This window comes from Apium graveolens, chromosome 2 (assembly GCF_009905375.1).
Source record: "Apium graveolens cultivar Ventura chromosome 2, ASM990537v1, whole genome shotgun sequence".
In the NCBI taxonomy this organism is placed as follows: Eukaryota; Viridiplantae; Streptophyta; class Magnoliopsida; order Apiales; family Apiaceae; genus Apium; species Apium graveolens.
Genome location: NC_133648.1, coordinates 89,763,071 through 89,835,159, shown reverse-complemented (window position 1 = coordinate 89,835,159; position 72,089 = coordinate 89,763,071). Strand labels below are relative to the sequence as shown.

The 72,089-nt window shown below is 36.4% G+C and overlaps 1 protein-coding gene across 3 annotated transcripts; it reads left to right on the top strand.

Annotated features, from left to right (window-relative positions):
* Positions 1-46,170: 46,170 nt before the first annotated feature.
* LOC141707636 (uncharacterized) lies at positions 46,171-55,068 on the top strand. Of its 3 annotated transcripts, none has more exons than XM_074510917.1 (7): positions 46,171-46,393; positions 52,776-52,857; positions 52,993-53,209; positions 53,346-53,511; positions 54,100-54,217; positions 54,338-54,542; positions 54,685-55,068. In XM_074510917.1, exons 2-7 carry the CDS (start codon positions 52,846-52,848, stop codon positions 54,831-54,833), a joined length of 867 nt encoding a protein of 288 aa, XP_074367018.1. In that variant the 5' UTR covers positions 46,171-46,393; positions 52,776-52,845; the 3' UTR covers positions 54,834-55,068. The 3 variants fall into 3 exon arrangements, with proteins under 3 accessions (XP_074367018.1, XP_074367017.1, XP_074367019.1); XM_074510916.1 differs by having other exon boundaries at positions 46,172-46,393; positions 52,776-52,893; XM_074510918.1 differs by lacking the exon at positions 46,171-46,393 and having other exon boundaries at positions 52,778-52,893; positions 53,055-53,209.
* Positions 55,069-72,089: the final 17,021 nt, after the last annotated feature.

Sequence of the window (72,089 nt, the reverse complement as noted above, 5' to 3'; positions counted from 1 at the left end):
AGATCCCCCAATTCCAGAATCCTTCTGAGAAGTCACTTTCTCAGCTTCACCTACAACAGGTTCTGAAGAAGAAACCTGTTCCTCAGTATCAGATTCATCTCTCAGTACAGTCCTCCTTCTCTTTTGAGGTGTTTGAGGAATAATTTTTGTCCTCTTTGGCTTGGAGAATGAGGGTTGAACAGTCTGTGAAGTGGAGAGATAGGATTTGAGATAAGTCCTGAGGGTAGGTTGAGTAGTATGAGTGGTAGGTGCTGAGAATGATGGTTTTTGGGTGTTTGTGGTTGGTTGGACATCAGAGTAAACAGATCTATAAGTATCAGGATCAGCATTTACTAGGATCTGTTTTACAGACTGAGGAATCTGTAATGGTCTAACCACTTTTTTTTTTTGGTATCAGCATTTACCAGATCATTAAAATATCGTTTTGCAACTCTAAAAGGTGGGGTTGAGGAACTGACTAATTGAGGTTCATCAATACAAAAAGTATATATAAGTTGACAGAATCTAGCAAAATAGACAATATTTCTATCCTCTGTCATCCTATCCCCAATAAAACCAATTATTCCAGTTGCAAAATCAAAATGAGTTTGATGGATAATAGCATACCCTATGTGCTGACTCAGAATTGGGATAACATCAAAATTCGAACATTTGTTCCCAAAAGCTTTGGTGATGCAGTCAAAGAAGAAACTCCATTCTCTTCTGATATTAGCCCTTTTTAACTGCCCAAGCTTTGCCAAACTCTTTTCATATCCCAAATCAGCCATTAACTCTTGAAGTGTTGATTCCTCTGGAATTGAAAAAGTACAATTTTCTGGGAGATGAAGAGCTTTGCGTATTGTACCAGGAGTGACTGCATAAGAAGAATCACCCACTTCAAAAACAATACTGGGAGTGCCATGTTTACCACCATCATCAAAGTGCCCAGTCCGCCAAAACATCAGAACTTGTTGACTCGAAAAGACTTCAGGCTGAGTTAATGCATTCCCAATCTCACTGTGTGCAAGAAGATCTTGCACAAAATGCAATTCAGATGGAGCTTCAGCATGATCAAGAATTGCAGCATAGTTGTTTGGAACAAACTTAGCTCCATCAATGATTAAATCCTTAGGTGCCATGTGAAAAATTGAGATTCAAAAGTGCCTGTTAGGTGTTTGATAAGATGTCTGTATGAAAAACCAACGTGAGAAGAAAGAGAGTAAAAGTAAGTAAAGAGAAAAAATACGAAGAAAATAAAGAATTAAAGAAATCCTCTCTCTGTTGTACTTATACTCTGAACAAAAATGTTACCGTTGGACACCTGTCAGACATGCAGTAATAACGGATAGTTACTGGGCTCGAGAAAACAGGAATCATTACTTACCCAGTTGCCTGTTTTCAAGGAAAAATCGTTCCATTTACCCAGATATTCCATTAATCAAGGTGAAACGGTTTTAATTCAAAATTGAAACCGTTCCCACTGAGTTAATTAATTTTCACTGCATCATTAATATTCTGAAAGTAAATCACGTAAAAATGACCAAGATAAATTAGATGAGTAAGTGCTGATAAAAAAATTAGAACTTAAATTAAAACAGAATTTATATGGTCATCAGAATATCAATCAGGATTTATCAATGCATTTCCAAATATCTTAGAGACAAAATCTTGAAGCAAAAACAAATTTCATTAATATATTAAGAGAATACATTTATGAAATGGAAATTACATCAGTACTTATACAAGATTTCCCTAAGCTACTAAACCTAACATCAACAGCTTTAGTCCTAGCTAAGAAGCCTGACAAAGCTGATGATGAAGAAAAACAGGAAGAAGACAAGATTAAATCATTTCTTCTTCTTCCTACTCTCGACAAACAGAATGGCGAGTCTGATGATTCGCTCTTGCTGGCGAAGAGCTGCCAGTCTTTCCTCCTCCATTCGCTCCAGATGGCGATGGTAATCCATATAGAAGAACAGGAGGTGGGTCAGTACCTCCTGTGGGACAGAGTCCCATATCTCCTCAGGAATGGCTGTGACATGCCATTCCTGCTGCCATTCGGCACAGCTTAGCTCCATATTGAAGTTTTGGTAGTTCAAAAACATGTTGAATCTGACCATTGTGTTTTTGAAAGAAAAAGTATGAAGGTAAGTGTGTGAGAAAGAATTTGATGGGAAGGCTGATGTGAAGTGGCTGCTTATATAGGCAAGAGAATGCCAGGAGACGTAAAAGTATTTAATGCTGACAGGTAGAATTAATTCTATCTCGTCTCCCTAGACTTTGAAAAAGAATAACATTCATTGGAAAGAGGAAACATGGTTTAAAGCGCACAAGAAACAAGTAACAGTGGACTGTTCAAGTACAAATACCATTAACCCTAACCATAGTGACTATAAATCTTCCACTTCAACATATTCAAATATTAACTGAGACTGTTATTATATTTTATTCACAGATAAGTCAAGTAAAACATTAGACTGTAATATCAGAACTTAGACTTATATCAGAACTTAACAGTCATCAGAACATAATTTCTTAACTCGAAAAAGGAATGTCTATCTTAGTAAGTCCTTATACAAGTTCTGAGTTATACTCTTCAGAACTTAATCATCAGAATATGCAACCAGAGCTTGTCCTCAGAATTTGTGCAATAATGACGCAATGATTGTTTATCTAAAATAACATAGACCTCCACAGAAATTTTCATCATTCAGATGGAGTGATTAGTGTGTGCATTAAGCTAAATAACAGACAAAGAGTAAAGTCTGATTCACTTCAGTACATCTTAGAAATAAGGCATAACTAAAATTTTGCTAAAGAGCTGTCATTGTCCTGAAACCTACTGATGAATGAGTTCATGCTTGAGTCCACCTCAACTGTTTTGTGCTAATTTTATGCATCTTTTAAAATTCTATTTTACAGTGGCTTCTCAGTGTAAGTGAGTCACGACTGCTTATCAGAATTTATGCTATTATCAGAGTATTTCTCCAGTAATCATAGAGTGTGAAAAGTCACCAAGAAAATTTGCTTTTCTAATGCATATTTACTAAATACCAGCAATGCACTTGGGTCGTCCCTTCCACATTTTTACTCTAGATCTCATAGGAGTACCTGATTTTATTCTTTGATTTTTTTGCTTTTTCTTTTGATAAGTGAGGTTTATCAGCACTTAGTACATTCAGCAGTTTTACTAGTATCAGAACTTAACAGATGAGTAGCATTATTCTAATTTGTGACTTAGTAATAAGATAAACAAAGTAAACTCAACTAAGCTCAATTATCAGAATTTGCTAGTGTCATAAGATTTCCACTGAAATAGTTACTTCTTACATGGAATCATTTGTTTATTGAAGACTACTAGGTCAGTATCTAGCACAGTTATCCTCATAGGATTGAATAGTTACTTGAACAGACATATCACTTATCAGAGTTTAGAAACATATATCAGACAACAATCAGTACTTAAACGTGTATTTCAATTAAGCACAAAATAAACAAAGAGATTACACTCTGTAAATACTGATCATAAAGTCTGATGCATCAGAACAAAACTAGACAGATTTAGAAAAAGAACCTGAAACCATTCCAAGTTCGTTTACCAATCTTGTAAAAGTGGCTTCACATAGTGGTTTTATGAAGATATCTGCTAGTTGTTGATCTGTTGGAATAAAGTGCAATTCCACTGTACCTTCATCCACATGTTCCCTTATGAAGTGGTACCTGATGCTGATGTGCTTTGTCATAGAGTGTTGAACTGGATTACCTGTCATAGCAATAGCACTTTGATTATCACAGTAAATAGGGATTTTGAAATATGTTAACCCATAGTCCAGTAACTGATTCTTCATCCAAAGAATCTGTGCACAACAGCTTCCTGCAGCAATATACTCTGCTTCTGCAGTTGATGTGGAAATTGACTTTTGTTTCTTGCTGTACCAAGAAACCAATCTGCCTCCAAGAAATTGGCAGCTTCCACTTGTGCTTTTCCTGTCAATTTTGCAACCTGCAAAATCTGCATCTGAGTAACCTATTAGTTTAAAATCTGATTCTCTAGGATACCATAATCCCAGAGCAGCTGTTTCTTTAAGATACTTAAAGATTCTTTTCACAGCTGTTAAGTGAGGTTCTCTTGGATCTGCTTGAAATCTTGCATAAAGACAGGTAGCATACATGATATCAGGTCTACTAGCAGTTAGATAGAGTAGAGAGCCAATCATACCTCTGTAGTCAGTATATCTACTGATTTACCGGTATCCTTATCCATTTTTACTGCAGTGGCCATTGGAGTGGATGCACTTGAACAATCTTGCATTCCAAATTTCTTCAGCAAGTTTCTGGTGTACTTGGTTTGACAAATAAAAGTGCCTTCTTCATTCTGCTTGACTTGAAGGCCCAGAAAATAGCTAAGTTCCCCCATCATACTCATCTGATATCTTGACTGCATTAGTTTGGCAAACTTCTTGCAAAGTTTGTCATTTGTAGACCCAAAAATGATATCATCAACATAAATCTGAACCAGAAGTAAGTCCTTTCCATGGTTGAGGTAGAACAGTGTTTTATCTATTATTCCTCTGTTGAATCCACTTTCCAGAAGAAACTGAGCTAAAGTCTCATACCATGCTCTAGGAGCTTGCTTAAGTCCATAAAGTGCTTTATCAAGCCTGTAGACATAATCTGGATGTTTGGTATCTACAAAGCCTGGAGGTTGTTCAACATATACCTCCTCCTCCAATTCTCCATTAAGAAAAGCACTTTTCACATCCATTTGAAAGACAGTAAACTTTTTGTGAGCAGCATAAGCCAAAAATATCCTTATGGCTTCTAACCTAACAACTGGTGCAAATGTTTCATCATAATCAATTCCCTCCTGTTGAGAATATCCTTTTGCAACCAGCCTTGCCTTATTCCTTGTAATTATGCCATCACTGTCAGTTTTGTTTCTGAATACCCACTTTGTACCAACAACAGATCTATTCTTTGGTCTTGGCACTAGAGTCCAGACTTTGTTTCTTTCAAATTCATTTAACTCTTCCTGCATTGCTTGCACCTAATCAGCATCTTGAAGAGCTTCTTCCACTTTCTTTGGCTCAGTCTGAGAGAGAAAAGAATTGTAGAGACATTCATTTGAAGTACCTGTTCTAGTTCTGAAACTGCATCAGGATTTCCAATTATCAAATCAGGTGTATGTGATTTTGTCTACTTCCTTGCAGATGGAAGGTTTTCTCTAGAACTGGATGCTCCCCCATGATCCATGCTATCTTCATTTTCATTTTCTGATGCTCCCCCTGAAACTATGCTCTCTGAGTTGGATTCTTCAGTATTTAGATTTTCAGCACTATCAGAACTTGGCTTATCAGAACTTGACGAATCAGAACTTGAAGAGCCAAATGCATGTTCTGATGTTTCTTCAGATGTGGTAGGATCTTGAGTATGCTCCCCCTGCATAGGTGCATCTTCCTTTGACGTAGTCACCACAGTTTCAATAACATCAGAGTTTAATCCATCAGAGTTTACAGTATCAGGACTTAGACTGCCAGGATTTTCAGTATCAGAATTTGAGTCTTCATTTTCAAATCTCAGCTGATCATGGTCAATGAAATCTTCAAGACCAGTAATCTTCTTGTCATCAAAAGAGACATTGATAGATTCCATGACCACTTTTGTTCTCAAATTATAGACTCTGAAGGCTTTTATGGAAAGTGGATATCCAACAAAGATTCCTTCATCAGCTTTTAGATCAAACTTTGATAGCTGTTCAGGATGAGTCTTGAGAACAAAACACTTGCATCCAAATACATGAAAGTATTTCAGATTTGACTTCTTTTTCTTCACCATCTCATATGGTGTTTTTCCATGCTTGTTAATGAGTGTTGCATTTTGAGTAAAACAAGCAGTCTGCACAGCTTCAGCCCAGAAATAGGTTGGAAGCTTTGCTTCTTCAAGCATTGTACGTACAGCTTCAATGAGAGTTCTATTCTTCCTTTCAACAACTCCATTTTGCTGTGGAGTTCCAGGAGCAGAAAATTCCTGCTTTATTCCATAGTTTTTGCAGAACTCTTCCATTATCAAATTCTTGAACTCAGTGCCATTATCACTCCTTAAAATTTTCACAGAATCTTTGACCATTTTATCCAGATGTTTGACATGATCAATCAAGATAGATGCAGTTTCCCTTTTTTTGTGCAAGAAATACACCCATATGTATCTGGTGAACTCATCCACTATGACCAACGCATACTTCTTCTTTGCAATAGACATGACATTTACTGGACCAAATAGATCAACATGTAGTAGATGATAAGGCTCAAGAATTGATGATTCAGTATTGCTCTTGAATGAAGATTTTCTTTGTTTGGCTTTCTGACAGGAATCACAAAGACCATCAGGAGCAAATACTGACTTTGGCAGTCCTCTCACCAAATTTTTCTTGAACAGTTCATTTATATTGTTGAAATTTAAATGAGAGAGTTTCTTATGCAAATTCCAGCTTTCTTCAATTGATACTCTACTCATCAGACAGATTGCAGAACCATCAGTACTTGTTGAAAGCTTAGCTTCATAAATGTTACCTCGCCTGTATCCTTTCAGAACAACTTTGCCTTTAGATTTACTCACAATTTCACAGTGTTCTTCAAAGAAATCAACATGATAACCTCTGTCACAGATTTGACCTATACTCAGTAGGTTGTGTTTAAGTCCTGAGACCAGAGCTACTTCTTTAATTATGACATTTCCAAGATTGATATTGCCATATCCCAATGTTTTTCCAATATTGCCATCTCCATAAGAAACACTTGGGCCAGCTTTCTCCATAAAGTCTGATAGCAGGGCCTTATTTCCAGTCATATGTCCTGAACATCCACTGTCTAGAACTAGAATATTTTTCCTGTTGCCCTGCATTCACAAAGACCACTAATTATTAGTTTTAAGGACCCAGGCTTGCTTGGTACCTTTGGCCTTATTAAGTTTGTTAACATTTGCAGCGGATTTACCATCAGAGTTTATGTTAACATTTTTCTTATCAGAACTTACACTATCAGACTTTGAATCAGAATTTACACTAGAAGGAACAATGGAAACTTTCTTCAAAGAAGGTTTTATTTGATAATAATTATAGTACAAACTATGATATTCCTTACAAGTATAAATGGAATGTCATAAACTACCACAATGAAAACAAGGATTTTGTGGTTTGTATCTAATAGACTGACTCTTAACTCCTGATTTTGAAGGTAAGGAGTTAATATTCTTATTCTTCCTGCAAAAAGAAGCCAGATGGTTAGAACTTCCACAGTTATGACATGTTTTCCTAGGAGCATCAGGAATAGGTTTATAATTATTGCTTTTATTCACACCTTCCTTTCCATTCCTATTTTTCCTAGGTGATTTTACCTTGTTTGCATTCTTAACATCTTTCAGCTTATGCTTAAGCTGCTTCTTTGTCATTAAGCCTATGTTTACTTCAGCTGTCTTTTCCTGTTTTAGTTTGTCAGAAGTTAACTCCTTTGTAACTTCTGATTTCTCATTTTCAGGCTTTACAGTTACAAACTTAACAGGTTTTAACTTTGGCTTTTGCTTATCAACATGCTTAATTTCTTCAGTTCCTTTATCATTCTTATCTTCTCCATAACCTAAGCCCTCTTTCCAGTTTCCACTACTTAGCAAATTTTGAGTTGTTTTGCCAGAGTTAGTCCAAGTCCTGATAATCTCTCTTTCCTTTTCTAACTCAGTTTTTAGAGATTCATTCATTTTTAGCACTTCATCCCTAACATAAAAAGCATCATCTCTATCCTTCTGAGTTTGATGGAACATGACTAACTCTTTTTCTAAGAAATCATTTCTTTTCTTAAATGCAAGATTTTCAGAAGTTAATCTTTCACATGTTAAAGTTTGATCTCTATAACTAACAAACATGGTTTTAAGATATCTTCTCAACTCATTAATATCATCAGTATGAAAAGCATAAGTAGTCTGAGGTACCTTTGTTTCAGCAGCTTCAGAACTGCTCTCAGCACTTTCTTTATCAGCATTTGCCATCAATGCATAGTTTTCCTCACTTTCAGAGTCTGAGGTGTCTGTCCAGCTTTTCTGCTTTGTGACAAGAGCCTTGCCTTTGTCACCCTTTACCTTCTTGCAATCAGGAGATATGTGGCCTTTCTCACCACAGTTATAGCATTTAACATTGGTATAATCTCCTCTGTCAGACTTTCCTCCTCTGCCTTCTGATCTTCTGAAATTCTTCTTATCACAACTTATGCTTTTCCTGGAAAACTTCTTTCCCTTCCTGAACTTCCTGTATGCAATCTTTGTGATTCCTTTCACCATAAGAGCACACAACTTCATCATCTCCTCATCAGCATCAGTCTCAGGCAAGCTTTCAGAATCTGAGTCATCATCACTTTCAGAACTTGATGACTCAGTTTCAGACTTTATGACAAGAGCTTTACCCTTGTCTTTCCTTGAGGAAGTTGCTTTGGGGAATTCTTCTTCAGTCTTAAGAGCAACTGTCCTTGACTTTCCTCCTTTCCTCTTGCTTCTTTGTTCCATCTCAAGCTCATGAGTCTTGAGCATTGCATAGATTTCGTCAAGAGTTGTTTCATCAAGATTGTAGTTGTCTCTTATTGTCGTTGCCTTCAAATCCCAGCATTCAGGAAGAACTAACAGGAACTTAAGGTTTGAATCTTCAAGATCATACTCTTTATCAACCAATGACAAATCATTCAAAAGTTTGACAAATCTATCATATAAATCATTCAATGACTCATTAGCCTTTGAGTCAAAGTGTTCATACTCTTGAGTGAGTATTGTCTTCCTGTTCTTCTTAATTGTGTCAGTTCCCTGACACCTTGTTTCCAGAGCATCCCATATCTCCTTAGCAGTCTTGCAGTTGATTACCCTGTTTGACATTACATTATCAATAGCACTATGCAGTAGGTGTCGTACCTTGGCATCCGTAGCAATTGATGCTATATCTTCAGTAGTATAATCACTCTTCTCCTTTGGTACGGTCTTTGCTGCTTCACCTGCAACTGCAACAGCGAGCTTGGTTGGTTTGTGAGGCCCTTACTTGATTCTATCAAGGTATTCTGGATCTGTTGCTTCCGGGAACATGGTCATCCTTACCTTCCATATGGGATATTCAGATGGTCTCAGTATGGGAACCCTGATAGTCTCATACCGACTTTGAATTTGTGGCTTTGGAGGTTTTTCAGTTTTGGTAGGCTTAGTTGGAGTTTCTGTGTCAGACATGATTGTGTTTGGATCTTTAGCTGTATATGTGTTAACAGATTGGCTCTGATACCACTTGTTAGGTCACACACACACTGTAGAGGGGGGAATACAGTGTATAATACAATCAAATCGAACTTTAATATATTAAGTAACAGAAAACAAACTTTATTGAAACAATAAACTCTGTTACAGTATGGAACTGTTACCTCTCAGTGATGAACAAATATCACGAGAGCTGCTAGAGTTACAATGAATAATCTTCTTGAATATATGATAACACTTATAGTGTAAACCCTATATCTGTGTTTATATACTACACAGTTACAAGATAATCACTAATTGATATGGAATATAATTCTGCTTCCTAAAATATATCAATCAGATATCTTTTCTTCCAAGTATTCCATTCTTCACGGAATTCCTTCTTCATGCATATCTCTTCTTATATTTATCTCGATCTTCTTTCCTTTAATCAGCTACTGTCCTTCTCTGATCATCCTTCAGCACTTAAGTTCTGATATCTAACTTCTGATGATTATCTCCTGATAATATAAGTACTGATATCCTTAAGTCCTGACTTCCAGTATAAGTACTGATCAACAGTTAAGTACTGATTTGTCCTGTTAAGTAAGATCTGAAATCTAAACATAAATTATATTAGCCATGACATTATCAAATATATCTAACATTGATAAAGTTTGAAAATAATCTCTGGAAATATTTAAAGTAAGAATAATTTGATAGTATCAATTATTTTTCGAATACTTGGCAAATATTGAAACATTATTCTCTAATAAAATAAAGAATATTAATTAATAAAATAAGCGGAGTCATAGGTCCTCGAATGAATATTCAAAATAATATTCATTAAATAAATAAGCGAAGTCATAAGTCCTCGAATTAATATTCAAAATAATATTCATTAAATAAAATAAGTGGGGTCATAAGTCCTCAAATGAATATTCAAAATAATATTCATCTATAATATAAAACTATCGAATAAACATTATTCGTTTAATAGTTTTGAAAACTATATATATATATAATATACTCGGGAACATCGCCTCCCGGTTTAGGAAAATGTTCAACTCTGGGTCCCCTATACTAAGGATATACGCAAGTACTGCTTATCTCTAGCATAGGTATTATGCAGTTTATAAACAATTGAATCGATAACAAGATATCAAGATTACGAAACAGGCATGTATATATCATATCAACATGCTCCAATATATCGCAAGACTTTTCTAATAATAATCATGCACTTAATACAAGATAATGCATATATATATACATCACAACAACAGTTATACGGCTAGAAAGCTTGCCTGAGTGTTCTGGGATACACTTAAGCTTAGAGTGGGTCCGGTAACCTATGAACACCAAAATAATCCAGAATTAGACCACGGTCGCTTAAGAAACTAGTCAAAACTCACTCATACCCTAACGGTCGCTTACGGTCGCTTACACGCTTAACGATTTGCGTTAACCGCTTGCGTATCATCGGCTCCACCAATTTTAATAAATTAACCGTTACGAATTTTAAGACGACTCTTTCACGAATACTCTACCAACTGCCTAACACACCTTACATAATTGTTTCGTAATCCAATTAGTCTTTTAAGGGCCTTAAACAAGGTCTCAAAGTAAAGCGAGGGGTAAAGGTTCGTTCGCGAAATGTTGTTACTTAAAACGGTCGTTTCTCCTAAACCGTAAATTGGAACCAAGTGATCCATATATCAAAATGAAGCTTACAACACGCTCTAGCTAAACATGGCAATGTTACAGATTGATTGTTGAGTTTTCTGTCCTGAACACTAAGAACAAGCAGTTAAATAAAAATGGGTATTACGACGGCTATGTTTACGCGATTACCAATGTTTAAACTACTTCAATTAACCACCAACCAACTCATAACCATCAATAAAACAATACTTCACCTAAACTATACCACATCAGTCCATAACCTCCAAGTTTTTCAACTCAAAGAACCACAATCAAGACCTATGAACTATAATCAAGCTTCAATTACCAAAACACTTCCAAATCAAACCAAACTACTAATAATCACAATCCATGCTTCTCATTTCACAAAACCAACCATTAAACTTACTAACAAATAAAGTAAAGGCTAGGGTTTGAATTTTATACCTTCCTTGGTAGGTGTTAAGTTGCTAGGAAGCCTTAGGGAGGCTTAATCTAACCTCCTACAAGCTTGATCTTTCCAAAGAAATCAAGAACACAAAGTTAGGTTTTGAAGTTTCTAAAAGTCTGATTGAAAGAAATGTAAAAATTAGGGTCTTACCTTTTTTATTTGGACGAGACTTGTGAACAATAGTTGTAGGCCATCTCAATACCTTTCCAACGAGCTATAGAACACAACATTTGAGTGAGTATTGAAGGAGATATGGCAGTTTGAAGTTGCCGGTATTATTTTGGCCGAGAGCTTTTGTTCTTGGAAGCAAAAGTCAACTTCTAATTTTTGTGTTTTATGATATTTGCTTGGTTGCTTCTCCTTTTTGTCTTGGCAAATATTTTAGCTTTTTACCATGGTAAATTTTACATGGCCCAAAATCAACCAACAAAACAAAACCCCTTGTCATGCTTATGTCATCCTGCTTGTGTCATCTATTTGCCACATGTCTTTGTCTTGTGGTTTGATGATGTCATAATACCTTGGATCTTGTACAAGCTTATCTCTTGGTTGCGTATTTGTTTTACGGTTCGCGTAACTTTCGTTCTCGTTCGTCGTTTGAGGGATCATATCCGGGATCTTATTACTTGGGTTTCCCTAAACCTTTCTCAATATTTTATATTCCTTTTATGATCATCTCTTATAATCCTTGAATTTAAATCTTTTTAATCATGTTACCTTATACTCAATTCTTTCGGTATCTGGTGGATTTTCGGGAAAAATCAAAGTGTTCGAATTTTGATTCTGACGATCTGTACATACACTCATTTTCTTTATGGAATACTAATACTATCTTAGAATTTCCATAACAGTACTCCTATATAGCGTGGTCTGATAATTTTCCTTAATCAGCATCATCAGCAAAAAGTTACTATTCATCAGTGTTTCAAAAATTCCAAAAATTCCATAACTGACCTAGGTACTAAAGTGGATAGAAAGGAACCTGATACACTTAAGAAACCAGAACCAATAGTCAACCCTAAGACTGGTGAGAGTGCTAAGGTTAAGACTAAGAAGAACAGGAATGGGAAGGTAGGTGTTAATAAGAAATCTGATTTTGCATCTTCCTCATCTGCATCTAGGAAGCTTTGTAATAATTACAATTATGTTGCACACCTTACACATGCATGCACTAAAGATAAAGTAGAATCTATTGCAACTTCCAGTATGCCTGCCATGCCTAACATGCCTAGTTTTCATGAACCCTATGGTGTAGTTGGATGTATGCCATGTGCATTTATTACCATGTCTGAATATTTTAAAGCTTATCATGTAACTTCTAGCACTTGTACTGACACTAAGACAAAAATGGGTAATGAGCACACACAGGCTAAGACTGTAGTACCTTATGTCTCTAAGTCTAGCACTGAGAAGGAGTCAGGTAAAGTGAAAACTAAGCCTGTTAAGGTTTCATTTGTTGATACTGTTTCTACCCCTAAACCTTCAGGACGCAAGAAAGCTTGGGCACCAAAGTCTTCTTAATCAATCTGTGTTTGCAGGGTAAGGTGAGAAAGGAAAAGATCATGTGGATTCTGGACAGTGGGTGTTCTAGGCACATGACAGGAGAAAAGTCCCTGCTCACAGGAGTGGTTGAGAAAGCTGGACCTATAGTTACCTTTGGAGATGACAGCAAAGGATTTACAAAGGGATATGGCAATTTGAAAATTGGCAATGTTATCATTGAAAACATCTCTCTTGTGGAAGGATTAAAGCATAATCTTCTGAGCATAAGTCAATTTTGTGACAGGGGATACAATATTGATTTTAGAATAGAAAGATGTTTGATCACTCACAGGAAAAATAAGAAGCTTGATTTACAGGGAGTACGAAAAGGTAATCAGTACGTAGCTGACTTGAAGTCTACCTGTGATGGAGTAATCAGATGTTTCTACAACAAAGCTTCATCAGAACTAAGTTGGCTATGGCACAAGAAGCTCTCGCACTTGAACTTCAAGACAATGAACTCTATGATCAAGAGCGAGCTAGTGAGAGGACTACCACAGATGGAATTCTGTCAAGAAGGACTCTGTGAAGCATGTGAAAAAGGGAAATCAAAGAAAGCATCACACAAAAACAAGGAAATGACAAGTATAACTGAACCTCTTCAGTTGATTCACAGTGGATTTATTTGGTCCAGTGAACGTATTATCACTATCAAGGAAAATATATGCTTTAGTGATGGTCGATGACTTCTCCAAATACACATGGGTGTTGTTTTTACAATCCAAGGATGAAGCACCTCAGCTGATATTGGATCATATAAAGAAGATTGAGGTGGAAGCGAAATTACCTGTTAGAAATATCAGATCAAATAATGGGACATAATTCAAGAATGCATTTCTAAATGAATTTTGTTCAGAGAAAGGTATTTCGAGACAGTATTCAACTCCAAGGACTCCACAATAAAACAGAGTAGTAGAAAGGAAGAATCGTACCTTGGTTGAAGCAGCAAGGACTATGCTAAGTGAATCAAGACTTCCTACTTACTTCTGGGCTGAAGCTATCAACACAGCGTGTTACACTCAAAATCGTACCCTGATTAATAAAGATCATGACAAGACTCCTTATGAGATAATGGCTGACAAGAAACCTACACTGAAATACTTTCATGTGTTTGGTGCTAAATGCTTTGTGCTGAAGGAAGGAAATGAACATCTAGGAAAGTTTGATGCTAAAGCAGAAGAAAGCATATTTCTTGGCTATTCTCTGGAATCTAAAGCTTATAGGGTTTATATGATTATTGATCAGAAGGTTATTGAAAGCCTTAATGTAACATTCGATGACACCAAGTTGGCAAGCCTACAAAGAGAAAAGGATTATGAATCTCTGGAATTTGAAAATCTATCAGATGATCCTTTGGATATAATAGAACCTGAGATTGCTAGAACTGTGTCTATAGTACATGGCAATGGTGATTCAAGATCAAGTGGTGATAATGGTGGAAGCAATGACCATGTTAATCATTCAGGAACCCCATCAAGAACCACTACAAACAGATCAGAATCATCCAGTCATGGTAACAGCAATTCAGGGGGAGCTGAAAGAGGATCTACAGTTCACACTCAACATCAGACTGAACAAGGGGAAACATCAAGATCATATTTGCCTCGTCAAAGAGTTTGGAACAGAGATTGTCCCTTTGAGTTGATCATTGGTGATCCTGACATAAGAGTAAGAACTAGACATGCCACTCAGAATGAATATCACTTTTCAGGATTTCTTTCAGAAATGGAACCTAAGAAAGTGGATGAGACCCTGGAAGATCCAGATTGGGTTATTGCTATGCAAGAAGAACTCAATCAATTTGAGAGGCAGAATGTATGGAAGTTGGTACCCCGACCAAAGGACAAGTAAGTGATAAACACTAAATGGGTATTCAGGAACAAGCTAGATGAAGACGACATTGTAATGAAAAACAAAGCCAGACTGGTAGCTAAAGGTTACTTTCAAGAAGAGGGTATAGATTATGATGAAACCTATGCACCAGTGGCTAGAATTTAGGCAATCAGGATTTTCTGGCATTCGCGGCACATTCAGAATTCAAAGTTTATCAAATGGACGTGAAAAGTGCATTCCTGAATGGAGAGCTAGAAGAAGAAGTGTATGTGGAACAACCTCCAGGTTTTGAAGATCCAAATTTGGCTGATTTTGTATACTTTCTATTCAAAGCTCTCTATGGTCTTAAGCAAGCTCCAAGGGCATGGTATGACACTCTCTCTGAGTTTTTACTTGAAAATGGTTTTACTAGAGGTGTCATAGATAAAACCCTGTTTCATAAAATGCATAAATCTGATATGATATTAGTTCAAGTATATGTTGATGATATTATATTTGGATCTACTAATGATGATCTTTGCAAGAGGTTCTCTAAGCTAATGTAGAGTAAGTACGAGATGAGTATGATGGGAGAGTTGAACTACTTTCTTGGTTTACAACTTAATCAAAGGAAAGATGGCATATTCATTTGTCAATCCAAGTATATCAAAGAACTTCTCAAGAAGTATAATCTGGAAGATTCAACTCCAGCAAAGACTCCCATGCCAACAGCCTCCAAGCTTGATTAGGACAAAACTGGTAAGAAAGTTGACATTACAAGCTACAGAGGTACGATAGGCTCAATACTTTATCTCACAGCAAGTAGACCAGATATTATGTTTGTAACATGCTTATGCGCTAGATTTCAAGCTGAACCAAAAGAATCTCATCTTATAGCTGTTAAAAGAATATTTAGGTACCTTAAGGGAACTCCACATCTTGGAATTTGGTACCCTAAAGTTATAGGTTTTGACCTAGTTGGCTATACAAATTCAGATTTTTCAGGTTGTAAGATTGACCGGAAAAGTACATCAGAAAGCTGTCAGTTTCTTGGAAGAAGATTGGTATCCTGGCATAGCAAGAAGTAGCACTCAGTATCCACATCAACTGCTGAAGCTGAGTACATAACTGCTGGAAGCTGTTGTGCTCAAATATTGTGGATGAGGAACCAACTCCGGGATTATGGTCTGTTGGTATCAAAGATCCAAATATTCTGTGACAATGCAAGTGCAATAGCAATCTCAAACAATTTAGTTCAGCACTCGAGAACAAAGCACATTGATATCAGGTATCACTTTATCAGAGAGCATATCACAAATGACACTGTGGAGTTATACTTTGTATCCACAGAGGATCAAATTGCAGACATCTTCACTAAACCACTTGATGAAAACACTTTCTCTAAATTGGTTAGTGAACTTGGGATGTTAAATCTTTTTAATTAAATTTAGAAGTCAATAGCTACAATTTATCCTGGTTAAATTCACTTGTTATTTAATTTCAATATCTTAAGGACATCTGAATTTACATGCCATTAATTATTTCTCGTAACTCAATCATTTATGTGCTTGCTTAAAATATATATCTTTTTGCACATTCATATTGATAAAGCTATTTAATTTAAATTCAGTGGACTTTAAATAATTATTATTTAAAGGGGTTCATTGAAATTAATTTTATAAGTTGCAGCATAATTATTTTTCACAAAAATATAGTGTTATCAATGTAATGATAATATTTGTAGAAGTAGTGAAAAATAATTGTGATTTATTATTTTTAACATTATTTTTAATGATCAATATTTAAAAGATGTTTAAAATAATTTACAGTAGCACAGAGGTTGTTGGGTCGCAACAGGAGTTTTAGACTTAGAATTTTTTCTAAAGTACAACTCTCCTGTGTCGCCACAGAGTCTGTGTCACCACAGAGAGAAAGCCTTAGAAATTCTCTAAGTATAACTCTCCTATGTCGTCACAGAGTCTGTGTCGCCACAGAGAGAAAGCCTTAGAAATTCTCTAAGTACAACTCTCCTGTGTCGCTACAGAGTCTGTGTCGCCACAGAGAGAAAGCCTTAGAAATTCTCGAAGTACAATTCTCCTGTGTCGCCACAGAGAGAAAGCCTTAGAAATTCTCTAAGTACAACTCTCCTGTGTCGCCACAGAGTCTGTGTCGCCACGAAGTCTATGTCGCCACAGAAGGATTCCAAGTTGTCGCCACAGGAAGTTATCGCCACACAGCAACTTTGTGAAATTTGTTTTGTGTGTTGCGAGTATATATACACACAGATCGAGTTGTTCTAGTATATACACACAACTCAAATCACAGGAGAAGGACTTAATTTCTTTTTGATCAAATCAGTAACAAAACTCTGCCGAATTTTATAGTTTTTGTAGTTTTTGAAAGCCCAGATCACAAGGATTCGATTGATACCAAAATCATCTACTTTCACCGAGTATTTTTGGAGATCGAAGTACTTAGTTTTTGACTGTTTAAGGCTTTGAGTGGAAAATTTGTTAATTGATTTAATCTTAATTTAATTTCTAGGTCTTGTTTGTTTAATACTTCTATAATTAGTGTGTTTAAATATATTGGTCAATTTATTTTATCTTATAATTCGAAGGGCACATTTATTTGTTTTAAATCCAAATTTTATTCTCATTTCATTTAAATGGCGAATAATATTCAGATTCCAAAAAGAAATTTTGTTTCTATTATTGAATGTGATCCAGTTAAAATGGTACATTTCGAGACATGGATCCGTTTTCTAAATGAACATTCCATTGTGCGCTTCGCATTATCTACTAATGTGAAATTGAATGTTGAGCTTCTCAGGCATGTGCATACAACAGCGACAAATTCTTCTGATGATGAACAATTGGCTTTTTCCTTTGTAATTGGTGATGATATAATCAGAATCACAGAGGACGATTTAAATGAACATCTTCAGCTACCTCATGATAATTTTGATGACATTCCAGAAGACTGGGAATTACTCAGTTTTTCAGAGCAATAGGGAGCACATTGACAGGGAATGACGACCTTCCAAAGCACTTCAACAAAAGTTATCTTCCAAAGGAATGGAATCTGTTCTTCAATATATTATCTCACTGCTTGGCTCCCAAGACTGCTGGATTCCATGGACTGACTATTTTCAATCAAGTTGTTGGGGTTGCTGTCGCAAATAATATTCGCATCAACTTTGTGCAGTTATTCATGAAGCACATTTTGGAAAACCAATCTCAACGTCAAAACTTTATCTTATACGCAAGGTTTCTTCATATTGTGCTCAATGGAAAACTGTCAGAAACTCAAAAGGCATCAACTCACAGTGACATTTTAGAAGATCCTCCTATCTTGTCTCCACTGATAGTGACCAAATTGCACAAGAAAGGGAACTATTCAAATACAAACGTTGATTTCCTAACAGACCACATGATAGATGTATTTTCTAATATTAATGCTCAATATGAAGAAGAAGAAGAAGCTGATGATGAACCTCAAGCTGAACATGAACCACATGAAAACATTGCTCATGAACCTGAAGAAAATGTGAATGCAGAAGCAGATCAACCTAATCCTGAGCATGGTGATCAAGCAGAGGTTGAAGTTAAACCAGAGCAAGAAGCTGAACCTGAAAATTCTCCACAACCTCAACCTGAAGCTGCTAGTCCACCTCCTCAAGCTGCTGAGTCTACTCACTCTAATACATCTATCTACATGCCAGCTTTCTCAAGTATGGGTACTTCTGCTATGAGTAATACTTTTGAAGCATGTTCTGATTTCATTAGTATAGATCAACTACATCTTGACCCACATCACACACAGCTACTTATTGAAGAAGTAGATAGGAGAGGGAGTGAATTCGGCATACCATAAGTTCATAACCACCCTCTAGAGCCCAATCAAACACCTTCAACTCTACTAGCTCAAACCCTGGAGTATAAGGACCCCATGCATATAGTGGGAGAAACTGCACTAGATGCAGCAAATAAAGAAGGTACTTTGAGAGAACCCACAGCTTTGTCTCCTTTGAAGCAAAGAAGTGAATTTCCTGAGACAACTGTAAACCTCTAGGTATCTTCTTAAAAGGATTCTCTAGCTAAAAAGGAAACTAAACAGTTACTAGATCTATCTTCTCAACAAGGTAGATCTATTGAAATTCGCTCGTCCGCCACGGCATCCTGTAATGAGTTAAACACACTATCCAATATCCAAGCTCTTGAAGTATTAAATAAGTCAATTAGAAGAGTTCTATTTGGTGAGGAAGTATTGACGGAAACAGGGCATACAACCATTTTATGGTTGGAATATCCTGTTAAAGGTCCTTCAATGGATCAACTACCTTTACAGGTGTTAGGAGAGAGTGTTGTAAATGCTGCCAAACCTAGCACAACACTTACCTCCCCAGGACTAATAAACCTGGATGCATCTGCGGATAGTGGATCCGACATAGGCGCAAATCGGCAACCCACTGGCGATGAACTAGATTTAACTAGTAAGCCTAAGGGGAATGTATCTTCACATATATAAGGGGAAGCTGGGGATCAGATGCCAAATATGATGGCCCCAGTGCTCCTCCCAGAGATTCTAACTCTGGATGAGTCATCTCTTGATGACAGGCAACTTGTCTCAGACAAGGATCGGGAATTGTGAACTCCCATTGCACCACTGCTGACCTCCTTAAGAATGACTTGTAATAACCCCAATTTTGGAATTTTTGAAACACTGATGAATAGTAACTTTTTGCTGATGATACTGATTAAGGAAAATTATCAGACCACGCTATATAGGAGTACTGTTATGGAAATTCTAAGATCGTATTAGTATTCCATAAAGTAAATGAGTGTATGTAAAGATCGTCAGAATCAAAATTCGAACGCTTTGATTTTTCCCGAAAATCCACCAGATACCGAAAGAATTGAGTATAACGTAACATGAATAAAAAGATTTAAATTCAAGGATTATAAGAGAGGATCATAAAAGGAATATAAAATATTGAGAAAGGTTTAAGGGAACCCAAGTAATAAGATCTCGGATATGATCCCTCAAATGAAGAACAAAAACGAAAGATAAGCGAACCGTATAACAGATCAGCGGTCATTAGCCAAGTAATTAAGGGATTAATCAAAAAGGTAGTGGATGATGATGTCATCACATGACACAAGCTTGCTTGCATAAGCATGACAAAGGAGTTTTGTTTGTTGGGTGATTTTGGGTCATACAAAATTAACCATGGTAAAAAGGTTAAAACAAATTTCAAGACAAAAAGAAGAATCAACCAAGCAAATAACATAAATCAAAAAGAGAAGAGTTGACCTTGCAAGAAGAAGCTCTCGGCGAAAACAAACTCAGCAACTTCAAACTGCCATATCTCCTTCAATACTCACTCAAATGTTGTGTTATATAGCTCGTTGGAAAGGTATTGAGATGGCCTACAACTCTTCTTCACATGTCTCGTCCAAATAAGCTGGGTAAGACCCTCATTTTTACAGTTCTTTTAATCGGACTTTTAGAAACTTCAAAGCCTAACTTTGTATTCTTGATTTCTTTGGAAAGATCAAGCTTGTAGGAGGCTCCCTAAGGCTTCCTAGCAACTTAAAAGCTCCCAAGGAAGGTATAAACTTCAAACCCTGGCCTTTACTTTGATCATTAGTGAGTTTGATGGTTGGTTTTCTAAATGAGAAGCATGAACTTTGATTAATAGTAGTTTGATTTGAATTTGGAGTGATTTGGTGAATAAATCTTGTTATAGTTAATAGAACTTGATTGTGGTTGGTTGAGATGAAGAATCTGGAGAATAAGGACTGTTATAGTATTATTTAGTTGAGGTTTTGATGTGTTAATAATTGTGGGTTGTTTGGTGAGGTTTTGGTGTAGTGATAAACTTGGAAAACTCGTAAACATAGCCGTCGCAATGCCCGTTTTCCTTAGATTGTTGTACATGAATCTCGGACCAGATAACTCACTGACCGATCTGTAAATTTTCCATTTTTAGCTAGATTGTGTCGTAAGCTTCGTTTTGGATGTGGTTCGCTTGAATCCGATGTACGGTTTAGGAGAAACGACCGTTTTAAGTTACGGGGTTTCACGAACGAACCTTTACCCCCTCGCTTTACTTTGAGACCTTGTTTAAGGCCCTTAAAAGACTAATTGGATTACGAAACAATTATGTAAGGTGAGTTAGGAAGTTGGTAGAGTATTCGTGAAAGAGTCGCCTTAAAATTCGTAACATTAATTTTATAAAAATGGTGGAGCCGAGGTTACTCGAGCGACTTATGTGAACTGTTAAGCGCAAAAGCGAACGTTAGGGTCCAATCGGTTCAAGTCTAGTTTCTTAAGCGACCGCGGTTTAATTCCAACTTATGTTGTTGTTCATAGGTTATTGGACCCACTCTAAGCTTAAGTTTACCCCGGAACGCTCAGGCAAGTTTTCTACCCGTAATACTGTTGTTGTGATGTATATGTGTATATGCATTATCTTGTGATAAATGCATGATTGTTATTAGCAAATCTTGCGATATATTGGAGCATGTTGATATGATATATATGCATGCCTGTTTCATAATCTTGATATTCTATTGTCAATTCAAATGCTTATAAACTACATAATACCTATGCTAGAGATAAGCAGTAGTTGCGTATACCCTTAGTATAAGGGACCCGAAGGTGAACATTTCTCTAAACCGGGAGTCGATGTTTCCGAGTATATATATATATAAATATATATATATATATATATATATATATTTATATATATGTACTTTTCTATAACTATTAATCGAATAAGGTATATTCGATGGTGTGAATAATAATCAAACTTATTTTCGATTATTCAAATATAGATCGTACTTTCGTATAAGTATATCTTTTGTTATTTATTATTCATTTCAAGTATGAGTTTTAAAACTTATACTTCAAATATTTTCATAAAGATTATCCTTATGGGAATATTATTTAAATAATAATATTCAGATATTTCCTAATATATCAGGATTGATTTATTTTATTAAATCATCATTACTCTAAACATTCTTTAAAAAGTTTTCGAGTATTCAAAATGATTTTAAAAGTTAGAGCGGATCCCAAAACTCATTTTCAGAATTAAGATCTTCCTTTTGAAGAGGATTTAAATACTCGCTCAAAACCTGAGGGATCCGACTCTGTGGTGTATTTTATATACGCAACAAGGTTGCTGTTTTGAGAAAACATTTTGATTACTTGCCCAACATTTCGGAAGTAAGTCCATCTAGTTGAGTCGGCATAAACAACATGGGCTCAGTGGGCGTCCATGAAAGTGTAAGTGGCTCAGTGGGAGTCCATCAATGCGTAAGTGGCTGAGTGGCAGTCCAGCATAAGGTCCTAATGTGGCCAGGGTGATGACAGTGGGGGATTCATCCATCTACTATTAGAAAAGGTGAGTTAATTGGTATCTTTTCTTGATCAGTAAGATATCAAGTTTATGCCAAGGTTTTCTCCTTTCCAAATTCATTGGATATTGCAACTCTATTTATAGTTTTCATAACAGAGGTTTTCAAGGAGTGTATGAAATGTATATATATATAGGTGTATATATATATTGGGACTTAATGAAGTATCTCGTAACTTCATTCTTTATAATGATATTTTAAAGATTAAATTTATTCAAGTCTTATCTTGTAGTCTCATCTATTTGATGAACTTTTGAAACTGATTATACCTTGAACGGTGGTAGTTCAAGTAGTATTCGGAAAAGATATAAGTATATTGGAGTATCTTGTAACTTCATCTTTTCAACTTATATCTGGTTAATGATTATCTTATGCATGACAAAGATTTTCAGAAAAATGTTGAGACAAGGTTAGATATATGAGATCACCTTGCAACGATATTTTTATACAGTTATAAACTGGAACTCTGTGTATATTATGCATGGAAGAGGACTTCCAAGATTTTGAAAAGTATATATACATATATACTGAATATTTTGCGACTTGGTCGCGTTAAGATTTTAAACTTGGTTCATTTCTTCTTGACCAAGACTTTCATGAGTACTATGAGAATGCTCATATATTGTAAATTATTATACATATTATTTCGGTGGGCTTGTTGCTCACCCTTTCCTTCTTCTTTCATCACACAACAACAGATAGACAAGATGAACAGGACCAAGCTCCCAATTCATGAGCGGATAGGAAACGTTCCGCAGTTTCCTGTAGGCATTGATGTCGTTGTGGCTGAGGTAGGAACTACCAATAAGCTAGGCTTTTAACTTTTGATGTACCAGACTTATATATATTTATGAATTGTAATAATGGCAAAGAATATATAAATTTATTCAGAAACCCTTTTGAGGTGTAATGGCTTATAATTGTGGAATAAAATGACTTGTGTTATTTTTGGATATTCATCTCTGAGACTATAACTTGTGGTGTGTGTGTATATTGTGGGGTCACAGTACGCAATAGTTGGTTGATTATTAAGATTAAGTATTATTAAGGGAAATAGAACTCGTGACAACCCGGATCCCCGACCCCTGATTTGGGGGTGTTACAGGATTGGTATCAGAGCTAAGCGTTATAACCTCAGAGATGATGTGACGTTAAAATAATAAGTTCACTAAGATAATAAGAACTCTTGCCAAGTTCATAGTCGGACTACGTAACATAGTACTGACAGTTAAAACCCTTTTGGGAACCCTTATAAATATCGTGATAGAAGCGTAGTTCATTATCGTATATGGTAGCGGGACTCTGAACCCTGAGGTTCAGGAGCAACAACGCGATGATGTTTTATTACTTATTGGAGATCAAATTGTGGATCCGATAGAGCGTCCTAACGCGGGACCAGATGATTTTCATATTGAGGATGTAGCAGTTGAGGATGTTGTCCTAGAAGGGATTGTTGCTGAGAAGAATCCCATGGAGGATCCTGACAAGAATGAATAAAGGACCACTGAGGAATTGATGACCAGGGTTAGGGCGACTACCAGAGGTAGGATTGGCCGGTCACTACCGGAGGTTCGTTCAAGTTGGTAAAGTTAGTAGCCCCTTTAAAGCGGCTTACTCGTAAGATTGAGAAGTTCGAATGGGCATAGAAATGCGAGAACAGCTTTTAAGAACTGAAGCAAAGATTGGTGACGGCCCCTATGTTGGCGTTGCCGGATGGAAAAGGAGATTTTGTGATCTGTAGTGACGCTTCGCATAAGGAATTAGGGTGCTTCTTATACAGCACAACAAGGTAATCACGTACGCGTCAAGACAATAAAGGGAATATAAAATTCGATATTTCCACCCATGAGCTTGGGCTCGTGGCAATAGTTTTGCCCTAAAGATTGGAGGCACTACTTGTATGGAGAGAAGTGCGAGATTTACACAAGCCATAAGTGCACTAGTGCATTTTCATGCAGAAAGAGCTCAACATGCGCCAGAGGAGGTGGTTAGAGCTAATCAAGGATTACGATTATGAGATTCTTTATCATCCAGGGAAAGCCAAAATGGTGGCTAATGCTCTAAGTATAAAAGAGAGACTCAAGATGAAAATGTCATTGGGAGAGTTGATAAGAGATTTTGAGAAAATGGAAATAGAAGAGAAGGTAACTGGAGCTGGTAAAGCTGTTTGAGATTGCAATACAGCTCGAATTATTGGAAAAGATCATATTGTGCCAAGAAAAAGTGATGAATGAAGGCAGAGAGCCAACAAATAGAGAAGAGATTAATACTAAGAAAGATGATAAGGGAATAATGAGGTATTCCTACAGAATTTGGGCTCCAAACGTTCAAGAGCTTAAGGACGAGATATTAGATGAAAGCCATAGTTCGGGGAATAAGATTTAGGGCAAACCCTGAATGTGATAGTCAGGAAGGTCGCCATCAAGAAAGAAAGAACCCATAACATAATGAAATGGAAAACAAGGATTTTAACGTATAAGATAACCCTGATTATGGGAGAAGGATGAAATATTTCATACTGAGAAAACAGAAGTCGAGCAAGATAGGGAGAACCGGGATGGTACTCCTATGGGGCAATTCATGGACCTTCCTAAACAAAAAATTATACTTTTATTCCCAAACACCACCCTGAGGAAACAATGCGGTGTGAAATTCTTTCAGGACCTTTAAGTCACTAAGCTCTCAGAGTTCCAAGGAACAAGTTGACCCAGTCAAGGCAAGAGCCTGGCTAAAGGAAATAGAGGAATCATTTGAGATTCTAAATGATTGACAAAGTGCAAAGGACTATTTTTCCACTTACCTTTCTAAGAGAGAGGCCATCTGCTGGTGAAAGGCCAAGAAAGGCACGGAGCCAGAGATTATAATAAACTGATTAAAGTTCAGTCAATTGTATTCGGGAAAGTACTTCCCAAGGTTATGGAGGTAGTGTAAAAGCTTTAGAGCCAGAACAAAGACAGAAGAGTATGATAAATTATGAATCTAAGTTGTAAAAGTTATCAAGATTTGTTCTGAGGACACGAATCTAGAATGACGGGATGTTTGAAATCAATGCCTATGTTGTGTTGGTTCATGTAATTATTGTAATAGAAACGAAAATAAAAGACTGAAAAGGGAAGAAGTATAAAGGGATATAAAGGAAATAGAGTTGAGAAGTGATAAGGGAGTTAGGTATGGGAAACCCTAAGAAACCCTTGCAATAAATATAGAGAAGTGTGTCATCATCAGCGCGATGGTGACTGATCATGAGATAAATTTAAGGTTTGAAGGCATAAGTGATACGTATAGTTAATCCCCTTGAAGTTGAGAGTATTCGATGAAACTTTGAGATAGATCGATGGATTAAGGAAACACGGATGGACTGAGGAGACATGAAAGCAAGAAATTAGGAAATTGGATGAAGGAAGTGACCTTCAAGAATGTGAAGTGTATGTAAGACATGTGACTTGATACCTAGAAAAGGAGACGCCAGGTATAAAAGATGTCCCACCATTGGGGTGGCTGTTGAGATAAATAACATAAGTAAATGAGGATTTAGTAAAAAGAAGTTCACGTTGAACATGACCAATATCTTCCAGAACATCCCTGTTATCATTACTAAATCAGGCAAGAAAAGCGGATAACCGTTGTTATCTTTTGGAGGCCATATTGATTGACCTCATTTTGAATAAGGATGCTATTGCGAAATTTGGTATAGACTATCGAGATGGGAATGATTAAATAAGATAATCTATCAAGGATATATGACTTGATTTATCCATGAAAGGATGCATGTAACTTTTTAAAGGTGGAATTAAGGATAGAACCTCGGTAACTTAAGATGAATCCTAGGGGAATGCATAAAGGTTGGCATTTCACCCTTAATGGGGACAGTATGAGTTTTGACAGTATGAATTGGAAAGGATTAAGGTAACAACAACCTTTAAGGATCAATGGAGAAATTTTTCAGAAGTATATAGACAATGATTCTGGTATTAGTAAATGGAATCTTGATATGCCCTGGGCCTAGGGTGTACCTGATGAAGGATTTAAGGATGACCTTAGAGGTTTTACAAGGAGAAAGGTAATATTCAAAGTTCTCAAGAATACAAATTTTGATAAAGGAAATATGACGTAATTATAATAATGCTAGGTGGGGCACGTGTTGAACCATAAGAAAGTATAGATCGTCCCAATAAGGGTCGAGATTGGTGAAAATAAGAAGGACCCAAGATAAGAGACGTCCTAAGTATGATCGAGAGTCAGCCGTGACAATATTCACATCTAAAGACTAAGGCAATGACTTATGGAAAAATGGCGATTTTTTTTCACACCAGGACTTAAGAAAAGCATTTTCACATAAGCAGTGATTGAAATGAGGTAGAAAATTTAGTTGGAGGTGGTTAAAATGACATTGATTGTAAGGAAATTTTACTATCAGGAAAAGCCAAAGAGATGGCCGACACTTTAAGTATAAGAGGACAATTATAGGCGCTCGTGCCAGAGGAATACAGTGATGATGGTTAAAGCCGTGAAGGTTGTATTATGGTTTGGAAAATTGACATTCCTTCTGATGACTGTGCAATACCCAACCGTAATAGTAGTTTGGTAAAGGTTTAATTCGTGTAATCGCCATGAGCGGGCTACCTATCTTAGAAGGTACTATCTTGAGATAAGCCAGGACCATGTTATGAAATGACTAAATGAACCTTTAGGATGCATGTCTCCCAATAAAGACATATGGTTAATAATGGTATTAATCTGCTATCATTGCTTTTATTGAAACTCTTCTGCAATTTTATTTGCTTCATGTCAAATGTATGTCAAGTTCGGAAATGTTCTTCATGAATCATGAATGGTGATTATGTTACCTCCTTAGAAAAATTCGATACGACAAGTATGGACTCCGTATGGTTAGCTATTAAGATTCCAAGGAAAACGAATAACTACAGTAGGTCAACAGTGGACCATAGTAATGCAACGGTGATTCTGCGAGTAATGAGCTGATTACAACCGTAAGAGTTGGATTGGAATGGATGTTGAGATTCAGTACCACTAATCGGGTCGTGGTAATGTATAGGGTCGTGAGATTCACTTACCCTCCTAAGAGAGAGACCACTCACTGGTGAAAGGCCATGGAAGGCACGGAGCAAGAGATTATAATAAACTGATTTAAGTTCAGTCAATTGTTTTCAGGAAAGTACTTCCCAAGGTTATGGAGATAGTGTAAAAGCTTTAGAGCCAGAACAAAGGCAGACGAGTATGATGAATTGTGAATCTAAGTTGTAAAAGTTGTCAAGATTCGTTCTAAGGGCACGAATCCAGAATGACGGGATGTTTGAAATCAATGCTTATGTTGTGTTGGTTCATGAAATAATGATAAGAGAAAGGAAAATAAAAAGAAATTGAAGTGGAAAGGAGTATAACGGCAATAGAGTTTGAGGAATGATAAGGGAGTTGGGTATGAGGAAACCCTAAAGACTCGTAGCAATAGAAATAGAAAAGTATGTAATCGTCAGGATGAGGATGATTCACCATGAGTTAAAATTGATGGTTGAAGGCATAAGAGATACATATAGTTTACCCCCTGTAAGTTGGGAGGATTTGAGGAAACCTTGAGATAAATTGAAGGATAAATAATGAGACGCGGATAGACTGGGGAGACAAGGAAGTAAGAAATTAGGAAAATTGGATGAAGGAAGTGACCTTCAAGAATGTGAAGTGTAAGACCGGTGGCTTTATACCCAGAAAGGGAGACGCCAGGTATGAAAGATATCCCAATATTGAGGTAACTGTTGAGATAAACAACAAAAGTAAATAAGGAATTATTAAGAAGAAGTTCACGTTGAACACGACCAATATCTTCCAGAACATCCTTGTTATCGTTACCAAATTAGGCAAGAAAAGCGGATAACCGTTGTTATCTTTTGAAGGCCATATGGGTTGACCTCAGTTTGAATACAGATGTTATTGTGAAATTAGACATGTACTATCGAGGTGGGAATGATTGAATAAGACACCCTTATCAGGGATATATGACTTGATTTATCCATGGAAGGATGCATGTACTTTTTAAAGGTGGAATTAAGGATAGAATATCGGTAACTTAAAACGAATCCTAGGGGAATGCATAAAGGCTGGCATTTCACCCTTAATAGGGATAGTATGAGTTTTGACAGTATGAATTGGAAAGGATTAAGGTAATAACAACCTTTAAGAATCAGTGGAGAAAATTTTTCAGAAGTATATAAATAATGATTCTGGTATTAATAAATGGTATCTTGATATGCCCTGTATTTAGGGAATACAGGAGGAACGATTCAAGGATAACCTTAGAGGTTTTACAAGGAGAAAGTTAATACTCAAAATTCTCAAGAATAGAAATGTTGATAAAGGAAATATGACGTAATTATAATGATGCCAAGTGGGGCACGTGTTAAACCACGAGAAAGTATGGATCGAACCAGTAAAGGTCGAAATTGTTCAGGGCAATTAGGACCTAAGATAAAAGATGTTCTAAGTATGATTGAGAGTCAGTCGTGACAGTGATTAACCTCTAAAGACTGAGGCAATAACTTATGGAAAAATGGTGATTTTTTTTACTCATCAGATTTTAAGGAAAACATCTTCACATAAGCAGTGATTGAAATGAAGTAGAAAATTTATTTGGAGGTGGTTAAAATGACATTGACTATAAAGGAATTTTACTATCAGGAAAGGCCAAAGAGGTGGCCGACACCTTAAAGGTAAGAGGAAAATTATAGGCGCTTGTGCCAAAGGAATACAGTGATGATGGTTAAAGCTGTGAAGGTTGTATTATGGTTTGGAACATTGACATTCCTTCTGATGACTGTGCAATACCCAACCGTAATAGTAGTTGGTAAAGGTTTAATTCGTGTAATCGCCATGAGCGGGCTATCTATCTCAGAAGGTACTATCTTGAGATAAGCCAGGACCATATTTCAAAAAGGACTAGACGAACCTTTGAGTTAAGTCTTCTATTTAAGGCATATGATTAAGAATGGTATTAACCTGTTATCGTTGCTTTGATTGAAACTCTTCTGCAATTTTATCTGCTTCATGTCATGAAAGTACGTCAGAATTTGGAGTGTTCTTCATGAATTATGAATGGTGATTATGTTAACTCCTTAGAAGAATTTTATACGACATGTATGGACTCCGTATGGTTAGATATTAAGATTTCATGGAACATGAATGACGATAGTAGGTCAGTAGTGGACCATAGTAATGCAGCAATGATTCTACGAGTAATGAGTTGGTTACAACCATGAGAGTTGTATTGGAATGGATGTTGAGATTGGGTACCACTAATCGGGTCGTGGTAGTGTATAGGTTATCATTGATAGACTAATTAAGTAGAGTATCTACCTATTGAATATTTATTCCCTCTTATGAAAAGAGAGTCGTATTACTATATGAGGAAGGTTGCGGTGCAAGCATAGAATTCTAGTAACGATGATGTCTAGAATGAGATCCCAGATTCGATTTTCGATATCGAGGGAGTTTCAAAGGTGATTGTATGTAAGCTCGAGGAAGAGCCTGGGTCCATAGAATGATGGACGGAATAGCAAAAATATTTAGGCATGTGAAATACGATGCTATAATACTTGATGTTGATATAAATACATATATGTTTTGTTCTCCTATGACAGACCTCTATAGTTCAGAGGTAGATTCCAAGCCAGATATTTTATGGCAATAATTTTTTTTTTACGTATATACAATTCTCTTCAGTTCGTTCTTTTCTCTTCTTTTCATTTCATATAAACTGAGAAGAACAACCCTTCCAGAAGGGGAGGTATTGCCGAATGACTATCTATCTGTGTGATAGAAGCCGAGTAGGATACCAGCTATTATTTAATTGCTTGTCAAATACTAAAGGCTGGCCACCTTCTGTACTAACTATGCGATATAACAAGTGTTCATGATCATAGTGATCTCTCAACAAATTCCTTTACTTCTATATGATTGATCAAATTTTGGAAAATAGAAACAGCTGAAAAAGGAGTAATAAAGTTGTGGTAGTATTCGGAATGGAAACACATTCGTGATACTAAGGTTGACGTGGTTATTAAAAGGTTATAGAACGCTAACGAGCAAAAGTGTAACCAGTATAATATTATGTACGGAAGATAGTAACGACTACGAACTGGAAAAGGATGGGTAGTGAGAAGCAAAAGCTATAATGCTAGAAGCTATAATGAGAATCTGTGCAATAGACTTGAAAGAAATAGGAATGATCACTTAACGCGGATTGAGTTTTCTCACGATAATAAATCGTATGTCAGGTATCAAGATGTTGTCTTATGAGATTTTTGAGGGAAGACAATGTCGATCCCCCTTATATTAGGATGAAGTTGTAGAGCGCAAGATGCTCGGACCCGCAGTAGTCCAAAGGACCAAGGATATAATAGACCTAATTAGAGGACGGCTGGTAGTAGCCCAAGATGGACATAAGAAGTATGTTGATTTGACACGAAAGGACAAGGAATAGGAAGTAGGGGACCTAGTGTTGTTATAGGTATTTTCTTGGAAAGGAAGGATGAGGTTCAGAAAGAAATGAAAGCTAAGTCCTCGAATTGTTGGACCCGTGGATATATTAAGACGTATTGGGAGGATAGCATATGAGCTAGCCCTAACCCCGAACATGTAGCAGGTCGTAACGTGTTTCACGTATCAATGTTAAGGAAGTGTAATTCAGATGCCAGATAAATAGGGGCATATGAGCGCATAGACATGCAACCCGACGTAACCTATATGGAGCAACCAGGAAGGGTTATAGAGTGAAAAGGAACAAGTGCTTAGGAGAAGGATTATCAAACTAGGCAGAGTTTGGTGGTGGGACCACAATGTGGGAAAATTTACTCGAGAGTTAGAAAGTGCAATGCTAAGAGAGTATCCCTATTCATTTTCTATCTGATTCCGGGACGGAATCCTTTTAAGGAGGGGATACTGTAATAACCCCAATTTTTTTTGGAAATTTTTGAAACCCTTATGAATAGTGTTTTTGCTGAATGAGAAAACTTTTCATGTCACACTATGTAGGGGTTCTGTTATTGGTCTTCTGGGATATTATTAGTACTCTATATGGTATATAAATGTATGTAAAGATCGTCAGAATCCAATTCCGAACACTTTGATTTTTCCCGGAAATCCACTAGATACGGAAAGAATTGAGTATAAGGTAACAGGATAAAAAGGATTTAAATTAAATGATTATAAGAGAGGATCATAAAAGGAATATAATGTATTGAGAAAGGTTAAGGAAACCCAAGTAATAAGGTCCCGGGTATGATCCCTCAAACGATAAACGAAAACGAAAGTTAAGCGAACTGTATAACAGATCAGCGGTCATTAGGCAAACAATTAGGAAGTTAATCAAAGAGATTAGAGGGTATGATGTCATCCAACCAATGGGAAGAGGACAAAGAGGGAAGGATGACACCACAAGATGACATAAGCATGACATAGGAGGGAAGGAAGTGTGGTTGAATTATAACCACACAAAATCAAGGTTAATTAGGTAATTAACCAAAAACAAAACAAATCAATAATCAACCAACCAAGCCAAACATTTCATTTTCACCAAAAAAAAAACACAAACTTTTCATTTCCTTCTTCCTAGCTCTCGGCTTTTGCCATTTTCAAAGGAAAGAAAAATCCAAAACCAAGATCCAAGCTTTGTTAAATCACGAGGTAATTATCTAAGGTTCCTTATACATAGATATAGCTATCCCATTAGTTTAAGCTTCTAATTCCTTCACAATCTCTTCCAATAAATCATGGAAGAAGATGGTGAATAGTGTTTTTCAAGAACTAAAATTTTTGTTCTTGAAGTTTTGTTTAGTTTAAGCTTGGATAAGGACTTTAAGGGTGATTCCAAGCCATTCTCTTGATTCTCCACTCTCCAAGGAAGGTATAAACTCCAAACCCTAGCTTTAGTTTTGAGTAATTAGGAATGAATATGATTGATATAGCATATGTGAAGCATGATGCTTGATTGTTTAAAGTTTGGTTGAGTTTGTAGAGATTAGTTGGTTTTGTGGTATTTTTGGGGTTGTAAATCTTGATAATTAGTTAAGGAACCTAAGTAAAGCTTTTAGTTCATGTGGGGAATAAGTATAAATTGTTAATGTGGAGTTGTTGGGGCTGTTATGATGTAGGATGGATGGAGTTTTGATTGGTGGTTGTTTTGGAATGGTTTAAATTTGGGAAATCGCGTAAACATAGCCGTCGTAATGCCCGATTTACCATAGACTGTTTTTGTTCTTAACATCAGAACCCTTGAACTCACTGCTAGGTTTTGACCATTTCCATTTTTAGATAGTTCATGTTACGAGCTTCGTTTTGATATGTGTTTCGTTTGATTCCGATGAACGGTTTAGGAGAAACGGCCGTTTTAAGTAACGACATTTCGCGAACGAACCCTTACCCCTCGCCTTACTTTGAAACCTTGGTTAAGGCCCTTAAATGACTAATTGGAATATGAAACAATTATGTAAAGTGGATTAGGCAGTTGGTAAGGTACTTGCGAAAGAATCGCCTTAAAACCCTTAATGGTTAATTTATTAAAAATGGTGGAGCCGAGGATACTCGAGTGACTTAAGTGAATCGTTAAGCGCGAAAGCGAACGTTAGGACTCTAAATGGTTAAAGTCTAGTTTCTTAAGCGACCGGGGTTTAATTCCGACTTATGTTGTTGTTCATAGGTTATCGGACCCACTCTAAGCTTAAGTCTATCCGGGAGCACTCAGGCAAGTTTTCTACCCGTTATACTGTTGTTGTGATGTATATCTGTATATGCATTATCTTGTGATAAATGCATGATTGTTATTAGCAAATTCTTGCTATATATTGGAGCATGTGACATGGTATATATGCATGTCTATTTCGTAATCTTGATATATATATGTTGGTTCAAATGCTTATTAGTTGCATAATACCTATGCTAGAGATAAGCGGTAATTTGCATATACCCTTAGAAAAGGGGACCCCAAGGTGAACATATTTCTAAACCGAGAGTCGATATTCCCGAGTATATTATATATATATATTTATATATATATATATATGGATATAGTTTTCAAAACTATTGATCGAATAAGGTTTATTCTATAACTTTATTTTATTTAATGAATATTATGTGAATATTCATTCGAGGACTTATGACTCTGTTTATTCTATTTAATGATTATTAATTGGATATTCCTTTGAGGATGTATGACTCCGTTTATTTTATTTAATGAATATTATTTATAATATTCATTCGAGGTATTATGACTCCGCTAATTATTTAATAATATTCTTTATTTTATTAAAGAATAATGTTTCGATAATCAAACTTATTTTCGATTATTCAAATAAAGATTATACTTTCGTATAAGTATATCTTTGGTTATTTAATATCCATTTCAAGTATGAGTTTTAAAACTTCTACTTCAATTATTTTTATAAAGATTATTCTTTATGAGAATATTATTTAAATAATAATATTCAGATATTTTCTAAATATATTGGGACTGATTTATTTTAATAAATCAGCAGTACTCCAAACATTCTTTAAAATGTTTTCGAGTCTTCAAAATAATTTTTAAAGTTAGAGTGGACCCCAAAACTCATTTTTATATTTAAGATCTTCCTTTTAAAGGAGATTTAAATACTCGCTCAAAACCTGGGGGATCCGGCTCTGTGGTGTATTTTACATTCGCAACATGGTTGCTGTTTTGAGGAAACAATTTGATTACTTGCCCAACGTCCGGGAAGTAAGTCCATCTAATTGAGTCGGCATAAGCGACAGGCCGGGGTACGGTCTATCAAAGTGTAAGTGGCTGGGTGGCAGTCCATCAACGCGTAAGAGGCCGGGTGGCGGTCCAGCACAAGGTCCTTATGTGGCCAGGGTGATGACCGGTGGGGGATTCATCCATCTACTAGTAGAAAAGGTTACTTATTGGTATCTTTGCCTGATCAGCAAGATATCGGGTTTATGCCAAAATTCTTTTCTTTCCAAAATTCATTGGATATTGCAACTCTGTTCATACTTTACATGACAGAGGTTTTCAGGAAATGTATGAGATATATATATATATATATATGGATATATATATATCGGGACTTAATGAAGTATCTCGTAACTTCATTTCATTCAATAATATTTCAAAGATTGAATCTATTCAAGTCTTATCTTGTATTCTCATCTATGTGATGAACTTTTGAAACTAATTATAACTTGAACGGTGGTAGTTCAAGTAGTATTCGGAAAGATATAAGTATATTGGAGTATCTTGTAACTTCATCTTTTAAACTTATATCTAGTAAATGATTATCTTGTGCATGTCAAAGATTTTCAGAAAAACGTTGAGACAAGGTTAGATATATGAGATCACCTTGCAACGATATTTTATACAGTTATAAACGGGAACTCTGTGTTTATTATGCATGGAAGAGGACTTCCAAGATTTTGAAAAGTATATGTATATATATACTGAATTATTTTGCGACTTGGTCGCATTAAGATATCAGCTTGGTTCATTTCTTCTTGACCAAGACTTTCATGAGTACTATGAGAATGCTCATATATTGTTAATTATTATACATATTATTTTGGTGGGCTTGTTGCTCACCCTTGCTTTCTTCTTTCATCACACAACATCAGATAGACAAGATGAACAGGATCAAGCTCCCAATTCGCGAGCGGATAGGAAACGTTCCGCAGTTTCCTATAGGCGTTGATGTCATTGTAGCTGAGGTAGGATCTACCAATAGGCTAGGCTTTCAACTTTTGATGTACCAGACTTATGTATATTTATGAATTGTAATAATGGCAAGGAAAATGTAAATTTATTCAGAAACCCTTTTAAGGTGTAATGGCAAATAATTGTGGAATAAAATGACTCGTGTTATTTTTGGATATTCTTCTCTGAGACTATAACTTATGGTGTGTGTGTTTATTGTGGGGTCATAGTACGGAGTAGTTGATTGTTTATTAAGATTGGGTGTTATTAAGGGAAATGGAACTCGTGACAACCCGGATCCCCGACCCCGGATTTGGGGGTGTTACAATGGACATAAGAGGTATGCTGATTTGACTCGAAAGGACAAAGAGTATGGAATAGGGGACCTAGTGTTGTTAAAGGTATCCCCTTGGAAAGGATTTTTGAGTTTTGGAAAGAAAGGAAAGCTATTCCACGATTTGTTGGACCCTTGGATATATTAAGACGTATTGGGAAATTATCAAATGAACTAGCCCTACCCTAAGCCTGTAGCAAATTCATAATGTGTTCCACGTATCAATATTAAGGAAGCATAATCCGAATGTCGGACATATAGGAGAATACGAGCGCATGGACATGCAACCAGACTTGACCTATATGGAGCAACCAGTAAGGGTTATGGATTGAAAGGAGCTAGTGCTTAGGAACAGGGTTATCAGACTAGTCAGAGTTTTATGGTAAAACCACAATGTGGAAAAAAAATTGACTTGAGAGTTAGAAAGCACAATGCTAGAAAAGCATCCCCAACTGTTTTCTATCTGATTCCGGGACGGAATCCTTTTAAGGAGGGGAGACTATAATAACCCCAATTTTTGGAATTTTTGAAACACTGATGAATAGTAACTTTTTGCTGATGATGTGGATTAAGGAAAATTATCAGATCACGCTATATAGGAGTACTGTTATGGAAATTCTTAGATCGTATAAGTATTCCATAAAATAAATGAGTGTATGTAAAGATTGTCAGAATCAAAATTCAAACACTTTGATTTTTCCCGAAAATCCACCAGACTCCGAAAAAATTGAGTAAAAGGTAACTTAATTAAAAGGATTTAAATTCAAGGATTATAAGAGAGGATCATAAAAGAATATAAAATATTGAGAAAGGTTTAAGGGAACCCAAGTAATAAGATCTCAGATACGATCCCTCAAATGACGAACGAAAATGAAAGATAAGTGAACCGTATAACAGATCAGTGGTCATTAGCCAAGTAATTAAGGGATTAATCAAAAAGGTAGTGGATGATGATGTCATCACATGACACAAGCTTGCTTGCATAAGCATGACAAATGAGTTTTGTTCGTTGGGTGATTTTGGGCCATACAAAATTAACCATGGTAAAAAGGTTAAAACAAATTTCAAGACAAAAAGAAGAATCAACCAAGAAAATAACATAAATCAAAAAGAGAAGAGTTGACCTTGCAAGAAGAAGCTCTCGGCCAAAACAAACTCAGCAACTTCAAACTGCCATATCTCCTTCAATACTCACTCAAATGTTGTGTTATATAGCTCGTTGGAAAGGTATTGAGATGGCCTACAACTCTTCTTCACATGTCTCGTCCAAATAAGCTGGGTAAGACCCTCATTTGTACAGTTCTTTCAATCAGACTTTTAGAAACTTCAAAGCCTAACTTTGTGTTCTTCATTTCTTTGGAAATATCAAGTTTGTAGGAGGCTCCCTAAGGCTTCCTAGCAACTTAAAACCTCCCAAGGAAGGTATAAACTTCAAACCCTAGTCTGTACTTTGATTATTAGTGAGTTTGATGGTTGGTTTTCTAAATGAGAAGCATGATCTTTGATTATTAGTAGTTTGATTTGAATTTGGAGTGATTTGGTGAATGAATCTTGTTATAGTTAATAGAACTTGATTGTGGTTGGTTGAGATGAAGAATCTGGAGAATAAGGACTGGTATAGTATTATTCAGTTGAGGTTTTGATGTGTTAATAATTGTGGGTTGTTTGGTGAGGATTTGGTGTAGTGAGAAATTTGGAAAACTCGTAAACATAGCCGTCGTAATGCCCGTTTTCCTTAGACTGTTGTACATGAATCTCGGACCAGATAACTCACTGAACAATCTGTAACTTTACCATGTTTAGCTAGATCGTGTCGTAAGGTTCGTTTTGGTATGTGGTTCGCTTGAATCCGATGTACGGTTTAGGAGAAACGACCGTTTTAAGTTACGGGGTTTCGCGAACGAATCTTTACCCCCTCGCTTTACTTTGAGACCTTGTTTAAGGCCCTTAAAAGACTAACTGGATTACGAAACAGTTATGTAAGGTGGGTTAGGCAGTTGGTAGAGTATTCGTGAAAGAGTCGCCTTAAAATTCGTAACGGTTAATTTTATAAAAATGGTGGAGCCGAGGTTACTCGAGCGACTTATGTGAATCATTAAGCGCAAAAGCGAACGTTAGGGTCCAATCGGTTCAAGTCTAGTTTCTTAAGCGATCGTGGTTTAATTCCGACTTACGTTGTTGTTCATAGGTTATCGGACCCACTCTAAGCTTAAGTCTACCCCGGAACGCTCAGGCAAGTTTTCTACCCGTTATACTGTTGTTGTGATGTATATATGTATATGCATTATCTTGTGATAAGTGCATGATTGTTATTAGCAAATCTTGCGATATATTGGAGCATGTTGATATGATATATATGCATGCATGCCTGTTTCGTAATCTTGATATTCTATTGTCAATTCAAATGCTTATAAACTGCATAATACCTATGCTAGAGATAAGCAGTAGTTGCGTATACCCTTAATATAAGGGACCCAAAGGTGAACATTTCTCTAAACCGGGAGTCGATGTTCCCGAGTATATATATATATATAGTTTTATATAACTATTAATCGAATAAGGTATATTCGATGGTATGAATAATAATCAAACTTATGTTCGATTATTCAAATATAGATCGTACTTTCGTATAAGTATATCTTTTGTTATTTATTATTCATTTCAAGTATGAGTTTTAAAACTTCTACTTCAAATATTTTCATAAAGATTATCCTTATGGGAATATTATTTAAATAATAATATTCAGATATTTCCTAATATATCGGGATTGATTTATTTTATTAAATCATCATTACTCTAAACATTCTTTAAAATGTTTTTGAGTCTTTAAAATGATTTTAAAAGTTAGAGCGGATCCCAAAACTCATTTTCAGTATTAAGATCTTCCTTTCGAAGAGGATTTAAATACTCGCTCAAAACTTGAGGGATCCGGCTATGTTGTGTATTTTATATTCGCAACGAGGTTGCTGTTTCGAGAAAACATTTTGATTACTTGCCCAACGTTCGGGAAGTAAGTCCATCTAGTTGAGTCTGCATAAGCAACATGGGCTCAGTGGGCGTCCATGAAAGTGGAAGTGGCTCAGTGGGAGTCCATCAATGCGTAAGTGGCTGAGTGGCAGTCCAACATAAGGTCCTAATGTGGCCAGGGTGATGATCAGTGGGGGATTCATCCATCTACTAGTAGAAAAGGTGACTTAATTGGTATCTTTGCCTGATCAGCAAGATATTAAGTTTATGCCAAGGTTTTCTCCTTTCCAAATTCATTGGATATTACAACTCTATTTATAATTTTCATAACAGAGGTTTTCAAGGAATGTATAAAATGTATATATATAGGTGTATATATATATCGGGACTTAATGAAGTATCTCGTAACTTCATTCTTTATAATGATATATCAAAGATTGAATCTATTCAAGTCTTATCTTGTAGTCTCATCTATTTGATAGACTTTTGAAACTGATTATACCTTGAACGGTGGTAGTTCAAGTAGTATCCGTAAAAGATATAAGTATATTGGAGTATCTTGTAACTTTATCTTTTCAACTTATATCTGGTTAATGATTATCTTATGCATGACAAAGATTTTCAGAAAAACGTTGAGACAAGGTTAGATATATGAGATCACCTTGCAACGATATTTTTATACAGTTATAAACTGGAACTCTGTGTATATTATGCATGGAAGAGGACTTCCAAGATTTTGAAAAGTATATATACATATATACTAAATATTTTGCGACTTGGTCGCGTTAATATATCAAACTTGGTTCATTTCTTCTTGACCAAGACTTTCATGAGTACTATGCGAATGCTCATATATTGTAAATTATTATTCATATTATTTCGGTGGGCTTGTTGCTCACCCTTCCTTTATTCTTTCATCACACAACAACAGATAGACAAGATGAACAGGACCAAGCTCCCAAATTGTGAGCGGATAGGAAATGTTCCGCAGTTTCCTGTAGGCATTGATGTCGTTGTGGCTGAGGTAGGAACTACCAATAGGCTAGGCTTTCAACTTTTGATGTACCAGACTTATGTATATTTATGAATTGTAATAATGGCAAAAAATATGTAAATTTATTCAGAAACCCTTTTGAGGTGTAATGGCTTATAATTGTGGAATAAAATGACTTGTGTTATTTTTCGATATTCATCTCTGAGACTATAACTTGTGGTGTGTGTGTATATTGTGGGGTCACAGTACACAGTAGTTGGTTGATTATTAAGATTAAGTATTATTAAGGGAAATGGAACTCGTGACAACCCGGATCCCCGACCCCGGATTTGGGGGTGTTGCATGGCTCTAGTGTCTTCTGCAGGAACACTTGGAACTCGGAGCTTTGAGTGGAGTGAACACGTGAGAACGAGTGACACACATGACCCTAAGCCGAGTGATAAAGTGCTGAGGGATCACGACGAGAATCCTGTGAAACACCTACCATCCAAACTACACCTACAGATCTCTCAAACTATGTCATTAAATCATATCTTGAAGAGAAGCTGGCTTTCAAAGACATCTATCTCAAAGAACAGCTAGCTCTTAAAGATCAACATTTTCAGACAGAACTATCTCTCAGGGATCATCAGATCGCTAGTCTTTCTGATCAACTTGAACATCAACAAGCAGCATTCGCTAGTTTACGGGAATTCATTGAGCGATCTCTCTCTCTCTCTCTCATACAGAAAAAGGAAAAGCAATTGCCAACACTGAGCTAAAGATCTCAGTTAGCAAGCAAGCGCCGCTCCCGGTCTCATCTGAAGCTGCTCTTGCCAGCACTGGGCCAATGACCTCAGTCAGTAAGCAACTGCTTGTTTCTCTTGAGATCCCTGTTTCCACCTTACATACTCAATCAACCCCAACTCTGAAGGATAACCCAACTGAGGGGGAGAAAAGGGTAGTAGAACAAGAAAAAGTAGATTCTGTTGTTAATCTACTTCAAGATGCCTTTCAGACTGCTGGTACTTATGATGAATTTGGAGATGAGATGGAGGAAAAACTAGAAGAGAGAATTGATGAAAGGGTGATCCTCAAGGAAAGATTTTCTAAGGAGAGTGCAACATCTTAGGGGGAGCAGTCAGGACATCTGAGCCAAATCATCACGACTCCGAGAAATCTGTTGTCTCAGATATATGCTCCAAAACCCTTATTCTCTGAAGATGAACTAGAAGAAGGTGAAATAGATGAAAGTGATGTTCCGATGGGGTGTGAGCCAAGATTCGAGGAAGTGGCTTTGGAAGAAAGGAAGATCATATTTGAGGATGAAGAATTTGAAGATGAAGATGCTTTCTCAGACGACTGTCTGTTCTATGGACTTCCAAAGAAAATAAATCGCTCTTATATAGAGATTCAAGAAGAAATGGAAAGATCAAAAGCAAGAATTCAAAGAGCTATTAAAAGAAGGAGGAACAGAAAAGAGAGGGAAGCATATCTTCGGGCTAACAGGAAAGGAAGTAAATGGGAAGATATAAAGAAGAAGATGGAAAAACCAGAAACATATCACTATTCAGACCCTGGTAACTCTAATCTGCTGAGAACTGTGGAACATTACATAAATGAGTATGAAAATATCCATGAGTTCTATGATCAGTTTAGCAAAATAATCACTGGAACTACTGTGAACATTCTGAAGAATGGATGGAAGATCACTATCAATCACAGAGATGGTCTACAGATGAAAGTGTCTACCAGTGTGTTGAAGAAGTTGAACATTGTTGAACTGTTTGTCCTAGCCTCAAAAATCCCATGGTTAAAATTGAATGATAATGAATATTTCATAGACAAACTTTGGAGAATGATGATGAATGTATCTCCTTAAGCCTTTTTGTATCCATTCGTGATCAAAGTAGTTGCAGATGGCAGGTTGTAAAACATCACTATGTCTGACCAACATCTGAGATCCATTCGATATCTACAACTCACTTTTCTTGAAAGTCAACTCAGGAGTAAAAGAGCAAAACTGGAGGCACCAAGAGTCAAAAGATCAGAAGCAGGCCTTAAAGCCGCGGAAGTTCTATATGCTTACAAACTCAATGACAAAATGATCAGAGATACAGAGAAGCACATGAGGAAAGTAAGAAGAGCTTATCATGAGATAGTGCTAATTAATGGAGAACCATAAATGAATCTTTTAAAAGATAGTAAATCTATCATCAACACTAACAGTGAAGGGGAACTAGTCTTTCAGATTAATCAAGCAAAGATCAAGATCAATGATTTCAGAACAAGCTCATCAGAAACAATTTATCAAGCCTTAATGGACGTCAAGCTCTCCACATGTAAGGAGGATAAAATTGTATTGATCCCAATCATAAGGATACTTGATGAGGTATTGGAAGAAGAGTCAATCAATGACACCAAGAGAGTACGAGCACATCTTAAAAGGATAACAGTCTTCGTAATGTCCATAAAATCATCTCTATTATTTGATCTTGTTCCTAAATGCACCAAAGTCAAATACCTTGAGATAATGCTTCATGAACTGAATAATCCACCTCCAGTCAATGCACTTGAGATAGAAACTCGTGATTGTGTGCAAGCTAGATTCAATGAGCTGAAAGAGTCTCCTCCAAAACCTTCAGTTCCTAAGAAGAAAGTCTCTAAGAGAAAATCTGATCAGCCTCAGAAAGGAGAAGGAAGTAGGAAGCAGAAGAGGACAAGAACAAAGAAGACATAGAATATATGTTCAGGCTAGAGGAACACTTATTTGTAATTTATATCTTAAGAAATCTGGAATTGAATATGTAATCCAGAATGTATTTAATATCTTTATCTGTTTAGAGATTGTACTTTTTCTTATTATCAGTTGAGTTATCCTTAGGGATTTGCTTGTCGAATTCTAACAATCAAATAGGGGGAGATTGTAAAGCATAATGTAATGTAACATATAATCGAGGATTTATAACTCAACATGAAAATATAAACAGATAAACAATATTAAACTGTGAAGCACAGGAACCCTACAGATGAAGACATGATAAACACAAAGAACCAAATGATGCAGTTGACACTTTAAGTCCTCTAACAGATCATGGGAAGAAGTTCATTGTCATGTTCAAGCAGCCATGAAGAATAAGACATCAAGGGACTTTAAACATCAGTCATATGTATTGATTTCAAGTGTTACAAATCAAGGGTTCAGTGAAAGAAGTAATGGATAAACACCAATCTATATCAACTCAACACAAGACAAATTGAATTGGGATCCTCTCAATACTAGTTGTTTGTGAACCAGACCAGTGCACCAAACATCAGTATTCAAGAAAGTATTTTGATTCAATTACAGAAGGAAATGATTGATACATTGAAGAATTGTTTGAAAAAGAGCAAAAATACTCTAAGTCATGACAGCTCTCTCTATTTGGTCGCCATAGGAGTCCTAGTCGCCACAGTAATAGACTAAGTCTATCTGGTCTCCATGGGAGTCCTAGTCGCCACAGAAAGACTCTATATGGTCTCCATAGGAGCTCAGTCGCCATAGAACTCTGTCACCACAGAGCTGTCACCACAGAGACACGAGAACTCTGTCGCCACAGAGCTGTCACCACAGAGCTGTCGCCACAAAGCTGTCGCCACAGAAAAGGCACAAGGGATACTGGTCGCCATAGAGCTTAGTCGCCATAGATGTGTTGTTCATTGATTTCAAATGCAGCAAAGTTAATGAAATGTGTGGACAAAAATAGGCCACATGTTCATTGAATTTGAAAGACTACAAGAAGCAAATTGAATGTATTCATTCAGTTAGTTATCTTCTCCAGCAACACAGTTCTGTTTACGAGAGCTCCATTAAAGCTTCACATTTATTATCCTTGTAAACATATTATTATGCTGCTGAATTTATTGTAGCTAATCAATACATTGATTAGATTGTAGCAACCTCAAGGTTTATATTAATAAAACAATATATTCCTCGAATTGTTTTGTGTTTATTTTGATTCTGTACTTTTAACGAAGAACTTGAAACGAATTGAAATAGATTGTAGGTATCGTATTCAACCCCCCCCTTCTACGATATTTTGGGACTAACATACACCAATTATATTGAGACCCTATATGTCTATAGAATTTGAAAACATAACGGTTAATGTGCAGGTTATCTATCATGATTATATAGGGCAAGTAAGATAGTTAAAATTACCTACGAATCATGCATATCAAATATATGAACCTATGCTAGCATGGCAAGTTCTAAACCCCTATATTTACTTTCGCTTCAATAGAGATTAACACGCTATCTTATAAGTTCGCAACGCTCATAAGACGAATAAGCACAACCTATATTAGGATATCATACAATCACCACACATTAAGGTATCGAAATAAATTAACTAAAGAAATCCATAAGTAAATCTGTTAGAACCCCGCGATAACGATTAGCCCATAACCGAACTCATCATCACCGTGGGTTCCGATGAAAGCATGGTATAAATAACTAAGTCTTTATAAATTGAATATAAAATCAAAGTACGTTAAACAAGAGTAATAGATTCAACAAACAAGAAAACTAGCATCCAAGATTATAACTTAAAACAAAGAATCACAAGAATAAACTAGATTCTCTTCGCCTTGGTTGTATTCAACTTCTATCTCTTTTGTGGATGTCTGGTAGTAGGGTATTCGTGCAATGAAAGTTGGCGTTTACTAGTTTCGTGTTATCTGGTTAGTTGTCATCACCATTGCATGCTAAGGTTAAGAACAATGACTTTGAATGAAGTAGTAATGAAGTTAGAATCTCATGTTTGTCTCATATAAGTAATTCAACCTCAATTCTCTTAGTTAATGCTATTTAGTATAATCTCTTAATTTAATCAAAACCCAATTTGTTATTTATCTTAGCATTGAACGATAGCTATATCATTGTTGCATAAGTGCATAAATTGAACTTGACCTAAACCAGTCTCTGTGGATAGAAAGAAATCTATATTACTTGCGAACGCGTATACTTGCGTGTAATTTAGCGCGTGTTTTAATCCTAACAATGACGCGAGAGCATCCATTAAAAGTTAAAACTTACAAACCCTAACATTAAATACTAACGAAGTCCTACATTTTATTCCACAGCAATATCATTCAAAAAATATTTTATCTACTTTAATATGTAAATTTCACCTTTTTAAAATAATATTAAAGTAATTTTTAATTTTTGATATAAAATTAGTCAATTTGACCGATAAAAATAGAAATGTAACAATTAAAAAGGAACAAACGGAGTATGACCGATTTAATAAACGAGCATATATGTAACTATCATGATCCGACCCAAATATATTATTGTTATTATATCTTTTATATAATATATATTAATTTTATATTAAATGTACCTTATATTTAATATTTTTTGTAAATAATATTATTTTAGAAATTAAATTTGAATCTGTAGACGTGTATGTCATAGTTACAACAGTGCATAAGGATTACATGATACTGTGCATTACCAAGTTTTTATGTTAATAAAATTTAAATAATAGTTATAATTGTAAAATTTTACTTATTTTAGTTTATTTAAATTTTCAAAATAAGAGATAAATATAATACAATATATTAGTAAAAATTATATTATCAGTTTTTCGGATCTGGAACCATTTTGCACGGGTATGGTTAAGTTACGGGTAAGGTCAAAGCTTACCCTAACCCAAACACGCAAAGTATTAATAAAATAAAGAGATTGATATTTCTGAAGTTATCTCACAAAAATTATGTAATACTAAAAATGGGATTTTCTTTCATTAATATCCAAGTTTTTCAATTTTTTTAATCATTTTTTAAAAATATTTGCAAAAATATGTGCAACTATTTTTGCAACCATGTTTGTAACTTGAAATTATAAAAAAATTGCAAAAATACGTTATGTAAATTGTCACCATATTTGCAATATAAAATGTAACCCGAAATACAACCTAAAACAGTTACACAATTCACACTAAATTGCAATCTATTATGCAAAATCGTATTTTTGTAAATATTTTCATAATAAAATAATGTTTTTGCAATTTTTTCGGAAATTAGTAAAATTATAAGTAATCTTACAAAAAGTAATATTTTGATAAATTCTCTAAAAAAATTTCAAATATTAATATAAAGGATATTATAGTAGCTACGTGAAATTATATATATTTACAAAAAGATGGTGCTAAATGCAGTAAAAATTTGCTTCATGCATTAATCATGAATTACTATAATATCCCTCACTTGTTTTCTTCACGTTCATTTTATATAAATATAAGTAACTCCTATTTTTTTTTCACCTCAATCTGAGGTAAGAATAAAACTTTTTAATTTTTTCTAGCATATTTCTATTAGTATATATATAATTTATTCAGTGAATAACAGATGTACGGGGTAGCTTGAGCTAAAAAAATTCATATACTTAAATATAAGTTAATTGAATTTTTTTTCTCATAATCTTTTTTTCTAACCCTATTGTATTTAAATCTCTTTTTTTCTAATTGCAAGTTGTTTACCCGACCTTTTAATTATATCTTTAAGTAATTAAAAGATATGCATTAATCTCTCTAAATCTCTTTTCCACGTGTGCGGCTATACATCATTTATATTATGCATAATATAATTAGTCTTGTAAATTAAAAAATTTAGTGAAGGCAGTAACACATCTAGGTTAAAATAAAAGGAATAACATACTGGTATATAATGTTGGTATATAATGTTTGTTTTGATAAATTTTTAAAAATAAATTTTATATGAATTATATTTTATTCTTTTTTTTTGAAATTTTTTTATTTCACTAATTTGAAGGTGGTTGTTTGAAATTCTGGTATATTAAATAAATTATTAAATTTCCTACAGCATTTTATTTAGAAGAATTAATATTAAAAAATTAAAAATAATAACAAGATATATTAAATAAGTTATTACATAAAAAATTATGTATACCCATATTTACACTAACTTTAATTAAGTCAAACTGCATTAGTATTTAATATTAACATGGGTTAATATGTCACGGATCAAATTTTAACTGCTCGCAATCATGTTAAAAAACACGGGCGCTGTTTTATATCCCGGGAAAGAAAAGAGGGGAAAAGACCATGGTGATTCTGCGTTCCGGCAGGGAAGTTAGTAGTAGTTCTTCACCAATTTCAATTGCAACATAATATGGATATAAGCGCACATCGGAAGATAGGCCTTCCACTGATTTGGCTCATCTTAGGGATTTGTTTTCCAGGTAATCTATATAATTAATTTCATGTCCTTGCCCTAATTGATTTTAAACGGAGCTTTTTTGCCTGCCTGTGTTGATATCTGTTTTGTTTCTGGGCCTCTAATTTTAAGTAACAATAATTTAGTCTATCATTATCAAAATATGCTGTCACACTCACAGGAAATAAATTAACAGTAAGGAAAATAGAAGAAAAGGAAATGAAATAACAATCAAATTTTCAGATAATCCCCCTCTCCTCATTGGGGTTAGGTAAGAAATAGACAACAGTCTTGGGACCACAATAGTACGAGGACACATGTTCTATTTTTACTAGTGCAACTACAGCTAATGGTACTACAGTCCTCTAACAGAATTAAAGCAAAAACGACATCATTTAATAATTCAATTTTCCCGCCATCATGACAATGCCCATTTCTTGAAGAAATTCTTGTCCTCAAGAATTATATTTCTGGAAATTTCTTCTTCAATAAATTCCAGTCCTCCCAGGTTGCTTCATGTTCAGTGCCTTGTTCCCATTGCACCTTAACCATCACGGCTGGATTATTACCCTTTTTGATCAACTTCCTTTCTAAGATCTTATAAGGGAGAGGTTCTCCAGCTTCACTATCATTAGCATTAGGAGGAGTGACTTGCACAACTTTGTCAGATCCTATCCTTTTCTTGAGCTGTGATACATGAAACGTATCATGAATTCTGGACTCAGGAGGCAGTTGTAGTTTGTAAGCAACCTTTCCAATTCTTTTGAGAACCTTGTAAGGTCCGTAATATCTAGCCGCCAGCTTCTGATTTGTTCTCACAGCCACACTTGATTGCCTATATGGTTGAAGTTTAAGGAAGACTTCATCTCCAATATTGAACTCTCTATTAGTCCTTTTTCTATCAGCAAACACCTTCATCCTCTCTTGAGCCTTGCACAAATTGTTCTTTAGTAATCTCATAGTTTGGATTCTGTCCTTAGCAAACTGAATTACCATAGGATCCTCACTTTTTGCTGCTTGATAGTTGATTGCAGGTGGTACTTGACTATACAAAGCCCGGAAGGGAGTCATACCTGCAGATGAATGAAATGTGGTGTTGTACCACCACTCAGCCATCGGAATCCAATTAGCCCATTCCTTGGGTTTGTCCCCAGTCATGCATCTAAGATACATTTCAATACATTGATTTACCCTTTCCGTTTGTCCATCAGTTTGTGGATGGTAAGGACTGCTCAGCTTTAGTTTTGACCCCAGCATCTTAAACAGCTCTTGCCAGAATGAGCTGATGAACAAGGAATCTCTATCAGTGATTATAGCAAGTGGCACTCCATGTAATTTGACAATATGATTTAGAAATTCTTGAGCGACCAATTGGGCGGAATAAGGATGTGTGAGAGTGATCAGGTGACAATACTTAGTAAGTCTATCCACAACAACTAAGATAGAGTCCTTGCCCTTGGATTTTGGTAAACCATCCACAAAATCCATGGAGATTTCTTGCCAAGCATTTTCAGGGATCTGTATTGGTTGTAATAGGCCTGGGCTGGGCACATGCTCTACCTTGTTCCTCTGGCATATTATGCACTCCTTCACAGTTTTAGTAACATCATTCTTGAGGGTTGGCCAGTAAAAGAATAGTTCAGTTCTTTTAATGGTGGCAGAAATACCAGAATGCCCACCTACCTTACTACCATGAATATTGGCACATATTTTTTCTCTTAGCTGATTGCCAGAGCCTACATAGTACTTTCCCTGATATCTCAACTCACCATCTGACAATTGGTACCCTTCATCAAGTTCCCCGGTAATGCTCCACCTTGACAGTATGTCCTGTACCTGTTCATCATTCTTTAAACTTTCTAGCAATTCTTCCTTCCACTGGGGTTTGACAGCAATGACAGCAGCACACTCACCCTTCTCATGTACCCTGGACAGTGCATCAGCTACCACATTCTCTTTTCCCTTCTTATAAGTAATCACATAGTCATATCCCAGCAATTTGGATAGCCACCTTTGCTGTAAACTAGTGGTGATTTTTTGTTCTGCAATATGTTTAATAGCCTGGTGATCGGTCCTGATAATAAACTGTCTTCCCAGCAAGTAGGTCCTCCATTTCTGAACTGCCATCATTACTGCTAGCATTTCCTTCTCATAAGTAGATAGTCCTAAATGCTTAGTAGCCAGAGCTTTACTTAAGAACGCTATAGGTCTTGCATCTTGCATTAATACTGCCCCAATTCCCTTCATACACGCATCAGTTTCCACCACGAAGGTCTTGGCAAAATCAGGGATTGCAAGTACTGGTGTTTCTGTCATTAGTTATTTCAGCCGGATAAAAGACTGTTCAGCTTCATCATTCCATTTATATGGTCCCTTCTTGAGCAGTTGTGTTAAGGGCTTGCTGATCACTTCATAGCCCTTCACAAATCTTCTATAGTAACCTGTTAGGCCTAAAAAACCTTTCAATGCTCTAGTTATTGAGGGTCTAGGCCATTCCAGCATCGACTTGATCTTCTGATAGTCAGCAGCAACACCATCATTGGATATCAGGTGGCCTAAGTATTCCACTTGTTTGCAAGCAAATTCACATTTACTGAGTTTGACATATAACTGATTTGTTCTTAATATCTCAAAAACCTCCTTGAGGTGCTTGATGTGATCAGCTTCATTATGACTGTAAATCAAAATGTCATCAAAAAAAACCAAAACAAACTTTCTGAGTTGTTCATGAAATACCTCATTCATAAGCCCTTAAAAAGAAGCGGGGGCATTTGTGAGCCCAAAGGGCATCACCAAGAATTCAAAGTGTCCTTGGTGGGTTTTAAAAGCTGTTTTATATATATCCTCCTCTCTGACTCTGATTTGATGGTAGCCACTTATCAAATCCAACTTAGAAAAGATAGTGCTTCCCTTCAGTTCTGCCAACAGCTCCTCTATGATTGGAAGGGGGTACTGATTTTTTATGGTTATAGAGTTAAGTGCTCTATAATCTATCACCAATCTCCAAGTACTATCCTTCTTCTTAACCAGCAGAACTGGTGAGGCATAGGGCGAGGATCTATTTCTTATTATACCACTCTCCAGCATCTCCTTGGTAATCTTCTCAATCTCCTCTTTCTGGAAATATGGGCACCTGTATGGTTGTGAATTCACTGGTGTAGCACCAGTTTTGATAGCAATATGATGGTCCTGGCTTCTCTTTGGTGGTAGTTCAGTTGGTACCTTGAAGATATCCTGGTATTCTGAAATTAAACTGTGAACTCCTTGGTTCTTCCTTGGTTGTACCTTTTCTCCCGATTTCTTTTCCGTAATTTGCATCAGAAAGTATACAGCATCTTCACTTTGTTTAAGTCCTTTCATGACTTCAGGAACAGTGACAATATTTGATATTTTATCAACTAATTGTAGCTCCACCTTCTCCTGATTCCAGTTAATGGTAATAGCTCCTTTAGAGAAATCAAAAGTGATCGGACTTACAACCTTCATCCATTGTACTCCAAGGATTACATCATATCCCCCAATAGAATGATGTTCATGGGAGCTGCAAATTCTTTACCAGCCATAGTCCATTTTACTTATTCCACCATTGTGTTGCAAAATAGCTGCTCTCCATTTGCAACTGTGACTCTAACTTCATTACACTCTTGAATTGGCAGCTTCATTTGTTTCACCAGACCTTGAGAGACAAAGTTGTGTGTTGACCCGCTATCAACTAACACACTGATAGTTCTCTTCTTCAATTTTCCTACAGTCTTGATAGTATGATTTCCTTTTCCTCCAGAGATAGCATGCAAGGATATAGTAGCTTCAATCTCCTTGTCATTCAATACTTCATCTTCCCAGATTAATGCTAGTTCTTCATCTTCACAGGCCCCTTCAGTTTGTGTAGCATCATCCAGAATTACATACAGTTTCTTTTTTGAACAGATGTGGCCTGGAACAAATTTCTCATCACAGTGGAAGCATAACCCCTTCCTTCTTTTCTCATTAATTTCAGAGACACTGAGTTTCTTAGTTTCAACAGTGGTTCCCTTCTCCTGAACCTTTCCAGACCAATTAGAAGTGTATGGTTTGGATACAGGGTTTCCTGGTTTGACCTGACTTGGTCCTCCAATATTTTTATAAGTGTTCCTATATCTTTTGTCTAAGATATCCAACAAGTACTCTTGGCCTCTTGCCATATTCCTGGCTTCTTGCAATGTCCTAGGCCTGTTATTATACAGTGCTTGTGACAGTTCCTCCTTAAGTCCACTTATAAAGGTATCAATGTAGTATGACTCTCTCCGTGGTGCTTCATGAGTCATGACATGCCCCTTCAATTCGTCAAACTGGGTAATATACTCCTCTACCTTTCCTTTTTGAGTCAATTTATTAAATTGTCCCACCAAGTTGTCATACCTTACCCTAGAAAACCTATTGCAGACCATGCTAACAAACTCAGGCCACAACATATTAGGTTTCTCTTCTTCCAATGACCTATACCAAACATCTGTTTCCCCTTCTAGATACAATGCAGCACAAATGACCCTAGCTCTAATATCAAGTGTTGGGTTCAATTGAAAGTACTTTTCGCATTTACCCACCCAAGATCTTGGGTCTTTACCATCAAACCTAGGAAATTCTACCTTTGGTGGTTTATAAAAAGAATTATTCCAGTTATTCCTCATTGCTCCTCCTTCAGGTTGGCTCCAGGTTTGGGATGATTGAAGAGGAATAGTTTTTGGTATTTGGTAGATAGGGTTTGGTAAGTGCAACCCTGGTGCGTGTCTAGATGCAGAGTAAGGTGGTATGGGTTGGAAAGTGCTGAATGGAGGTAGAGAGAAATTGGTACTTCCGCTGGTCATACCCAAGGGGTTAATAATGTGTGGAACAAATTGTGGTTGAGTGAATATGGGTTTGGTTTGATAAGTTTGGGTTAAAGGTGTACTGATTTGTGATATTGGTGTTTGTTTTTCAAGATTCAACAAATCATTTTGGTTAATAGAGGGAGGGGTATTCATTACTCAACTAGTGATATCAAGAACCATAGCGTCTTTAATAGTACCAAATCTAGTAGGAGTGTGAGCTAAGGTTTTGTTCATACCTTGTTCCTTGGATTTAACAATAGTTTGAGATGAGCTTCCCTCCTCAGCTTCCAACCCTCCTCCAATAACTTTAGGTGGTGGATTTGTCTTCAATATCTCCATCAGATCTTGAAAGTCCTTCCTTAACCCTTGATTTTCTTCCACTAATTTACTCACAGAAGCCTCTATGGATGCAACCCTTGTCTTGCTATCTTCAAATGAAAGTTTCAGTTCAGAAATTGCTTGTTCATGCCTCGAGCTGGCACTCTTGTCCGCCATTAACCCACAAGCCAAGAGCTCGAAGGCTCTGATACCAAATGTCACACTCACAGGAAATAAATTAACAGTAAGGAAAAGAGAAGAAAAGGAAATGAAATAACAAGCAAATTTTCAGATAATCCCCCTCTCCTCATTGGGGTTAGGTAATAAATAGACAACAATCTTGGGACCACAATAGTACGAGGACACATGTTCTATTTTTACTAGTGCAACTACAGCTAATTGTACTACAGTCCTCTAACATAATTAAAGCAAAAACGACATCGTTTAATAATTCAATTTTCCCGCCATCATGACAGATGCCTATAAAAGTCGAGGGAAGAAACCTTCAGTACAATTAAGACCGATATACATATACTCTCATACAAAAAGATGAAGAATAAGACTAAAACACAAAGAGGCTTACATCATGAAATTCTGAACAACATTACGCATATTTATGTTTGGTATCTTCCAATTTTTTACTGTGAATACGCTTACAGATACTGGATATCCTTATTTTGTTTACCAAGGATACGCATTACGTACAAATTTACAAGGTTTAGGTACCTAGTAGATACCTTACACAAAAATGCTCATCATTACTACCCCTACTAATGAATGCGTATTTAAATGGCTAAAAATAACCATAACTTTTCAAAATTGTTATTTTCGCTTTTCCAGTTGAAAAAACATTAAAAACAGACTTGCCTTTTAATTTAAATGGCTGCCGATTCTTCGTCCCATTGCCAATTTTCCATACATTATTTTATGATTATTGGTTATGTTTTTCCTTGTACTAACTCATCAAAATACATACTCTATGTCCGTTTTTTTTAAATTGCCATATATGTTGTTTATATTTGTATCCCCCTAGCTGAATGTTAGTTTTTTGCTATGATTTTCGAGATGTATCTTCTTAAATTTACTAATGCTTTCAAACACACACACACATATCTCTCCCCCCCTCCCTCCCTCCCTCCCTCCCTCTCTGAAGTGTATCATGAAATGTATCAACTCAATTTAATGCCTCCTCATCTGCTTAAACTACTTTTTACTCCCTTTTTTATTTTATTATAATTGCAGCTGTCCACAAGCCCTCCGCAATGTTGGATTCAAATGGAAGCGCCAAGTAATTCCAACTGATGAAAATCCAATGCTGGAATTTGTAATGCTAGCCTTGAACTTGTATAACCAAAATTCAGTCAGTATCCTCTCTCCCCCCCCCCCCCCCCAATCAATCACACTTTTTTTGTTAATCTTTGTTTTTACTCTTCTGTTTGCCTTGGCCTAAAATTCACAGCCTCGAAAAATTGAACTGCTGAAGATTGGTTGTGTTACACCAATGAACCTGTCCCCATGCAGGCTTTTCCATATCAACTTTATGGGTAAGAATATTGATGATGGTGATGATGCTTCAAAGGAGATGTTTTTTACCGAGATTTCAAAATCTTCCACTGCCGGGGTTTCTGTCAGGCTATGTGTATCATTGGGACCAATAAACTCTCTTTCCGGTTCAGGTTTGTTTTTGACTTGTAGATGCGCTCATGCGACTTTATCCCCATCTTACTACCATTATTACCTGCATTTCATTTTTGTTTGTTTATATATCCGTTTGTTTGTCAATTTCTGATCAAGATCACTGCCTACTTGCAGGAGATAAATTGAATGGTTGCTGTTATTGTCGCCTCTATAACAATGTTTGGCATCCTAAAAGTGGAGGTTTTGTACGTGGCGGAGATGCATCGTACAGAACAGTACAGGACATATGTAACATCGACCAGAACAATACAATTCCTGATTACGAGAAGCACTTAACCATGTAAGTGGTTGTTTGGCTCGTGTATTTTACTCCAAATGTCCTCTCCAGTCTCAACATATACTTCATCGAACTATGTATCAAATATTGATATCTAGAACACACAATATATACACATTTATAGTAAAGTTATTTTGTTGAACCACATGCCTGTGGTTCTTGAATGGTTAAGCGCCAGCGCCCCCCCCCCCCCCCCAAACTCTCTTCAAAAGTGTAAAAGGTGAAAAAAAGGCCCTAAATCTCACAAATCTATTAAAGAAATATTAAAATATTTGTGCTCGAGAGATGTGCCATCTCGATAATTCTTTAATTTAATTTCACTAAGATCTTTACATATTAGAACGGGAGTTGGGGTTTTGAAATCCTTTTGTAGTTGAGTTTTTGAAATTTGTACTGTAATTTTGATTGGTTTATCTGCTTGTTATTTACACTGGGGTTACCTGCTGTTAGTTAATTGGTTCTATTTATTTGCCAATTTATATGTACTTTATTGTTTTTTCCAAGTGTCTGCTGCTGCATATTTTTATAATCCTTTTCTTGATTTGCTCAAACTTTCTAGTGAGTTCGGTTTTAATATATATAAACTTGCAGGACTAAACAAGTTTCCCGGTCCTGTGAACCCAAAAAGAACAGCGAGAACATAGCGGAACTAGTTGATGAAACAAGCCTGTATGCAACTGAAGCCTTGAAGTTCTACAACCAAGGACGAGTCAGTTTTCTTTGGAATGTTATTTTTTGCTTTTCTTCAAGTCAAATCATGAATTACCATTTTTGTTGGATTCTCTTGATGTTTGTTTGTGTTTTGTCTGCCTTGACCTAAATTTCATAGCATATGATGTATGAACTGGTGAAGCCGGGTTTTGTTACTTGTGTGATCCTGCCGACATGCTTACTTTTCCATGTCAACTTCAAGGCTAAGGAGACTGATGTTGCCACTCCGGTGGAGAAGATTTTTTTCGCCGAATTGATAGGTACCAGCGGGGCTTTTTCCTGTAAGCGTTGCGTGATCCTGCAGCCAATAGACTTTATTACAGGTTAGTTGTTTTATAAGTAGAAGTGATCATGTGATTTGATTTGTCTCCTATTAGTTTTTTGTTGCATATTTATTTGTTTTATGTCCACTGGATCAAGACTGCGGGCTACTTGTTTCATTGACTCTATGACTTGGTCTTGCAGGAGATAAAACAGGAGATATAACAAATGGCTGCTATTATTGCCACGAGCTTAACAATGTTCACCATCCTACACATGGACAATTCGTTCGTGGTGGTGATTCATTGTACAAGCCAGACAAAGAATTGGAGTTAAAGGGTTCCTTTGCTTAGAAGAGACACAAGTTGCTTGTTCACAGCTTGTTGAGTTTCAGCCCGCATATTCCTTATGATAATCAGAACTCTTATAACAAAACTGCTTCTGTAGAACATTTGTCTGTGTTCTCAACATGGTTGGCTATTTGTGTACCGTATATATGGTTTGTATTTAATATGGTACATTGGCTATGAATTACATGTACCGCTTTTTTTGTGATTAAAGTTTGTTAGATTTTGAAGTGCTCATGAATTGATGGTGGTAGGCTTCTCTTATTTGATCATTGCAGCATCCTTTTCGGCAGCATTTTAAACATGGAAATGTAGTTTGTATTATTTTCTTTGTTATGTGTAGTTCATGTAGTAGGGATTTAGGTCTTGCCGCCTATTCCGGGGTGAAGAACGTGGGAGATACTGTTGCGGATCAGAAGGTTAATATAAAATTTGAGATGCTTTTAAATCACGAAAAGACTCATAAATTACTACAGTAATTCGTATTTAATTGATCATAGCAGATTATTTTTGACTTTATGTTAAACTATCAAGGATGTCCGGTCCACGGCAAATGTTTGCCGGATGGCTTCTGTAACAAATGGCTTCCATTTAACGTTCAAGATTAAAACAAAAATTTTTACAAGTTAATACCGCAACATGGATAATGTGTTTTCAATGTACTTGGAGCTAGAATGGATGTTAATACTATTATTTATGATCTTAACATTATTTAAAATTTAACTAAAATTACTATTTTTTTGCCCGTGCTCCACGTACGGCGTTGAACCATCGTTTTTCGGAAAAATAAATAAATTATTCATTATAGTAATATCAATATTTATTCAAGTTAAAACAATGTCAATTGATTTAAAAGTTAATGTCAATTAATGTAAAAGTTGGTTGTTATTGTTTTACTTGCTAATATAGATGTCACCAAAGTTTTTGAGACATCATTTTTAAGACAAACTTAAATACATGAATTGATAAATTTAAAAAGAAACTATAATATTATCAAAAAATATAATAATCTCTAGAATCGTTTTTATGCTTGTAAAATAAATTGAACAAATTAAATATCTATACTTGTATAGTAAAGTAACCTATGTCGTATAAGATTTTTTTTTTTTGACAAACAAAGTGAAAAACTCATTAAAACATTGAACCCCAGCTGAGACAAACCCCCCGAACTATCAACTACAACCTGATTGTGAAACAAAAATCGAGCTAACTAAATAGCTGTTTTGTTTTCAGATTGTTTAACACATAAAATATTTAAATTCTTTAAACTAAAAAGTATTACAATGACATTTGGAGTAATCCAGCCTACACCAATTCCGAAACTATTGGTAACATAATTGACCTTCACATAAGCACTATAGGTGCCCACTATTCAGAACTATCAATTATATCAACTAATATTGGAGCAACAAATGCCCATAAAACACGAACACTTTTTTTGTTGTGAAAGGTGAGTTTTTGCGATATCGACCACCGTCCAAGATCTGATACAAGTCTTACAGATCTCCAAAAATATCATATAAATCTTTTTCAGAGCGACTACCAAAAACGGCAACAGAAGACAGAAGAACATCACGACATAAAATACTAACATCCCAAAAAGATGGGCACGATTAACAACCTTGATAACAAGGTACTCGGCAAGATCTCACCAAAAAGGATTAAATCTTGATTTTATTGAAAAAAGTGATAGATAAATAAAAGAGGAGATGGGAGAGCAAAGAGGGATTAATTATTGAAGGATGAAGGATGGAGAAGTGGTGGCTAGAACTCTAATTTTTGGAGTCGACTCTCAAAACCCTAGATTTTGGAAGGGTATTTTAATTTTATGTCGTATAAGATTAACGAATATTAATCGGGTTTTCCTAACAATTTCCCAAGAGTGATATAGATACAAAGCTATGTTATATCTTGAATATTGTTATGTCCAAAAATTGGTATAAACACTATTCAGATTGAGATTGATAAAATAGTCAAAATTGAGGAAGAAATGCCTAAAATTAAGGAGCAGATAAGGTTATCCGCCTTATGAAAGGAAAGTAGGCGCGCCCTGTGTGTAGGAAGGGCGCACCCTATATTTTGATGGCTGATGAAGAAGTTGCTGTCAATAGACCCCATGTATAAGGGGGCGCGCCCTCATCATTGAGAGGTGGCGCACCCAGTGACTTGGAAGGAAAGTGAATACATCTCTGGAAAATGCCCATCGATGATAAATCTTAGGGCGTGCCCTAAGTGAGTAGGATGTCTTGAAGAGTACTTCAACATGATTACTTGGACGGGTTCTTTGGAAGATTCAAGGAAGATGGAGATTATTATTACTAACTTATTTGATGTAGGTACTCTATGAAGAACTCCTTTCGGTAGCACATCTACAGGAAGGTGGTGTCTCCTCCTGTAGTCAATGAGTGTCCTCATTGTGGATGTGGGGTAAAATCCAGTGTGTGCTTTGGGAGCTCTGTCTCTGTAGTCAACAGGTGTCCTCGTTGGGAGACTTCGGAGTATCCTGCACTTTGTATCCAAAAGCTTGGGATCACTTGTCCTGTAATCTCGTAGGGGCTCCTTATCGGGGGGCAAGGATGCGTCCAACATTTGGGGTGAACCACGGCTATACCTGCGTCCACAGACTAGAGAAACAGCTGGAAGCGGAGGGTTATCCTTGGCCAGGGAGATGCCTTATCCGTGAAGTCTCGAAGCCGCGGACGAGCCTTGGGCCTTTGTGGTTGGGCCTCATCGGCGGACATTCCTAAAGCTAGTAGAAGACGGTTTCCAGTGGGTTTCCCATTGGGCCTCGGGACAAGAGATCTAAGCCCATTATGTTTCTTGTTCCCCAAAAACTACGTTGGCTTGATTCCCTATAAATAGGGTTACGTAGGCAAATTGCAAGGGGGAGAAGCGAGAGTGCAAAGGAGCCACCACTAACCCTAAGCAATCTCAGCCACCAATAATCACCTCCACCAAAACTGTTCATGTTTCCCGACGAATACTGTTCATAAAATCCGGGGAACATTTTTCATAAAATCTGACGAACACTGTTCATAAAATCTGACGAGTATTGTTCACCTTTTTCGACGAAGAATTACCGTCATAGATCTTGATTCTGGCTACGAACCTCAAACTTTGTTGTTATTAAATTCCTCCATCAACAAATTGGCGCTAGAAGGAGGGGATGATTAAGATTTGTATCTAGGAGGAAAGATGTTTCATTGTGATGGTATTTTTCTAAAGAAATCGTGCAAGATCTGAAAGATCAATAAGGCTGGCAGGAATCAATGAGTGATGCGAGACATTCAGATTTCCAGTGGGCCGTATACACAAGATACGGAAGTAATTTGTTGATTAGCTTCAAAAAGCAAAATATTATGTAAAGTCGCGGCCCGAAAACACTAGAAAGAACCCCTTTTCTTATAATAGAATAAAGGCGAGTTCCTCGTGTTTCTGTGAGTGCCCCTTTGTATAAGAAACGAAGTTTATTGGAAGTATCTTGGTTAGTAATAGCGATACCTCCAGAGTCCAGGGTTCAAACGTCTGATATAATTATACGTGAAAGCTGATAATTTAGACATGGCAGCTATTCAACAATTAAAAATGGAGAGCGCACCCTTGTTCTAGTTTTTGACCTTACTTGACAAAGTGGAAAAAATAGATTTATTTCAAAGGTCACAGTATAAGAGCCCAACTATAAGATGTCATGCTAGGTTTACAATGGCTGATAAAAAAAATCACGTGAATTGTGTGCATGTGATTGAGACACGTGGCGCGCCTACACCATGGGTAAAAAAAATCAGTACAATTATTCATCCATTTGTGTGACAAAATCAGTGTGGACGTTGAGGTAAATAATAATAATAATAATGTGCATGGATTTTTGCTTGCAAAAGGATTGATGCCGATTTTATAATTATGTTAGGTCATACACACTATAGAAGGGGGTTGAATACAGTGTTTATCATAATCAAATCGAATTAAAGAACTTAAGTAATAGAAAACAGACTTTATTCAATATAATAAACTCTGTTACAATATGGAACTATCCTCTCTCAGTAATGAACAAATATCACGAGAGCTGCTAGTGTTATAATGAATATTATTCTCGATAATGATAACACATATAGTGTAAACCCTATGTCTGTGTTTATATATTACACAGTTACAAGATAATCGCTAATTGATATGGAATATAATTCTGATTCCTAAAATATATCAATCAGATATCTTTTCTTCCAAGTATTCTATTCTTCATAGAATTCCTTCTTCATGCATATCTCTTCTTGCGTTTGTCGTGATCTTCTTTCCTCTCAATCAACCGCCTTCCTTATCTGAAAGTCTCCTTAAGTCCTGATATTATCTCCTGATAAATATCTCCTGATAACTTAAGTTCTGACCACTTAAGTTCTGATATCTTAAGTACTGTCTTCAGTATAAGTGCTGATTTCCAGTTAAGTACTGCTTTGTCATGTTTAAGTAAGATCTGAAAACTAAACACAAATCATATTAGACATGACATTATCAAATATATCTAACAATCTCCCTCAACTTATAAATTAGCATAATATACAAGTTTAACAAATATTTGATGATGTCAAAAACATTAAGTACAAATGCATGAGAATTTGACTAGATAACTACAACTTATAGTCCTTAAAGCTTTACCAACTTTAACTTCTGATAACAGCTTCAGTCTGTATACACATCAGAATTTGAGCAGTTGTAGATCTTGACTTGGCTTCAATTACTGATATCTTTGATATCAGGAGTTGTTCTGAGATAGTTCTTTAACAAACATCTCTCAGCATATTTAAGTTCATCAATCATCCTCCTTTTTGCATTCTTCAATTCAACTGTATCTTCACCAATTTGAAAGATAACAGCCTTGAGATCATTTATTCTGGCTTTCCTTATGTCCTGATCCAGTCTGATCAAATATGCCTTATCAGACTCAAGATTGAATTCTACAGCCTTATAACCCAGAAAGGTAGTTATAATCTTAGCAGAGTTAGGCTTCATCTCAACAATATCACCCTTGTGATCTCGGTACTTGGGACAGTATGTGCTGTCAGACTTTACAGAATAAAGCTTCTTCTGTCTGAGAATTTGAGTCTTCAAATAATACGCAGCACTTTCTGTTAATCTGTTCTTTACTTGAAGTAAGAATAGAACATGTTCTAGTTCCTCAAAATACTTCAGTGGTATAGCATTCTCCCTTATGTGGTAAACCCTTCCATCTGTCATGAAATATAACAAGATGTGTTCTTTCAAGAAGGTATGGTAAACCATCTGTACAGATTCAAGCTGATTCAATCTTTTAGGAGTTGCTCCAACACCTGGTTTACTTAAGGAAGTTGGATCATTGGTTGTGTTCTGCACTCTTCTTTCATCAGCACTACCTAATCCAGATTTATCTCTTGCTTCCTTTCCTGTAACCACTCTTGCTTCAAAACCACTTGTTGCAGTCTTCAAAGATTGATTTTGCTTGGCTTTAGTGAATCCTGGTAGGAGTAATTTTGAAGGTTTAACATGAGCAATGTCAGAGGTTTCCTTTTTCTTATCTTCTGATATCAAGCCAACTTGAGCTATGTCATAGGTTGCTTGTTTCAGTGTTATATCAGGACTTACTATATCTTGACTCTGAACAACTTGAGCCATGTCAGAGGTTGTTTGAGAAATCTTTGTTAGTCCCTTAACAATATAGCAAGAATTACAGAAGGGGGGTTGAATGGAATTCTTGAACTTTTTTTTCTTGAAATAAAAATGTTCAACTCGATTATAGATATATTTGTTTTGATTAGCACAATGCGGAATATAAACTTTAATGAATCAAAACAAGAGTAATTAAAAACAAGAGTCTTTAAAAACTTTCTGGTGGACTTAAACAATTCCACCAGAGATATATTTAATATATCGAGAGGACTCTGTGTGCAGAAATGCTCACAGCTGCTTATACAAAATAGAACTACTAAGAACATAGGAAATGCTAAAGATAGTGCTTACAAAGATTTCTCTGTGTTTGTTTCTTAGCTCTCTTAGTTGTTTTTCTATTTGCTACTCTCTTGGTTTATATATTACCAAGATTACAAAGTCAAAAGAACTGAATAAATATAAAATCTAACAGTCTTGATCTTTGCTGCTTTTCGTCCTCTATTACCCAGTTAATGGGCTTCCACAGTGTGTTTGTATCCAACTCGACGGCTGTGTGTCAGCTTTCACTGTTCAACTGATGTTTGAATCTTGATATGATCATCCGTCGACTTTCAGATCATCCGTCGATGACTTACTTGATCATCCGTCGACTGCTATTTTAAACATCCGTTGAAAGTCATTTAATCATCCGTTGAAGCTTTGTTAAGCATCCGTTGATAGCTATTTTGGCACTTGACTTCATTTCACTTATACAGAATTACAAGACATTGCTTATGTACAGTTAATCAACCTATTCTGCATATCTAGTTAAAGTTAACATGACTTATATACTACTACAGATTCTATACAAAGGTGCATACAACACTGTGCTACAAACTTATTATTACATAAGCTACTCACTCGATGGATAATAAGTTACTCACCCGTCGGGACTAAAACGAGTTATCCGTCGGGACTATAATTCTTAACCGTCGAGTGCTACATTATTTCACTAAGTAAAATTTACTTAGATGTTTTGTTTAGGTAATCATCAAGTACACAACATATTCACAACAATCTCCCCCAATTTATGTCTACTGGAATTGTAGCCATAAATTAAGAGATACTTGATGATAACAAAACATCCTAAACATATATCTTTAAAGATAAGTAGATAAAACTGAGAGTGCTTCAATTTAAACAGGATATACAAGGTTTGGCTCACAGTCAATTCAAGATGCTCCTCTAGCCTGATCAGATTTTTCTAGTTTCTTGAAGGTCTGGATCTTCTTCCAAGCTTTCTGTTGTTTTCTTCAATTTGATTCTGGAGCTGTCTGTGGAATTCTAATTCATCAGATTCTGAGAGATCTAACATTTCTTGCATTTCCAAGAGAGTCTCATTGCTAGAGATACTCAATTGGTCTTCTAATCTGAAGAATCTTCTCACACCCTTGTCATCCATGAATTCCATCAGCCAGTAGGGCCTTAGATGCACTCTTCTCCCTGTGTATGGGATGTTAAGAGTTTTGGGTAGTGCATCTTTGGCTCTAACACTCCTTAGCTCTTCAATCTTCTTCAATACTAATCTTCTTGCAGTTACATTAAACCCAAAGTTTTTCTTGAAGGATGAATAGACTTTGATAGCTTGGCTTTCTTGAAGTATCATGTGAAGAGGCCACTGAATCTCTCTTCCTCCTTTGTACTTGAATACCAACCTTTCAGGTAGGTTTCTGTATGCATCAATTGCCCTTACCTCATCCAGCTCCTCCAGATAAAGGTTTAGGTCTGAGAATTCTTTGATGTCACACAAGTACAAGTAGTCTCCCTTGTTGATCTTGAGTTGAGCTTTGACTACTGCCTTGGATTTGAGAGGTGACAACTTCACTTTCTTGACTGCCCTTGATTTTGTCCTTCTTGGCTTGGTGAGAATTGGCAAGTTGAAGTCAGGAATTGGTAATTTATCCCACTCTATTGGCTCATCCTTTGGCACAATAGGCTCTCCATGTATGTTCCTGTAGGGGTCCACCACCCTTATGTCTTCAAATACCACAGAGGGCTTTGATGCTTGAGTTTCAGCTTTAGTGGATTCCATTGGAAATTGATCTTCCAATTCCTTGTTAACAATATCTAACTTTCTTTTTGTTCTTTTAGCCAGTTCTTTCTTTCTTGGAGATTTCTTCTGTTCTTCAATCTTCTTCTTTAATTGAGTAGCTTGAGTTGGTTGAGAGGGAATTTGTTGAGAAGAGTTCACAGCCTGTAGCTTGGTCAAGATAGCAAACTGTTCTTTCTTTTGTTTAGACTTCTTTGCATCTAGAGCAGCTTGCCTCTTTTCCTGCTTCAATCTGACTTTTTCTTCTTCCTTTGCATGAGCAAATTGTGGATGTCCAGCTACCACACAAATTTCCTTCCCATTTTTGAATATCTTTGCAATTCTCTTTCTTGAGGCTGAATCAACTGGATCTTTGTAGAGGAGAATAGATCTTGACAGAAGCTTCTTTTCATCAGGCTTGGGTGTCTCATACACAGTATTCATAGGGTTCTTCAAAGATGACTTTGGATAGTTTGCCCTTGGTTTAAGAATTATCTCAGCCTTTTTAGTGTTGATGCAAGAAGATTGTCCTTTCTCCAGATAGTTCATGCTCATCTCATTCACATTGATTGGCTTGACATGAGAGTGATGGATGGCTGACTGATCTGGTTCCTTGACTAATTGAAACTTTTTCTGTATTTCCTCATCAATTTTTTTCCAGTTGATCAGAGTTAACTCTTCTTTATCTGCATCTTTCAAATTTGCCGCTGCTGCATTTATAAGATCTATACCATCTGCAACTGGTGGCTTGGAGATAGTAATTGAAGGTACAATTACTTTGCTGATTTGAACTAAAATGTTCTCTCCCTCAGTTGGTCCTTTCTCCCCTTACTTGATTCTCTCTCCCACTTTTTGTTATCATCAAGTGGAGGAGTTAGGCCTTGTGCTTTAGCCAGTTGCATGAGAAGATTTGTCTGAGTCTGTTGATTTTGAAGAAGTAGAGCCACTGAATTCTCAATAACTTGAACTCTGGTCTCCAGCTTGGCTATCTTCTTGTCAGAATCTGATTCTCTTCTCAACCTTAGTAATAGATCATGCATGGTACCATATGGCATTATTGAATCCAGCTTCTCAGAGTTGTATGTCTTTAAGTCAGCTATCTCCTTTTTCAATTCATCCACACTGATATTCTGTCTTGAGTGTTGGATCTTCATTAAGTGCAAAGAGTCTAGATGAGCTTTAAGAACAGCCTTGGTACCAGCATCTGAAGCTTCCTGAAGGGCTTGCTGAATAGCTGTTACTTGTTTTACCAAAGACACCTCAAATTGTCCTGGTATAAATTCCTTTGCCCGTGCCCATTCAGGTAAACTTAAAGCAGAACTTGGGCCTTCAGCTCCCCCTAAGTTCATGCTACCATTCAAAGAACTAGAGTCATCATCATCAGAATTTACTCCAAATTCTTCAGATGGCTCTCCAGCTTGAGGAGGCATCCTGTTTACAGCAGCTTTATCTCTTTGAAGAGATTCTGTGGTGTGCACTAAGTGCAAAGTCTGCTATGCCTCAACATTGCCCTGAGCAGCCAACAGTTGATAGGCTGAAACAGGGTGAGTAAAAGTGTCAGAATCCAAGGAAATGTTATCAATTACAGCTTTATAATGTTGCTGAAATTGTCTTTCCTTTTCAGCATCATCCACAATCATTGACTCACTAGCAATGGCTGGTTCCATCCTTATTTCTCCAGTACCTGCTTTTCTCTCATGTTCTCTCTTTTGTTGCATCAGGGTCTCACCCTGGCTCCCCACCCTCACACCCTCACCTTCACCTACTAAGGTGGGACTCCTCTCACTCACTTTTGCCAATCCTGAATGAATGGATTGCTGAGATTCACTCTTTTCCTCTCCTTTTGCCCGGGAGCAACCCAGCCTCTCACTCAATGCACTCTCCTCTCTCAGTCCTAAGAGTGATTGTATTACCACCAAATTTTCTGCACTTGAAATTATTGAAGTTTGAAGTTGTGCAGAGACACTCGACGGATAAGTGATATCCGTCGGGTGAGTGGTAAAGCTATCCGATGGATAACTGCTGTTAAGCTTATCCGTCGGGATACAATCACTACTCGACGGATGAGCAATATCCATCGAGAGAGTGGAAATAAATGAGGTGGGAAGAGAAACTATTGTTGACTCTGTGTTGATTGAAGTTATTTGAGGCACATATGTCACAATAGAATCAGAAAGAATTGGCAAGTGAGCCAACAAATCATCTAAAAGATGATGCTCACGTGAACTGGATTTTGGCTTCCCCAACAGAGTTAAAGAAGGGGAATCAGGAATTGAAGTGTTTATCATGTCCACTTCCAGTGAGTTGGTTGGTGAGTATTGTGTTTCAGTGGCTTCTATAATGAGAGATTTTGGCTGTGACTCCACATTTATTGGAGCCACGTCAATCTGAATTTGGGAAGGTGCAGGGACTGTGTCTTTAGCACCAGTTTGGACTAATTGTGTGCCCTGTGCATCCCCAGTTGTTTTGGATTTCTTCTTTCTAGTGTAAGTTTGGTGTGAGCTTATGTCCCTAACCCTCTTGGCCTGTGCTCTTGGATGAGAGCTTTGTTCAATAGCCACATCCTTTTGGGAGGATGCAGCTAGAAGTGAGCTTCTGTCCTTTTTAAGCACTGCAGTTTGTTGGGAAACTGCAGTGTGGCTAGGCTGGGATTCACTCATCTCTCCAACCTTATCCTTGGGGTTTCTTTGATGTTCACCCCTTCCCTCACCTATCTTACCCTCCTTCACACTCCCCTCTTTGGCTTTGGTAGATTTTTCAACTGGTACCTTTTGAGAGATACCAGAGGGGGTTTTCTTTAATTTGGATTTGGGAATTGCAGTTGTTTTGGCAGCTTTGGCAGGCAACTGTTTGGTCATTTTCACAGTTGCCATAGCTATGCCTGAAGTCAAAGAAATAGAAGAGATTGGAATAGTTGAGGGTATGGATAAACTTACCTTACTTACCTGAGGTGTCAGCATTACAGGAAAATAGAACATTGGCACATCCTTGTGATGGTTGGCTCTGTTCAAGTCTGCAATGATTCTTCTCTCTTGAACCCAACAAGCTAATTTGTTGTTTGGGTTCTCAAGTTCAATCTTTTGACAAAGATGGTTAGCCAAAAGCATAAAAAATCTGGCATAGTAAATATTCTTTCCTCTTTTGGCTAAGTCACCTAATTTAAAACCTAACTCATACACAACAAGGTCACTGAAATTATAATATTTGTCTGTAACTAGCATGTATAGCATGTTAAGCATGGAAATGTTCACAGAATCAAAATTACTGATTTTTCCAGAAAAGACTTTAGTTACTACATCACACAAGTAACTCCATTCCTTCCTAAGACCTAGTCTTCTAATTTCACTTAGTTTTGCAGTAGGAAGTGCATAATGAATGGAATTAAGCATATTGACAATATCAGTGTCAGTGTGTGGTGCAGTTACATTATCATCAGGAATCTTGAAACATGCTTTTATTACATCACTATTGATAAAAAAATCATTACCTTTGATGGTCAGAGTGATGGTTTTGTCAGTAGAGTTGTAGATTGCTATTGTCCACATTTCCTCAACAACTTCACAATAGATTGTGGGTGATTCCAGCATAGCAAAACTTAACTTGCAGTTCTTCACGAAGTCCATTATCTTATGATAGTCTTCAGATTGCTGAATCCCCTTATTGACCAAGGCAGTGAAGTTGTTCTTCTCATAGATGAACCCAGTCTGTGACATGATCTTTACTACGGGTGCCATTGTTAGAGAAGAAAAGCTTGAAGAGAAAGAGGATTTTTTCTTGAGAGAGAATGAAATAACACAGTTGAATTTGAGAATGATAAAAGAAAATGATTAGAATGAAATAGGCTTTTATACTTTGCTCAGACTCAACGGATGAAAATAATAAAGAGAAGTAAATTACCTAATAGAAATTGCCTAAAACGACCGTTTTAAAATAAGCTTTTAAAAATTCCACCCATTATCCGTCGTGTAATGCTTATAAACTGTAAGTATACTCGATGGATAATGTTCAGGGAATTAACGGTTCAGATTTAGATACTTCGACGGATGAAGATAAAATGTTATTCGTCGAGCTTTAAAATATTCCAGAAAAGTAATTGATTTTTATTTACAATTTGTATATCGACGGATGACGCAACCCGATGGATAATGGTCATCCGTCGAGATACAAATTTTGACTTAGCCAAAATTTTCATCCAAGACTAAAAATCAACTAAATTTCTGGCTTCTTTACAAATTACAAGAATAATACAGATAAATTCAAGAGTAATTAAGCATACCTAACTCACTTACCAACCTAGAAAAGGTGGATTCATCCAGTGGCTTGGTAAAAATATCTGCAAGTTGCTTCTCACTTGGAACAAAATGTAACTCTACAGTACCATTCATTACATGTTCCCTTATGAAATGGTACTTGATGTCTATATGCTTTGTCCTTGAATGTTGCACTGGATTTTCAGTGATGGCAATTGCACTTGTGTTGTCACAGAAAATAGGAATCCTTTCAACTTGCAAACCATAGTCTAGCAATTGATTTTTCATCCATAAAATCTGTGCACAGCAACTGCCAGCAACAATATATTCAGCTTTAGCCGTGGAAGTAGAAACTGAATTTTGCTTTTTACTGAACCAGGACACAAGCTTGTCTCCTAAAAATTGACAGGTTCCTGTTGTGCTTTTTCTATCAATTCTGCAACCTGCATAATCTGCATCTGAATAACCAGTTAGATCAAAACCAGAATCTCTAGGATACCAAATGCCAAGGTTTGGTGTTCCTTTGAGATATCTGAAAATTCTTTTAATAGCTATCAAATGAGACTCTCTAGGATCAGCCTGAAATCTAGCACACGAACATGTAGCAAATATTATATCTGGCCTACTGGCTGTTAAGTACAGAAGTGAGCCAACCATGCCTCTATAACTTGAAATGTCCACAGACTTTTCAGTAGTGTTTAGTTCAAGCTTAGTTGCAGTGGCCATGGGAGTTTTTGCAGATGTGCAATCCATTAGATCAAACTTCTTTAAAAGATCAAAAATATATTTAGTTTGACTAATGAATATTCCATCACTAACTTGCTTAACTTGTAAACCAAGAAAGTAAGTTAGTTCTCCCATTATACTCATTTCATACTTGCTTTGCATCAGTTTGGAAAACTTTTTACAAAGTTTCTCATCTGTAGAGCCAAAAATAATATCATCTACATAAATTTGAACAAGTATGTTAGAGCCATTCACATTTCTGAAAAATAAAGTTTTATCTACAGTACCTCTTGTGAAGTGACTTTCCAAAAGGAACTTTGATAAAGTGTCATACCAGGCTCTAGGTGCTTGCTTTAGTCCATAAAGTGCTTTCAGTAGATAATAGACATACTCTGGGAAATTTGGATCTTCAAAGCCAGGAGGTTGACTTACATACACTTCTTCCTCCAAATCTCCATTCAGAAAGGCACTTTTGACATCCTTTTGATAGACTTTGAAATTGGCATGGGCTGCATAGGCTAAGAAGATTCTGATGGCTTCAAGTCTTGCAACATGAGCAAATGTTTCATCAAAATCTATCCCTTCTTGCTGACAATAGCCTTTAGCAACCAATCTTGCTTTATTCCTTACTACTATGCCATTTTCATCCATCTTGTTTCTGAATACCCATTTGGTGTCTATTGGATTCTTTCCTTTAGGCTTGGGTACCAGCTTCCATACTTTATTCCTTTCAAATTGGTTTAGCTCCTCTTGCATAGCTAAAATCCAATCAGGATCTAATAAGGCTTCTTCTACCTTCTTTGGTTCTTCCTTAGACATGAAGCTGTTGTATAGACATTCTTCTTGAGTTGCTCTCCTGGTTTGAACTCTGGAAGAAACATCACCAATAATCAGTTCAAAGGAGTGATCTTTTGTCCATTTTCTTGGTTGAGGTAGATTAGCCCTAGATGAAGAGACCTCAATGTTGTCTTGATGTGTGATTGAGTTTTGATTGCTAGAAACTCCCCCTGAGTTTGTGGATCTTTGATTTGAGATTGGGGTGCTTTCTATGGGTGATCTGCCTTGACTTCCTGCTCCTTTTGATAACCTGACGGATGGTGAATTTTGAGTATCGACGGACGAGGCAGGTTGTCTTCCGACGGATAATACAGATTGCCTTCCGATGGATGAAGCATTATGTAACTCGATGGATGTTGAGTTTTGTGCTTCATTTGTAGTAGATTTGTCTGCATTATCCTTAGACACTTTTTCTTGATCACTCTCATCATCACTTTCATCACTGACCATCTCAACATTGTCGAATTTGAGGCTCTCATGGTAATCTCCATCTTTCAGTCCTTCAATCTTTTTATCATTAAACACAACATGTATAGATTCAACAACAATGTTGGTTCTTAGATTGTAGACTCTATATGCTTTACCAACAGCATATCCAACAAAAATTCCTTCATCTGCTTTAGCATCAAACTTCCCATTTTGATCAGTTTGATTTCTCAGAATATAGCATTTACAGCCAAAGACATGAAGAAAGTTCAGAGTTGGCTTCTTGTTTTTGAACAATTGATAAGGTGTCTTGCATTTTGCTTGATTAATCAGAGAGATGTTCTGAGTGTAGCATGCAGTGTTGACAGCTTCAGCCCAGAAATATGTTGGTAATTTTGATTCTTCAAGCATTGTCCTTGCAGCTTCAATAAGAGATCTATTCTTTCTTTCCACTACTCCATTCTGTTGTGGAGTCCTTGCTGCTGAAAACTCATGCAAGATCCCATTTTCCTCACAGAATGCTCTCATGACATAGTTCTTGAACTCAGTTCCATTGTCACTCCTGATTCTTCTAACTTTGAAATCAGGATGATTGTTAACTTGCCTTATGTGATTGATGATGATTTCACTAGCTTCATCTTTGGACTTTAGGAAATAGGTCCAAGAGAACTTTGAGAAATCATCTACAATTACTAGGCAAAATCTTTTCTTTGAGATTGACAATACATTGACTGGTCCAAACAAATCCATGTGAAGCAGTTGCAGAGGTTCTTCAATTGCTGAATCAAGTTTTTTCCTGAAAGATGCTTTAATTTGCTTCCCTTTTTGGCAGGCATCACACAGTCCATCCTTTGTAAACTCCACCAGAGGAATGCCTCTAACCAGCTCTTTCTTTACCAGCTCATTCATGGTCTTGAAGTTCAAATGGGATAGCTTCTTGTGCCATAGCCAACTTTCATCTTGACTTGCTTTACTGAGAAGACAAGTTACAGATTCTGCTTTAGTTGAGTTGAAGTCAGCTAGATACACATTTCCTCTTCTCACATCAGTGAGAACCACTTTGTTGTTTTGATTATTAATCACAACACAGGTTTCTTTGTTGAAGATTACTGAGTTGCCTTTATCACAAAGCTGGCTGATACTCAATAGATTGTGTTTGAGACCATCCACTAAGGCAACCTCTTCGATGATGACATTGTCCTTTGAAATCAAGCCATATCCCACAGTATAACCTTTGCTGTCATCTCCAAAAGTGATACTTGGGCCAGCTCTCTCTTCAAACTCTGTGAGCAGGGTAGAATCACCAGTCATGTGTCTTGAACAACCACTATCCAAGTACCAAAGATTCCTTCTGTTTCCCTGCACACATCAAAATCAAATCAAGTTGATTTTGGTACCCAAGTTTCCTTAGGTCCTGCCTTGTTAGCTTTCTTCTTCTGTTTCTTAGGTCTTAACTCATTTGACTTAGGAATTTCAGATTCTTCCTTAGTCATTTGGGTTGGGCCTTTGAAACCACTAGATGCAACAGAATTATTATGCATGTTATGGCTAACAGGAAATGGCATGCTTGGTGCAAACATGTTATTCCAGTAAGGAATGCTAAATGGCATTTGAGGCATATTGTATGCAGCATAATATGGATTAGGTGCAAATGGCATGTTAGCAAACTGTGCATTCATGTTCTGTGTAGGCATAGCATTAACAGGCATAGGAGGCATGGCATTCATGTTAGAGAATTGAGGCTGAACAGACATGGGAGTAGGCATGGCAGATTTGCAATTATCAGACAAATGATTTACACTACCATATTTGACACAGATTTTTCTAGGAGCATATTTGTCAGGTGTGTAGTTATTATGTTTGTTAATCCCTACTTTACCATTCCTATTGTTTTTCCTTTTAGTCTCTGTTTTTACCTCTATCTTCTTAAGTCTGTCACTCAACCGTTTGACAGTCATGTGACCAACATTAGCCTTCTTCCCTTTCTTGGCTTGACTTGACTCCCCTGAAACAAAGTTCTTGGAAACAGACCCATACTTTTCATTTAGCTTGGTTAATTTGGCTTTGCTAATGGGTTTGCTCACAGCCGACGGATTAGGATTTTTATCATTCGATGGATAACACATTTTGTTATCCGACGGATAGTCCTCATCATCCGTCGAGACATCTGTCAGTAATCCATCTACCAAAATAAGTTCTAGTTTCTCCTTATTCTTTTTCCAGGCTTTATCACAAAAGGACTCAATTCCTTGAACCTTGGTGATTTGAGCATGAACATCTCTGGATGTTTTCCATGCTTTAATCACCTCCTGTTCACGATCAAGCTGCTTCTTTAAATTTCTTCCTTTTTCAAGGACTCAGTTAATTCCTCCTTAGCAATTCTACACTCAATTTTTAGTTTCTCAAACTCAACAAACTGAGACTCAAGCACATTATTCCTCTCACTCAAAAACAAGTTGTTTTATTTGATTTTAGCATTTTCTTTAGTGAGGGACTTAAGTGTAACATGCAAATGATACAATTCTGTAGACATGTCATTTATTGCATCATTACACTCAGCTTTAGATAAATGTGCAAGGTTTGTAGTAATTACCTGATTGCTTGAGGAACTTGTCTCTGTTTCATCAGATTTGGCCATAAGGGCTAGATTGACATAGCTGACATCCTCATCTTCATCCAAACCATCAGCTGCCCAGTCATTCTCTTGTGTAATAAAAGCCCTTTCCTTCTGTTTGAGTAGATCAAAATATTTTTGCTTATAATCCACAGACTCAAATCTCTTCTTACTGGAATCTGACTTTCTACACTCATTTGCAAAATGCCCTGCCAAGCCACATTTGAAACACTTGAATTTTGACTTATCCACCATGTTTCTATTTGGCTTGGCAGCTCCAAAGTTCTTCTTGAACTTGAGCTTGGCAAATCTTCTTGAAAGGAATGCTAGGTGCTCATCAATGTCCTCCATGTCATCTTGACTCAAAGAATCTTCACTTTCTGCAGCTAGCCCTTTACCCTTGCTTTCACAGGCCTTTGAAGTTGATTCCACAGCTTCCATCTTCACTTCCTTCTCCTTTTCCAGTTCAGCCACTAGTGCAATGGATCCTCCTTTCTTCTTTCCTCTCTCCATTCTTTCATCCTGCTCTATTTCAAGCTCATAGGTCTTCAGAATGCCATACAGTCTCTCCAAAGTAAACTCCTTATAATCTTGAGAGTTTCTCAATGAGACTGTCATTGGTTTCCATTCCTTTGGAAGAGATCTGAGAAATTTCAGATTGGAGTCTTTAGTCTGATAGACTCTTCCATGCAATTTAAGAGCAT

Excerpts from the sequence above, each read along its gene's own strand:
- LOC141707636 (XM_074510916.1), top strand. The coding sequence starts at position 52,846 with ATGCTGGAATTTGTAATGCTAGCCTTGAACTTGTATAACCAAAATTCA. Across the intron at positions 53,512-54,099 it reads TACGAGAAGCACTTAACCAT|GACTAAACAAGTTTCCCGGT; the intron begins GTAAGTGGTTGT and ends ATAAACTTGCAG. Across the intron at positions 54,543-54,684 it reads GCCAATAGACTTTATTACAG|GAGATAAAACAGGAGATATA; the intron begins GTTAGTTGTTTT and ends TTGGTCTTGCAG.